Here is a 70370-nt window from a genome sequence, read left to right on the forward strand (position 1 = left end):
GATGACTGGAGGGTCTTTCATCGCCCCCTGGTGTCTCTGGCCAGAAAACCACAATTGCAACTTGACTGCCACCGGACCGGAGCCACCAATACACACTAATGGAATCACGAAGAAGAAGCTAACAGGCTAACGGGCAAAGCTAACTAGCGCCACTTTAAACAGTATTTACAGCCAAGTTTGAGTAATTGGATGGACAATATCCCTCTCTCCCTTTGTCTTTTCTGTCAGCGTAGTATTTACTCTCACGGACAATTAATGAGTAAAAAAACGTAACATGCTACGACACCTGCAGTTGCGCTTATGGCCTCTAGGGGCATGAGTTACTTAGTACTGCTTTAAAAGGTCTTTAAAAATACCGTTTATAACAATGACAAGAAACCGTTATCCTTTCACCACTGCACTGTTTTAGAGAAGCATCATTTACTCCATTTTGATAACTTCATTAATTTTTAAAAATGGTTGCCTTGTATACAAAGTACTGCATGGACTTGCCCCAACTCCTATTGCAGGATTTCATTAAAGTGATAGTCTGTAAGTCTGCAAAGTGAGGAGAGATAGAGTGGAATTTGAAAGTAAATTATCAAATTTCCTGACCTTTTTAACCAGAAAGCCCTATCTTACTTCACAAAATTAGGATCAAGCTCCTCCTTCTCCCTCCTGATTGGACCTGACAGGCTGGTTCACAGGAAAAGCTCATCTCATTGGTCGACGCGGGAGGATACTAGACTAGTTTGCTGAGATCTGTGAAGGAGGGACTTTACAAAAAATAATATATACATCATTACTTACATTACATCAAAATGCAAGACCAGGTGGTCGCTTTTGCACATTTTATAAAATTCATTTAGACTTCCAGACTATCACTTTAAACAAAAGTCTGTGAGTGGGATCATGGGCACCAGGGCATCAGCTCGAGGAGACACAGGCGAACCTCCTTTGGACAGAGTGTGCTCTCTGTCAAAGGCACCAAGTACTGGAATAGTCTCCCTTTATCAGTAAGAGAGACTCCAACTCTGGACACTTTTAAAGCACACTTTAAACAGTGGCTAAAGGAAAACCAGGTCTGTGAACACTTTTAGTCGCTATTATATTTGTAGTGATTTGTTGAAACTGTAAATTGTGTAGTTATTGGCATTTGTTTATACCATTATATAATATACAAGCTCTAAACATTTCCATCCCGGTACGTTTCTATCGTCATCCTCATTGTTTAAAGGACAATTCTACATTAAAACTCCAGTACCAAGGTGAAAAACCTTTTACATGGCTCTTCGGCGTCGCCTTCTTTTTGCTTATGGCGTCACTTCTCAGATTGTGCGCGGCGCGATGTTATCATTTAATTTCGTGTTAATTCATTTGAGGCGATTAGGGCCGGTGGAGATGACAGGGGAGCGGCGGGGGGTCCGGGGGTGTGAGGGGGCTCCTTATCTGCAGCGGGACAGTCCTGATCCAGATTTTCCACGCACCAAAAGAGGGACTTAAAAAGCGCCTATACCAAACACAACTTCGCTGCTCAGTTACACCCATATGTGACGATTTCTAAAGGCATCAAACACTACAAAACACATTAGTGGATATAAATGTATTTAGATTTAGATGCGTTACGGTCTTGGTGCTCACTTCACACGCTGGACAGTGATTTGGATCTATCATTTTCTCATTCCCAAAACACATCTCTAACTTTCCAATTCCACACAAATGTAGGTTAAGTTCACACAAATGTTTTTACAATCTACTGAAAGGAATAACGTTTTTCTCCACAACTTTAAGAGTCAGTTAAAAAGGTGAAAAATGGGAAAAAGATATAAAGAAAAGCGTAAAGTTTATTTAAAAGTGGTCATTGGCAAGTTCTTCTTTGACTTGAATATTCATTGCCTCATTATGCAAACTAAATTGTCGATGTGTGATGGCGACGACTATCCTTGACGAACATTCTTCCCTAAAACAGGAAGCGTTTGGTAATTAATTGAACCCTCTGACGAGCGGCCGGACTGCAGCGGCGTTTCCATGACGACTATCACAGCTCGGTCTCTGTTCGCCTCCAGATAAACTGACCACATGGACTTTTATTAAAGGCTCAAACCGAGGGAAAATAACACGTTACAGTCTTAATAACAGTTATGTGCTCGTGCGAATGAAAAATGACAATATTAGATGGATGATTAGCTCGTGGCTCAGGTAGTTTACTAAAATGTAGCCGATTAATGGGTCTCAAATATTGGAAAATTAGGATATTCAGCTGTTATAGTCCTCAAATTAGAACTTGGAAGGAGACTTTCATGTAGCCTACTACATACTTGTGTTATTATGAGGGTTAAAATTCATTATTAACAGCTATTGAAAGCATTTACTTTGAGTGGAAATAGGTTGTGCATCTGATCCAACAAATGATCAATTGATTAAGCATTTCGCTCAGAGGGCACTTTTATACGCCAAATCTGTAGCTGAAGTAAAATCTCAAATGTCTGTACATTCTTTAATGATTTCTAACTAGGCTTTGGCCTCACCTAAATGTGGTCGAAGGGTTGAGAACAGCTGAAAACATCTGGATCTTTCATAATTTGCGCTGATTGAAGGCTAATGCTAACGGCTATAGGAAAAATACATTGAACAGACTCTGAAAAGTTGCCTGGATAAGCCGACTAAACTCTCCGCTTCTTCTTTTTATTTCTATTTTCATTTTGTGCAGCATACCCCCTGTTATTGCAGTAATTCCCGTTGCCTCTCCTTTACCGTAAAATAAGTGAAAAAGACGGGATAGATGAGCCGTTTGTAGCGTTGTGATTTATATGCAGGCTCAGTTTGACATTGTTTTCATTCGCAACATGATCCAATATGGCGGCGGGTGTTGTGACTCGCAAAAGCCGACAGAGGGGAAGCTGCAAATGATATTAATGGAAGTTGGAGCTGATGCCGCGACATTACCCTCTGCTAGTGCTCTATAGCCTCTCTGATTAATAGCAAGAACACACATTAGATTCAACTAATAACATCACCCATGATTTTTGACATTCTGTTGAAATAGGAATCTAATTTTCCCTTTAAAAGCAGCTACGAACATATTAATATCCAACGTATGTGGCAGCCAGGGCTCTGTGCCATAAACCAGACTCTTTTAATATGTTGTACGTGCAGTTATTGTTGCCCAAAGGCTACACTCACTTCATTAAACCGGGGGAGCGCCGTGCTGTTTATTTGCGGCCGGAGCTCGTGGCAGCAGCGCCTGATGAGTTGCGGTAATGGCGGAGTGACCAGCTGACCCCAGGCCTCCCCGGGTCAGGGCAACGGGGTCGTGGGTCGAGGGGTCGAGGGGGTCGGCGGTGGTGTCGGTGGCGGTCGTCGTCGCCGCGGTGACAGACGGTCCTGGTGGAAAATTGATGGAAAAGGCAATAGCGTGCATCATAAAACCAAATAATCCTCTAATGGCCGCGCTGACAATAATGGCGTTGTATCGGGAATGGCTTTTAGTTTTATGGAGCGAGAACACACAGCAGAGCAGAGCGTCCCGCGTTGTTTAGTGGTTACGCAAGGTCAAGTTTAAATACGCAAATGCAGACGCCAGACAGCGATTGGCAGGGATTTGAATGACTAATAGAGCTGTGTACGTTTCAAGGAGAAAGGTTCTACTAATGAGCGTGGTTTACTTTAGCAATAAGGCTGCACAAGACACCACCAAATTATTGTTATCGCAAAATTAAGTGATAATATCTCCTTATCGAAAGAAGACGCAATGTATGGAATTCCATTTGACAGTAAAATGTAATAAAATATTGCATTTTTCCCCTCGCATTGAGCAGCTCTATTATGCAACATGTTTTAGAACTAAATACTGAGAGGAACAGAAGCTCAAATGCAAACTTAAAGGTAATTTAAATTGCATGTCTGAAGAAATGTCATTGCATCTGTTTCAAAATGGACTTTTACTGCACCAACATATAGAGTTCGGGATGGTGATGTCATATCGTAAAGCATTATGGGATTAGCAGCAATTGTAAACTAATGGAGATTTTAAAAGTTAAAATACAGGAGTTATTGTTCACATTAAAACACTTGGACACCACAGTGTGTTAGGTGGATTTACCAGCAGTAACTCAGCAGCTAACGGAGTTGTTCCACAGCTATTTTCCTCCACTTTTTGTACTGTTTTAAGCTAATGTTAGTCTATGGAAATGTATGCTAACAGCTGCAAAGATGGCGGATCTCCATGGTAACTGTGGAATTGTGAAAAGCTTTGACTGAGAAGTAACAGTGTTGTTTTGGTCATTTTACTCCAAAGTAGTGTTGCTATTGTGCTGAAAATACTCTATAACTCTTGCATGACAATTATTACGTTTTTAAATATAGTGCCTGAATTTTAGTGAGCCTTTTTAAAGCAACAGTTTACTAAAATGACAACAGCACCTGGTACGGTAAGCATGCTGCGTGATAAAATAAGTTATTTGTATTGAGGACTTAAATAATAATAAAAATGGACCATCCACTGTGCACAGATATTACACTTTCTAGGATTTATCACTTTAAAAATGTCTTTCATCACGACGTAATTGCTAATTCTTCCTCCTCCGTTTGCGAGCACGTGCACAGGCTCCGCTCGTCACACATTAGCGATAAAAACGTAGCTGACTATTTTCCATGACACACACTTTACCTTGTGTACAAAGGGCGGCGTAAAATGTATCGTCCAAGGCAGTAACGCGTATCCGCAGACGCCCCATTGTGTTTTTTATTATTTATCAATTCAAATGAAAGTCTGACTGTCGCGTTTTGGACAGAAAATCGATACGTGACAAATGTGCGCTTGTGGAGAGGCGTGGGTCACTTCTTCAGCTCCTGTTTCACTCCGGAGTCTTTTATTTTGGACACGACGCTCCAAATTGCACCGCGGCCTTATGGGGATTTTCTTTTCCTTTATTCAGCAGTAATGAAGAACACACTCTTTCTCTAAAGCTCTAACACACTTTGGAAACGATTAAAAATATGCAAAACAGTGATTTCGTTTGCATAAAATCACGTGACTTTCACCAATATTTTTTTAATCTGCTCTCGTGCGTTTTCAGGTTGAAATCCTCATTTTACGGCTTTATTCAAAAAAGGGGAGGCCATTTACATGCAATGCATAAATACAAATATGCTTTAAATCTGCAGAAATAAAAACAAAAATGGCAAATATCTGGCGTAATATTACAAAGCATGATTTATTGTTACAAAATATGCGAAAAATATAATTTTCAAATAATTTGCATATAGGCAAAATATTTAAATTTTACCCCAGGAAAGATCTCTACGCGCACAATTTGGTTTAGTCTCGTAAAAACAATCGTTACAATGTAAATATTAATATTTAGTGTGAAATACAATTACCTTAATTAATTCACCAAATATAAATAGAAAAACGATAAGTCGTACTTCAATCTAAGACAGTAAAATGCCGATTTATACATTTCTGGATAAATAATAAAATACCTTCAATGTAAACACATTATCAACAGACCTTTATGTCTTCATTCAATATTCAAGGAAGAAAATAGAGCCATAAATACCTGTTGCAGAGTCGTGCGTAACCGTGCGTAAAAGTCTGGCTGGACTTTAGACGGTGCGTCCTTGCGTTTTGAAAAGGTTACCATGAACGTGCCACACAAGGGATAAAATCACCCAAAATTATCATCATAATAGTTCACTGTATTTTCATTGTGTGCGTGTGTACTTGTGTGTGTTTGTGTGTGTTTTCTCAGGAACCAGAAAATAAAAAGTACAACTCATAATCTTACCAGCTTTATTTCATAATTCATTGTTATGTTGCAGGAACCATTTTAATAATATACAATTTCCATCTGCATTAAAATAGCTCAAAAACCTCCAGTTCAGTACATTTATTTCAAACCTGCTCACAGTAAAACACACAATGTAAATATTTGCAAAAATTACTGCACGGTTTGAAAAGGGAATGAAGCAAATGCTAACCTGCTTCTGAGTGAAGGTTTTTGCAATAATATACATTTTTTACAATATATACATTCTTTAAAATTGTATTAAATATGCAAAGTTCTCCGGAGGTTTCCCCTGAAGGGTTTTTGGAACAATCCTCACACTCTTTCACAGCAATATGCAAATACTATTAATAATGTTGTTTTGTGAGGACAGATTGACCTTTTCTGATGCCACAGTAACAATCTTCCTCTCTTTATTCAATTCTCTCTTTCATCAAACAAGGTTCTTTACGCGTCGACTACATCCAAGCCCTGATCTGTGTATCTGTGTGTGTGTTATTGATTTGAAGGATCCAGCTTTGATGCAATGACAAACAGGCACATTTTACTGTCTATCTTTTATGTTGGAGTGCCGGACACCACCAGGACACGTCTCCACCTCGTGCCCCGCTGTAAAAGAGCCCTCTCTTTGCTCTTTTCGCGGCCCGAGCGTCTCCCGAGGTCAAACCTGCAGCTTTTAATTGATTTCTCATAATTAACTCAGTGTTCATTGATTTCTGTGGGACAGTCCAGCGCCACGTCTCCATCGACAACCTCATTATTTCCCCGTTAACCCCAATAATCCCCAATAAATACTCGCCGCATTCAATAACAATTAGGGAGCGCTAAATATCCTGTTGCAGGGGCCATGGAAGTGACAAGTAAAACACAGATTACAATATTGAGCCTTTGTGATATCTTTACGGTAATTGTGTTACAGAAGACCGAATAGAATAAATACAATTCGCTTGAAATATTTAAAGGTTTCATCCTACATTTGTCGCAAAGAAAAAGATCAGCGCATAGCAACGAGGCTGAAGACAATGACATAATCTTTTGGAAATTTGGTGCAGGATTTTGGAACAATATGTCATTGCAGTTTTCATATGACATTCTGCAATTGTGAGGAGATTTGCAATTTATTCAGATCAGTGTGCACATTTTAAACACTCAAGAGAAGCATAGTAAGCATAGCTAAGTAAGTACCATGCTTTTCAGACGAGAAGTTGAGCTCCAAACTACAGCAGTGCATTAAAAAAAGACCCCATGGATACAAGATATGTCATTGTTTGCAGAGGTTATTGGCTGCCTTCTTGCTAACTGCTAATCTGAAATGCTAAAACCTCATTATGTCAAGGAGAAAGTGTATAGTCAAAAAGCTCTGCAGTAAAGAGTGTGATTTCCCTCACATTACAGGCAAAGCAGCCCCTCATCTACTTTCTATTTCTCCATTGATAGCTTTACTCTAATGTATCGTATGATTAGTCCTCAGATCTCGAGTGTGGATTATAAACTGTCCTGTGTCCAGTGTCCAGTCTCATTGGATCATTGGGGCTGTCTCTCGTGGTGGAGGAGGAGGAGACGGTCAAACTGCCCCCGAGGCTCCCCCACCACCACCTCCACCACCTCAACCTTTTATAGATCCCACGTACGGCCCCAATCACATTCAGCGCTGACGTCAGGAGCAGAGGAGCGAGCGGAAATCTGTCGGGAAAACAAAGACGGGCATGAACTCAGCGATAAGTGTATGCATCGTGTGAAATGGAGCAATGACGCTAATGAAACATGACAATTTTGCTAAATGCACACACAGGGAGGAAACTTAGAAAGACAAATCTATCATCTGATTAAATCCCCTGATTTTGTTTCTTCTTTGCAAATAATGAAAGATGGAACATAGGTTTTAAAATTGCTAGTTGTGGTTTAAACTCATTCCTGACTTTCCGAACACATTTAAAACATAACGATTCTTCAAAGATGTGAATTTTTAGGCAAGTTTCACAGCTTTTGAGCAAACAACAACTGGCTATTTCATGATTAACAACACAGCAAAAGGGGATTTAAATAATATTTTTTAAAATAAGTAAATTTGCCCCTTATTTGAGTAACTCTGAAATCTGTCATGGGGCAAGTCTTTTACCCTTTGCTTTTACCCCAAAATCAAGAAAAAATTTGAGCAAAAAACATGTTGCTCGTGTTTTTTCTCAATTTAAGTGTAAAAACTTGTCCCCACTGACAGATCTCTTGTAATTAGAGACTCAAATCAAGGAGAAATGTACTTATTTCAATCACTATTTCCATAGTGAAGAAGGTCTTTTTTTCAGAAATGCTGCTTTTACTGCATTTTATTCCAGTAATAGAAGAAGAAAAAAATCAGGTAACGGGACTCATACTTTCAATTTTCAGTGATTTATATTGCCTGTATCATTCGGGGGTTTCAATTTCAACAAAGGCAACAAAACAAAGGCAAAGTTAGTCTTTTTTTTTTTTTTTTAGATTTTTCAATTGCTATTCACTGAACGACAAATCGTGGTCAAGCAGCGCCTTCAAAACCCGTGACATTGAAATTCAATACTTTCCCCAACCCGCGGGACCAATGTGAAGAAAAGCAACATAAAAAGTGTCCTATAGCCTGATGATTCCGAGCTCAGACGGATACGAGAGGAATCGGTCAGAAATCACAAGCCACTGGGAGTGTGCCAAGCTCAAAGAAGAAGAAGAAGAAGACAGAGTGAAGGGGCAGATAATAGTCCGGGGGGCGAGAAACGGGGGTAAGTGCGAGGGAAGAACACGTCCGGGAGGGGCAAGGGAGGAGGAAGGAGGAGGAGGAGGCGTTTGTGAATAAAACACAGCGAGGCCCCTGTGTTCCGGGCACGTGCAGCGAGACAAGAGGGATAAAAGGAACAGCAGCCCTCCATCTGTCTTCTAAACAGAGGGGAGAGGGAAGGGGGGGGGGGGAACGCGCCGGGCCACGGGAGGCTCGGAGGCAGGTGAAGGGGGCCGCGGAGTGTTAACTTGGACAGCCCACTCAGAGCGCGCGGGTCCGGTCTGGGCTCTCAGGATGATCATGCGGAGGTTTGTCGACTAAAAGGGGAAACAAAAGCAAAAACAAAAGTAACGATGCAGGAGCGCCGTTTGTGATTACGCAATTTTGGAGCTTTTGTTTTTTTTTACACGCCCTGGGGCAAATAAGACCTGCCCAACGAATACATGAATCATATACATTTGGGAACAGGTCTGCAGAGGGTCAGTGCGCTCGGAACAAAACAAACCCCTTAACCGAGCACATATTCTCCAGATCGGCATTACCTAAATCTAAAAGCTTTGCGACTGGAGAGCTTACCGTCTATAGGCCAGGGTAACGCCTCATTTGAAAGCTAAGACCTACAAGACTGATGTCATCTTTTTGTCATGTTGTCGCCGTGTTATTGTCACGTTTTTGTTGCATTTTTGACACATTTTTGGTGTGGTTTTTGACGTGTTTTCGTAGCTTTTTTTCCACACTTTTTCATGTGTTTTTCTCATTTTTTCATCTTTTTCCGTTGCTTTTTGTCACGTTTCTGTTTACAGCCAGTGCAACGCCTCATTTGAAAGCTAAGGCCCTGCAGTTTTTGAAAACATGTGTAAGTTCTGTGTGGTGGATGGCAGGCGACTGGTAAAGCTGCATTTTGTAATAAAACCGCATTTTGTAATCAACTTTCTCTCAACTCATTTTGTAATAAACGTGTCACTACACACTATCAAGCGGTTCGTAATGCATTGTTAAATACTTAAAGGAACAGGTCACAGTTTTTAAATACTGAGATATGTTCTTACCTGAGCTTAGACGAGTTGATGTGTACCTGTCTGGTCTTTGTGTGAGCCCTCAGTCACACAAAAAGACCAAAGATGTTGTTAGCATTTGGGGGTGAAGTTGGAAGCTACCACACTCTTCCACGGGCACAAAGACTAGACAGGTACACATCAACTTGTCTAAGCTCAGGTAAGAACATATCTCAGTATGGAAAAACGGTGGCCTGTTCCTTTAATTCATCACATTTACTAACTGTTGTTAACATGTATAATGTCTCACAAATGATGCACATTGTCTCTATACTCTACACTCCTGGACCGTGAGTCTGGTTAAGGTTTGGGACAAGTCAGAAAAAGTTAAGTTTAGCAAAACAGTTAGTTGTATCAAGGAGTCTCAACTTATTCATTAACCTCTTGACCCCCACCTGAACTGAGCACATTTTCTCCAGTTTGGCTCCAGATCCAAAAGCTTCTTGAAAGAAAGTGTCAAAAACACAACAAAAACACGACTAAAGAGCGACCAAAAAGACACATAAGAGCGCCACACGTGACAAAAATGCGATGAAAAAGTGACGTAGCCGTGATAAAAAAAACCTACAAAAACACTGGCCTACAGGCTGTAAGCTCCAGTCAACTCTTTAGCTGCTTATTAATGAGTGATCAATGATGGAATCACTTTCATAGTGCGCAGTCATAGTGTTACCGCGCATTTTATCACATTATATAATTGGTTACTACAAAATGTAGTGTATTACATTTTGAACTGTTTTTACAAAATGCGGCTCTACACCCCCACAGAGACTGAATCATTACTTGCAAACATTACTACTACATAAATACCTGCCTTCTTTGCCACCAAACAATTTGCCATTTGTCGGTTCAGCCCCTGTAAAAAGTGCAAGAAAAGCAATAGTTTTACTGGCAAATACATTGTCTGTGTTTTAATGTAAAACCAAAATCCAAGCAAAGAAAACACTTTGATTGAAATGAGTATCGTTTTAAAGCTTCGACAAAAGGAAACTAAAAAGCAAAAAGAATTAGCGGTATCACTTTATTTTACACTCTCTTGATACATTGTACATAACAAAATTTAGTACAATGTAATGTGCTCTATAACAATGTGTAATAACTTGTACCTATGTAGTACGTACACAATGGAATAACTCGTATTAGTACTTTGTAAGCACATAATGTAATAGGACACAAGGGCTTAAGGTTAGAGTTATGTCTTATTACATTATGTACCTACACACTACAAATACACATTATTCCATTGTGTATCTAACCCATACGTACAAGTTATTACACATTGTTACAGAGCCCATTACATTGTACTAAATTTAGTTAGGTACAATGTATATGTTACCGAATTAGCTCATTTGATGCCTGAAATTAATATTTTATATTTATTAATATATACAAAAAGGCAGGACAGAGCAGTGAAATATATAATCAAAAATATCGTCATCAGTATTAAGTCACTAAGGTCTTGCATCTGACTGAGATTTACACATTTTTAGCTGAAACATCCTCTAATAAAATGGCGCCGCGACTTAAAAATGTGCAATAGTTCAGATTAAGTTCCATGTTTTTTTTGCATTGATGGTCAATGAGACAAAAGAAAAAGACTCTAAAGTTATGATGTTGTAACTTCATCATTACTGCGATATCCACTCACGCTTTGAAGCATTTCTAACATTATGTCGCTTTGTTTCTCCCCAAAATATCGCCGCGACAAAAGCACTCACCTTTACCTTTTAATTTACAGCCTACTTGTCCTCCCGCGGATCCATATATCCTCCGTTACACGCCTTTTTTTTCCCCCCTCCCTGCGTCCTCTCCGCATCTTAGCTGTTTCCATGACGACCTCCATCCAGTCCGGGGGAGAAAGGAAGAAAAAAAAAAAAAAAAGAGGCGTCCGGGGGGCTGCGTTTTTTTGAGGGAGGTGGGGGTTTTGCGGCAGGAGCAGGTGATGACACTCCAGCCGTGCTTTTGTGGCTTCTCTCTGGCCAAATAAAAGTTATATTAAGGTCATCGAGACAAAAACACACCGTCGTTAAACAGAAGGAAACAAGAGGAAACGCGGGGAAAGGTAAAATAAATAAAAAAAGCATAGGCTGCGAGTCCTTTAAGACTAATATGGCACGTCGGAGCCTGGCGTTTACTTGCTGTTCATTAACCGCGGGCTCTTTCAATACGTCGCACTCTCAACTTTTTACGTCAAGGCCAAATTGTTCTTTCCGATTCACAGGGGAAAAAGTCTAAAGATGACCGTTTGATGGTACAGAAGTCTCCCCCAAGGACAAAAGCGCTCCGTTCTATAAGGTCTATTTATTAAATCGTGGAGGCGAAATATGTGGCGCTTAATGACAAAAAAGCCCTGAGCCTTTCAGACACGTGCACTAAGGCTCTTACAATGAAGCACAATCTCAATGGTCACAATTTGCAAATACCATAGTGATTTTAGGTGTTAAAAAGCTTAAGAGGTTCAATAATCCATGTCGTCTCTCATATTGAGTAGTGCTTGTTGTTCAAAATGTGCATGTGAACTTTTATGGTGCATGATTATTAAATAACATGCAAAGTTTGTTCCAAGAGGTAAAGTTTTTCTTTCTTTTCGGCCAATGTTTTAATAATTCATGACACCGTAGAGAAGCACAACTCAAACTTTTCACACCCAGCACCACCTCGTAAAATATCTGACCTTCCAAGTGCCACCAGATTGAGATTAAGACCAAATGAGGCCTTAAAAGGAACAGCCCACCGTTTTTACATATTGAGACATTATGCTCTTACCTGAGCTTAGACGAGTTGATGCGTAACTGTCTGGTCTTTGTGTGTGAGCTCAGTCACGCAAAGGTACAGCTCCTAACTGGGGTGAGAAAGAGGCTACCAAGCTGTTCCACGTTTTCCCTATTTAACCCTAGAACACAATCGCTCAAATTCAGAAAACCATCACTAACGCCGGGTGATTTTTACCCGAGATAATACACCCGATAAAAAGTACTTGTCATCAAAATCAAAACATGACAATACATGTTCTTTTATATTAAACTGTGTCATGTCTAATAAAATGAAAGAAAAGCATCATGAGAGGACCAGATAAAAATGCTCCAAAAATTACTGGAAAATTTGGAATTTGGGAATAAAAAACTTATATATGTGAGACTTCTCTGGTTCAGGCTCAGTGTCCTCGGCACAAACAGCCGCAGGAGAGAGAAAAATATGTCATATTCTGAATGGGTATAAATGACCAGCTGACTAAAATAACTATGTGTTACTCACTTGTTGGGAGAAAAGAGACACCGAACTCTGTAGCTGTCAAAGCTGTATTTGAAGTCGCAAATTAAATGTGGCAGCCCTGAATGTCAACCTTGAAAGGGGAAAATATTGCTTGATTAAATACACAAACCCTACCCTACCTTCTATCCTTAAAATAAACCTAAATTTGACACAATTATGCCTAAATTCGACGTAAAACATGTCCAAACCAGAAAGAAACCTCAAACGTCCATGTAAAAGGTTCATTGAAATGATCCTTACTTAAAATGAATCATCCAAAAAGTGTGACACGTCCTGACATGAAAGTGAAACTAACTTTACATGAAGATCGGCATTGAAGCATTTCCTTTGCTAATTTGGCCCAAAGTGACACATACTACCTATCCGTAAACGGGTCACAACATATTCTAATTCAGAAAGAAAAGAAAAGAAAAGAAAAGAAAAGAAAAGAAAAGAAAAGAAAAGAAAAGAAAAGAAAAGAAAAGAAAAGAAAAGAAAAGAAAAGAAAAGAAAAGAAAAGAAAAGAAAAGAAAAGAAAAGAAAAGAAAAGAAAAGAAAAGATAAGATAAGATTTTAGAAGAGCCTCTATTGATTTCACAATGGGGAAATTCACTTGTTACATCAGCTCTTAAGAAACACTCAGGGAGTCCAGGATAGACAGGAAATGTGCAAAGAGTTAGAAAGCAAATAGGGGGCAAAAAGTATAAAAAGTGTACAGTAAAATAAATAAAATAACCTAAACAGACTATAGTAAGGGGGGCAAAAAGTATATTAAAAAGACTATACAGAGTTTAAAAATGTTAAAATTACGAGTTTTCCTCCCCCTACATGTTACAGCCATGTCCTAATGCGTAGAATAAGCTCAGACCTGTTCACCACAGCTGCCGCTAAAGTCCTGCACTGTCACTCAAAAAGTTGTTACTTCGGGTCCACGAGCTTAATATAGAGACTGCAGTTACGCGTAAGACCTGAGGTGGCAGTAGTGAGTATACAATGACCAACTTGCATCTAGTCTCTTTAACAAAAAAAGCATATATACAAGAAAAATAAAATAAAGTAAACATACTATAGTAAAAAAAAAAATAGTATTAGCTCTGCAGGTTAGCGCTCCTTCTTGCACTGAAGGGACATATAGTTCGTACGCAAAATTAAGGTTTTTCGATTGAACTTTCATTTCATCAAAACGTGCAGTTAAATACCATACTTTGAAGATCAAGAAATTCAAGTAGATACATGCCCGCTCTAAACAACCGTTTTTCAGGTCCTAATTTTGGCACAATTTCTTGGATGACTCACAAAACTGGAAAAAAAAGTGGGACATTATCTCCATAGGTGGGACGGGGGACAAAGGTCTAAATGGCTGTGCAGTGCAACCAAATGAGGGACAGGTGGTCCATACTCTGAGTACCCAAATACCACATGTACCACAGTTTGAGAAGCACAGGCCAAACTAACAACAATGTTATGTCCATCTCTCCTTCCTCATTTCATCATAATACAGGGGAAGCATGAACGGTTGACTCTTCCTCACTGACGCAGTTAGTCAAAATACAAGAGAATTTCATGCCATGCAAGTGCCAGTAAACCTCCTCCCACCACAAACCCGGAAACTCTTGAGTCTGCTGCTGGGGAACCTTCGACTCCCCACTAAAGAACCTAAAGCGATAAGTAGAAGAAACATAAGAGCTTTAATCACTTTTTTTTTCTTTTACGCTGTAACATGGAAGTGCACGAGCCAGACAAGGTGGTGGTCGAGGTCTCCGTGGTTCAGGAGGAAAAAGCCCCTGCCCCAAAGGAGAGCGACATATCCGGGTATGTAAAAGTGAACTAAACGGTACATGCTCACGGTTTCCCAGCAGTTTATGTTGGGTTTTTGTCGCAGGATTTGGCTACAATTAAAGTTGCATACGCTTTGGGGAACCTTTGACAAAATATCTTTTTTTTTTTTTTTTTTTTTTCATTTTCTGAAAATGTTTGGGTGCCAGTTATCAGGCGCACCAGCCCTTTAATTTAATTATTTTTTATTTTTTATAACCGACTCTTAAAATAATGTAAAAACGAGTGAAAAGCTGTCACATGTATGGTTTTACCACTACGGACTGAATGCGTCATGTGCAGGTCTGAGGAGGGAGAGGGGCGCCATCGTGTGGCCACACTCTGGACCCGCATACTCCAAATGGACGACAAAAAGTTCAACTTCGCGCTCAAAGTCATTTTCGTCGCCTTTCCTTTATGCCATGGACTAGTAACGTAAATATATTTAATAATTACATGTTCTGGGATAAACTATATAATTTTTGCCATTTAAAAATTAACTCTGTGTTGCAAAAAAAAAAAGAGAGAACATTTTCCGAGTGCATTTTCTCCAGTTCAGTTTTACCCAAATCTAGAAGGTTACAGCCTACATGCCAGAGTACCGCCTCATTTGAAAGCTAAGACCCACAAAACTGATCTAGAAGGGCCTTTTTGTTTAACATTTTTTCATTGTTTTTTGTTGCTTGTTTTGTCTATTTTTTGGCGCATTTTTGTCACTTTACGGTTGCTCTATTGTGACTTTCAACAATGTTTTTATAACTTTTTCATCCTCATTTTCATCTAATTGTTGTTGTTGTTTTGACCCTTTTTATCAAGAAACTTTTAGATTTGGGTAAAGCCAAGCTAGCCAAATTTGCTTGGTTCAGGTGGAGATGTAAAGTGTGTAAACAAGTTCTTCTTATTTCTTCCCAGTTTGATCTTCATGAATTTTATCGTCAATAGTACATCCCTGTATGATAGTGAGTATTCTGAAACATGCAAATATTCTGTACATGCAGTACAAAGATCTTAGCAAATGGATCTAACTCGCATATTGTGCTTTATTTGTCATTGTTCAACCGTACAGCAAAATGTCCAGTTGTTACTCTTGACCGGCCGAGACTCCCTTACAGTTTGGAGCAACCTGACCAGGATGTTTATGAAGGTAAGGGGGAACCTGGCTGCCTTCAGTCACCTCTGATCCTCTCAAACGGTGCAGCGCCTCCTGAGTTTGTCCCTCTTTCAGAGCGTGGTGTCCTGCACTGGTCAGCACCTCCTCCTTCCTTTTCCTCCTGCGCAGCTCCCTCCGCTCCCCAACAGTCTCTCACCATCCTCTGGAAAGAGCTTAGCAGTTAATCTGTTTTTTCCTCTTACTTCTCGCCTTAACCAAGTACATTGTCTACAACAGTACAGTAAAAACTTCTTGACTGGAGAGCAACAGTGTAACGCCTCATTTGAAAGAAACAGATTTTTTTGTTGCATTGTTGCAGCAGTTTTGTAACTTTTTTCCCACTTTTTTGTCAATTTATTGCCACTTTCTTTCTCACATTTTTGCCACGTTTTTTTGCTACATTTTTGCCATTTTTCAGGCACTTTCTGTGGCTTTTTTGTTGTCGCATTTTCAATGCGTTCAATGCTGTTTTTATAACTGTTTCCTCATTTTCATCTAACTTTTGTCACTATTTTTGTCCAGGTGTTGAGCCAACGCCATGGAGCAGCGCTGACATTGGGGGCCAACCTGACCAGGATGTTTATGAAGGTAAAAGGAAACCTGGCTGCCTTCAGTCTCCTCTGAGCCTCTGAAACGGTGCAGCGTCTCCTGAGTTTGTCCCTCTATCAGAGCGTGGTGTCCTGCACTGGTCAGCACCTCCTCCTTCCTCTTGCTCCTGCGCAGCTCCCTCCGCTCTGAGAATCTGTTTTATCCTCTTACCCCTTGACTTAACCAAGTGAATTGAATTCCAGTTCGGCTTTACCTTAATCTACAGTAAAAGCTTCTTGACTGGAGAGCATCAGTGTAACGCCTCATTTCTTTCTTCTTCTTCCTTTTTCACATTTATGTCAATTTTTTGCCACTTTCTTTCTCCCACTTTTGCCACTTTTTTTTGCTACATTTATGCCACTTTTCATGCCACTTTTTGTGTCACTTTTCAGATGCTCTTTTGTGGCTTCTTTGTTGTTGCATTTTCAACATGTTCAACGCTGTTTTTATAACTGTTTTCTAATTTTTGTCTAACTTTTGTGTCCAGGTGTTGAGCCAACGCCATGGAGCAGCGCTGACATTGGGGGCCAACCTGACCAAGATGTTTATGAAGGTAAGAGGAAACCTGGCTGCCTTCAGTCTCCTCTAATACTCTGAAACGTTTCAGCGTCTCCTGAGTTTGTCCCTCTATCAGAGCGTGGTGTCCTGCACTGGTCAGCACCTCCTCCTTCCTCTTGCTCCTGCGCAGCTCCCTCCGCTCTGAGAATCTGTTTTATCCTCTTACCCCTTGACTTAACCAAGTGCATTGAATTCCAGTTCGGCTTTACCTTAATCTACAGTAAAAGCTTCTTGACTGGAGAGCATCAGTGTAACGCCTCATTTGTTTCTTCTTCTTCTTTTTTCACATTTATGTCAATTTTTTGCCACTTTCTTTCTCCCACTTTTGCCACTTTTTTTACTACATTTATGCCACTTTTCATGCCACTTTTTGTGTCACTTTTCAGATGCTCTTTTGTGGCTTCTTTGTTGTTGCATTTTCAACATGTTCAACGCTGTTTTTATAACTGTTTTCTAATTTTTGTCTAACTTTTGTGTCCAGGTGTTGAGCCAACGCCATGGAGCAGCGCTGACATTGGGGGCCAACCTGACCAAGATGTTTATGAAGGTAAGAGGAAACCTGGCTGCCTTCAGTCTCCTCTAATACTCTGAAACGTTTCAGCGTCTCCTGAGTTTGTCCCTCTATCAGAGCGTGGTGTCCTGCACTGGTCAGCACCTCCTCCTTCCTCTTGCTCCTGCGCAGCTCCCTCCGCTCTGAGAATCTGTTTTATCCTCTTACCCCTTGACTTAACCAAGTGCATTGAATTCCAGTTCGGCTTTACCTTAATCTACAGTAAAAGCTTCTTGACTGGAGAGCATCAGTGTAACGCCTCATTTGTTTCTTCTTCTTCTTTTTTCACATTTATGTCAATTTTTTGCCACTTTCTTTCTCCCACTTTTGCCACTTTTTTTACTACATTTACGCCACTTTTTATGCCACTTTTTGTGTCACTTTCAGATGCTCTTTTGTGGCTTTTTTATTGTTGCATTTTCAACACGTTCAACGCTGTTTTTATAACTGTTTCCTAATTTTTCTCTAACTTTTGTGTCCAGGTGTTGAGCCGCCGCCATGGAGCAGAGCTGACATTGGGGGCCAACCTGACCAGGATGTTTATGAAGGTAAGGGGAAACCTGGCTGCCTTCAGTCTCCTCTGATCCTCTGAAACGGTGCAGCGTCTCCTGAGTTTGTCCCTCTATCAGAGCGTGGTGTCCTGCACTGGTCAGCACCTCCTCCTTCCTCTTGCTCCTGCGCAGCTCCCTCCGCTCTGAGAATCTGTTTTATCCTCTTACCCCTTGCCTTAAGCAAGTGCATTGAATTCTAGTTTGGCTTTACCTTAATCTACAGTAAAAGCTTCTTGACTGGAGAGCATCAGTGTAACGCCTCATTTCTTTCTTCTTCTTTTTTCACATTTATGTCAATTTTTTGCCGCTTTCTTTCTCCCACTTTTTTTGCTACATTTACGCCACTTTTTATGCCACTTTTTGTGTCACTTTCAGATGCTCTTTTGTGGCTTTTTTGTTGTTGCATTTTCAACACGTTCAACACTGATTTTATACAGTGCCTCTTGAAAGTATTCATACACCTTGAACTTTTGCACATTTTGTCATGTTTACAACCCTAAACATAAAGATTTTATTTTGATTTTTTTACTGAACGTTCACACACAAGAAACCGACAACTGTGAAGTGAAAGCGAAATGATACATGATTCTGTTATTTTTCAAAAAATAGAAAACCGAAAAGTGGGGCGTGCATAAGTATTCATATAGCATAGATGAATACTTTGTGAAACCCCCTTTTGCTGCAATAACAGCAGAAAGTCTTTTGGGGTTTGACTCTACAAGATTTACACATGTAGAGACTGACATTTTAGCCCATTCCTCTTTACAAAACAGTCAGATTAGAAGGAGAGCATTTGTGAATAGCAGTTTTCACATTATTCCACATATTTTCAATAGGATTTAGGTCAGGACTTTAACTGGGCCATTCTAACACATTAATATGTTTTTATTGAACCATTCCATTGTAGATTTATCTTTGTGTTTAGGGTCATTTTCCTGCTGGAAGGTGAATCTCCGCCCCAGCCTCAGTTCTCTTGCTGACTCCAGCAGGTTTTCCTCCAAAATGTCTCTGTATTTGGCTCCATCCGACTTCACAACTATTCTAACGATCTCCCCAGTCCCCACTAAGTAGAAGCAGCCCCACAGCATGATGCTCCCCCCCGTATATTTGACACTGGGGATGGTGCACTCAGGACGATGAGCAGTGTTAGGTTTGCTCCATACATAACGTTTTGCATCTGGGCCAAAAAGTTACATTTTTCTCTCATCTGACCAAAGCTCCTTCTTCCACATGGAGCTGTGTCCTCCATATGACTTCTAGCAAACTTAAAACGGGATTTCTTATGGCCTCCTTTCAATAATGTCTTTCTTCTTCCACTCGTCCATGAAGGCCAGATTTGTGTAGATACGACTTATAGTTGTCCCATGTACAGATTCCCCCAGCTCAGCGGCAGGACTTCACAGCTCCTCCAGAGTTATCTTGGGGCACTTGGTTGTATTTCTTACCAGTGTTTTCGTTGTTTGATCTAATTTTTTAGATGGGCGACCGTGTCTTGGTAAGGTGGCAGTGGTGCTTTACTCTTTCCATTTCTGAATGATGGATTGAACAGTGCCCCGGGAGATGTTTAAATCTTGGGAAATCTTTGTTTAACTTAACGCTGCTTTACACTTCTACAGAACTTCATCCCTGACCTCTCTGGTGCTCCTTGACCTTCATGATGTTGTTTAGTGACCAATACACTCCGACCATAGCTCTGAGGGCCTAAAAGAACAGCTGAAATTACACTGAGAGTAGATTACACACAGGTGGCCTCTATTTAACCGTTCTGGAGAACATTCTGGAGTCATTAGGAATGTTATAAAGGCAATTTAATGCACTCAGAAAATGCTGTATGAATACTTATGCATGCCCCACTTTTCACTTTTCTATTTTTTGAAAAATAGCAGAATCATGTATCATTTTGCTTTCACTTCACAGTTGTCGGTTACTTGTGTGTGAACATTCAGTAAAAAAAATCAAAATAAAATCTTTATGTTTAGGGTTGTAAACATGACAAAATGTGCAAATGTTCAAGGTGTATGTTTCCTAATTTTTGTCTAACTTTTGTGTCCAGGTGTTGAGCCGCCGCCATGGAGCAGAGCTGACACTGGGGGCCAACCTGACCTGGATGTTTATGAAGGTAGGGGGAAACCTGGCTGCCTTCAGTCTCCTCTGATCGTCTGAAACGGTGCAGCGTCTCCTGAGTTTGTCCCTCTTTCAGAGCGTGGTGTCCTGCACTGGTCAGCACCTCCTCCTTCCTCTTGCTCCTGCGCAGCTCCCTCCGCTCTGAGAATCTGTTTTATCCTCTTACCCCTTGCCTTAAGCAAGTGCATTGAATTCCAGTTCGGCTTTACCTTAATCTACAGTAAAAGCTTCTTGACTGGAGAGCATCAGTGTAACGCCTCATTTCTTTCTTTCTTCTTCTTTTTTCACATTTATGTCAATTTTTTGGCCACTTTCTTTCTCCCACTTTTGCCACTTTTTTTTTGCTACATTTATGCCACCTTTTGTGTCACTTTTTTGCCACTTTTCAGGTGCTCTTTTGTGGCTTTTTTGTTGTTGCATTTTCAACGCATTCAGCACTGTTTTTGTAACTGTTTCCTCATTTTCGTTTAACTTTTGTCACTATTTGTGTCCAGACTTTGAGCCGCCGCCACTGGGCTGCATTGACCTTAGGGACCTACCTGACCAGGATGTTCATGAAGGTAAGGGGAAACCTGGCTGCCTTCAGTCTCCTCTGATCCTCTGAAACAGTGCAGCGCCTCCTGAGTTTGTCCCTGTTTCAGAGCGTGGTGTCCTGCACTGGTCAGCACCTCCTCCTTCCTTTTCCCCCTGCACAGCTCCCTCCGCTCCTCAACAGTCTCTCACCATCCTCTGGAAAGAGCTTAGCAGAAAATCTGTTTAATCCTCTTACCCCTCGCCTTAACCAAGCACATTGTCTCCAGTTCGCCTTTACATTTTTGTCATATTTTTGTTACTTTTTCATCCTCGTTTTCGTCGCTATTTTGACGCTTGTTCCTCTCCAGAGAAATTGTTCCATTAGCTGGAACAAGGCATGTGTGGCTTAGCTTTGTGTCTTGCCCGGATACCTCCTTGTTTGTCCCTTCCTTGTTTCCTGTAGCGCCTCTTGTAATGCCTCCACTGTGCTGCAGGTGCTCTTACTGCCTCTTCATATTACACTCCCTGTCCTGCTTTTTTCAAATCTTGTTTCCTAATAAGATCAATCAACATGAAGCGCCAAATCCTGAAACTATAACCGATACAGAAACACATCCCGCAATTGTAACTGTCTTGTGTCCGGGTTTAATCATTAACATGTGTGTGTTTGTTTGGCCCCTGGCAGATATTCCAATGGAGAAACTAGACCTCATAAGTTGGCTTTTTGTCGCCATGGCCCTGAGTGGTGAGTGATGTTTTTTTTAATCTCTTCCCCACCCATACTTTAAGCAAGCACATTTTCTCCAGTTCAGTTTTACCCAAATCTAAAAGCTTCTCGACTGGAGAGTTTGGCCCAGTGTAGCAAGTTTTTTGAAAGCTAAGACCTACAAAACTGATCGTAGCTTTTTTTGTCTCTGTTTTGCCGTTTATTATCGCTTGTTTGTCTTGTTTTCATAGTTTTCTTGTCGTGTTTTCGTGTTTTTGTTGCTTTTTCATCGCTTTTAACGTTGTGTTTTTGTCACTTTTTCCATCTCATTTTTGCCATGTGTTTTTTGTCACTTTTTAATCGTGTTATTGTAGCTTTTCTGGCACGTTTCTCTCTCTCTCTTATGCCACTATTCTGCTTTAAGATTTGGGTAAAACCAAACTGAAGAAAACGCGGTCGTTTCACGTGGGGATTAAGAGGTTAAATCATTTTATCCAATCACAGTGCACTGTCACATGCCTATTTATTAGCGTACAGTTTATTTCCCTAAAATCACAGTGTTTTGATGAGAATAAACAGCGCTGAAGCCGGTCACGCGGATGTGGAGAGCGGAGTGATAACCCGCACCACTCAACAGAAGACGGGGGGGCTGTGTGGGCTGCAGCATTTTGAGATTGGCTTTGCACGGACGCCTTGTGACTTTAAGATCCTATTTGGTCCACTGGCTTAAAATCCAGGAAAAAATAAAAAAAAATAAAAAAGTGGCTGAATTGGTGGGACTAAGGTGCTTTGGACCTGATAAGTCGAGCTGGATGTGAAATTTGGATTCTGGATCACGGACCGTTGCAAAAAACCTCAAACACATGATTCAATCCAGTTGAACTATCGGCTGTGGGGAATCTGCTGTTATGTCCATGAGCAAGACACTTCACACACTAGATTAGGGCTGCACAATCCAATTGAAATCGCTTTTTGAATGGTTAACGGTATCCTTAGCAAACAAAAATACTTCGACTCTATGGTGTCCTGTTGTGTATAAAACAGGCTAACCCTGTAGTTTAGAGCTCTGCAGGTATTTTTGTGATTCTTCTTAACCCCCACATGAACCGAGCACATTTTCTCCAGTTTGGCGTTACCCAAATCTAGAAGCAAAAAGTGGCAAAAGAGCATTAAACACATACCAGAGAAGCAACAATAACACGACTAAAGAATGATGAAAAAGCAACAAAAAAGTGATAAGAAAAGTCAGGCGAAAATGAGATGAAAAAGCGACAAAAACACTTCCAAAATATGACAAAAAGACGGAAAATGAGAAACAAAAACATGCTGGAAAAGAAACGATAATAAAAATAAAAAAAAGCTACAAAAACACGACTAAAGAGTGATGAAAAAGCAACAAAAAATCAACAAGAAAGCCACAAAAGTGATAAATGTGACAAAAGACAAAAACGCTTCAGAAACAGTCTTAGCTTTCAAATGAGGCCTGACACTGGCCTATAGTCTGTAAGCTCCAGGTAAAGCCAAACTTGAGAAAATGTGCTGGGTTAAGGTGAGGGTTAAGAGGTTAACAATTCAGATTTCAGATTTCTCTCGAATGCGTCTTAACTTCTTAAACATGTACCCAGTAAACTGAGTCTTGATTTGAAAACATAAATGCTACAAACAATCAATATATCACAAAATCACTGAGGTCTTCCACCTGACAGAGAAAACACAGCCTAAAAAAAACTAAAAGCAACATGGTTTTGTTTCCTCCCCCTACATGTTCCAGCCATGTCCTAAGGTGTAGAATGAGCTCAGACCTGTTCACCACCACTAAAATCCGGCACTGTCACTCAAAAAGTTGTTACTTCGGGTCTGAAGTGCCGTCATGCACAAGCTTAATATAGAAGGTGCAGTTACACGTATGACCTGAGGTGGCAGTAGTGAGTATAAAATGGCCAACTTGCTTTTAGTCCCTTTAAGCTCCATTTTAGTCTAGATTTTAGTTTGCTTGGGGAAAAATGGCATTGAAATTGTGTAGTAAAATATGGCAATAATACAGTACAGTGTAACTCTTGACATGTTGGAGCCAAATAAACGGTGAGGCTGGGTTTCAGTTGTGTAGCAAAAATCTGGATTATTTTAATGTAATTTTGAAGCACTTTGAATTGCGTTGTGCACAAATTGGGTCAAATAAACCTGCCTTATCAAACATCGCACATTTCCCCCTCATATTGTGCAGCCCTAACATTTTGGATGTCACTAACACTAACATAACATTGTGACTCGATATCATTTGAAAAGAACTAACAGGACAAAAATGCTGAATAGCCTCTCTCTTCTCTCGCTGACTGTGTCGTAGCTGCGCTCTTGGCCCTCGTTGTGGATGTGGAGAGACCGATCATCCAATGCAGACCTGTCCCGAAGTGGATGGTCCGACTGGCCGAGGGGACGTGTTCCAAACTGAAGGAGTGCTACCACGGGACGACTACAGAACTACTGCCTCACCACAGAGCAGCGCATGAGGAGGCATCTCAGGAACACAGTGAACTGGCTTAGGAAGAGAACGGCAATGACAATGATGGCAGCACTTTTTGACCCATATACTGTTTTGCACAGGACGACTCAGGGTGAAACGCGGCATGGAGGAAGGAGTGACAGTTGGCAAATTTATTGGAGCTGGGATTGGCTGGATTGATGGAACTAAGTGAACACAGTAAAAAAAAAGAAGTGGACTCAAAACAGTAAAGCAACTGGCCTGCAAAGCATTTTTGAGTTGGTTCAACTTTTTAAGATGTTTGTTGAGCTTTGACGTTACCTCGAGGTTATTGAGGTTCCCTTCGCTTTGAAGGAGAGTCTAAGGCAATGGGCGCTGGCTGCTCTGCTTTATGACCACGACACTGGTGGCCGCCATTGCTGTAGTACCTCCATATCGCCACTAGGCCCCCATTGAAAAGCATTCGACTGTTAGCATTGGAGAAGCGCGAGCTACACGTCACGCAAGGTTCGAGTCTACAGTGAAAATCCCGCCCGTATGTCCTTTTTAGGAACATGCTTCGTCAGAGCTGGGGAGGGGGAGTCTGTAAATCCTCCATGAATTCCCACACGACCGTGGTCATTATGGTAAACGGGGAGGAGTGAGCAGAAGACGTCCATTATTTTTCACAGTCTATGGTCTAAGGACGGGGGGTAGTCAGGGCACTGTAGCCATCTCAACTATATACATACTATTTTGTTTTTAAAGTCTTCTTCTTCTTCTTCTCCTTCTTCTCCACCTTCTCTTCCTCCTTCTTCTTCTCCTTCTCCACCTTCTCTTCCTCCTTCCTCTTCTCCTTCTTCTCCACCTTCTCTTCCTCCATCTTCTCCTTCTTCTCCACCTTCTCTTCCTCCTTCTTCTCCAGGTGCAGGGTTCGACTCCCACCTGGACGGGCCTTTCTGTGTGGAGTTTGCATGTTCTCTCCATGTCTGCGTAGGTTTCCTCTGGGTACTCCGGTTTCCCCTACCACTAAAAACATGTACAATAGGCCAGGATGAATGATGTGTGTGATTGAATGTATGATGGAGGAACCATTGGCGCAGATGTGTGCAGTTGCAACAGCGTTTCTAGCTACAAACGTAGCTAACCATCACCGAGTATGGAGTGAATGTAAAGTTGTCTCAGGTAAAGCGCTTTGTGACTATGTCCGTGAAAGGTGCTAGATAAATAATGATCTTCTTCCTCTCCTCCATCTCCTCGTTCTTCATTGAAAAAGTTATTTGAACCTGCACTAATCCCCCAGGCCGAGTGAGGTAGACCAGACTAAAACCTAGAGATCAAAGATCTGGAGTTTTATGGACACCTGGGCAATAACATGGACTCCACCTTTTCTTACCAAAAACACCTCTGCCCCTCCCTGACCACTTGTAAAGCCTTCTCTACAAACTTCCCACCACTCGTCTCCCATCACCCCCACAAAACAAAAAAGAAGATAATCTTCCCCGGTCACATCTTTTGGACGAACAAAGTGGAACATAAAATTGACCGTTGTGTATATAGCGGGTATTGGTGAGTAACATTGCATTGTTTCTGGAAGGTCATTGAGTCTGAGCAGGTGAATCCTTCTACAGCCGCTACAGGAAAAATAAATCCTATTGAAGCTTTAAGTCCAATCAGGTGGACACGGAGGAGCCTGACAAGCATAAAGGACACCGCATGTTTTGTATGTTTTTGTAAATAAATACAATTTTGAAGTCTTGGTAGTTTTTGGTCCCACTATCCACTTGTGTGCCCTGACCCACCAGTTCAGAACCCCTGTTTAATAAGGAAAGGTTAAATAAAGCATAAGCTGCGTCGCGTAGAGCTCCTTCTCTATCTTCATTTGGTGCTACGATCCTTATAAAAACATCGCAGAGAGCCACAGATGGAGAGAGGGGACCAGGGCGCCTCTGCAATAGCCACCGGCATTTATTATTAACACCCCCCCCCCCAATCCAAACCCCACCACGATATATTATAGCAATCCCACCACCGGACACCCCTCTACCCCACACCCTCTCCTCCTCTCTCATTGTAGGACCTCCATTTGGTTTCAAAGAGCTAATACTTAATTTTTTTCAAGAAGCTTTAAGATTTAGGTAATGCTGGAGAAAAGTGGGGGTAAATTGTAATTCTATTCAATTTTCTGGGCTGCAGGGAGGGTCTTAAAAGGTTGACCAGCACACATCATTGACGTAAACATAAGCTTAAGTACATACACACAAACTCACACATCCTATACAAACACACATTCATGCAATATTGGAAAAAAACAAAACAATGGCAAAATTATATATCAGTGTTTATATATCAATAACATATCACAGCAACATTACTAAAAGCTTTAAAAAACCGAAATGTGATTAAATGTTTTTTTGTTCAATAACATAATCCATATGGGGGATGGGGGCACATTCAAAGTTGTTTTAGTCTATATTTTTAGTGGATAAAAAAAATAAAATGTATAATATATTCAACTTTACATTTACTATAGGTATTTACATACTTCAAGTGCATATGACACATTGACTACATTTTTTGCTAAAACATAGTTAACACAGGTATATAAAAGATTTTGCTAAAGATTGTGCCCAGATTTCTTCAGTTTGGTTATTTTTGTCATGTTTATAGATTCACTTCCTTATTGGACACTGACAGGAAGTGACAGATGAAGGCGAACAGTTTTAAACTGTTGACGCGCCAACCATGTTAAGTCCATAGATATAGACGGCATCGGGTCATAGAAGGGGGCGTGGCCTCGCTGAGGGGGAAACAGAATTTTTCACTCTTTTTAGCCTTTTTCTGGAACTTATTTATCACATACAAATAAAGTCAAGTCTAAACTGGGTTCATATTGATATTTATTCACAGCAGATTGTCCAGTAGAAGCGGGAAAAAAAAGGGCAGTCGTAGCTTATGTTAGTTAGCGCTAGCATTAGCACGGTGCATTCTCCGTTATTTATGTATTTATGGTCTGTTAGTAGAAAACAATATTCATAATTCAGCATTTGTTAAAGCATTATTTGTTTTCCCCTTTAACTGTTTTTAAACATGACCATATATGGGCGATTCCAGAGATGCGTCTGTATCTATGGGAAAAGAGTCAGCAACTGCTTTGGAACTTCACCTTTATCTATGTCACTTCCTGTGAGCAACTTAAACATCCAAATAAAAATAACTTTTCTGCCCAACATTTCTTCAATGAAATGGCTGCTTCACTGAAATAAAATTGATATTGATATGAGGCTCTTTCAAACTGTGTCACTGGAAGTTCAGATGATTTAGTCCCTTCTTTTCTCATATTTTTAGTCTCATTAACTACTTTTAATGTAGTTTTAATGTCATTTCAATCGGCAAAAGCACTCCTCCTCCCAACACCAGGCCCAGTCCAGGACATCCTCCCTCTCCATCCTCCATCCTCCTCTCTCCTCATTCCCAAAACCCCTCGTGACCTTTTTCACCCTTGGCGTCATTGCAACCCCATGAACCCCCCCCCCCCCACACACTCCCCACCACCAGTTTCCTTGGTAACGACCTTGGAGCACGTCTGACCACCGCCATCACACCGACGCGCCGCAACCCCTCCCCTGCGCCACGCCGACTCCAGGCAAACCGATCGATATCCTATCACACAGAACAGTGGAGCGGAGGAGAGGGGCAGCGGGCCGGCCAGATTACTGAGGGGAAGGGGTGTGTGTGTGATGGGGGGGGAGGGTGAGGGGTGTCCGGGAAAAAAAAAAAAAAAAAAGGCCCTATATATTAGTTGTGTGTATGTGTGTGTGTGCGTAAAATACGTGCGAGGAAAGAAAGGTTTTAAAGGAGAAAGATGGAGAGAGGAGTTGTGTGGGCGCGTTTTGGGGCTGTGCGGTGCGAAATGAGGCTTTAGCGCGTGGAGGTAATCAGGAGGAGAGGGTAGAGAGGGGGGGTGGAGGAGGAGGGGACAGGGGGGAGTTGTGTGAGAGGAAGGGTGTATTAGCGCTGGATGTGGTGTTGGTAATGAGTAGAGCGCTTTCATTCTGTGCTCTCGGCCTTTTGGATTTATTTGGTGGCCGACTGTTGTTCTGTGGTTTTAAAAAAGAAAAGGGAAAATATTTTCTCCTTATTAGTCGGCCTAACATTTTGGGCTGGCTGCACCTGCACCCAGGATCGTTCAAACCAGGACAAAAATGTAGTTTAGAAATGCCCCAAAACACTTAAAGGATGCATTCACCATCTGCCGTTTGCTGTATCATTCCTGTATCATCCTAATAAGCATAATTCAACAATACAATTTAAGCTATTACTCTCTCATATTTATAATTGATAACTACCCTAAATACCCCCAAAAAAGTTGAATTATCAGGGAGTTGAAATAAAGGTCTCTTTCATAAAAAAAGAGAAATAACTGTTTCGTTTTTTCTTCACAAAAGCCTTTATTCTCGGCGGCTCATTTTACAAACCTGATTGTGTCACTTGGGTTTTCCCCGTCTCTGTGCCCTGCTTCCTTTGTCCTTGTGTCTCTCCCTCTTGGTCTGAACTTTCACTCCGGATACTCCTGTTCATCTGTCAATGGGATGCTTCAAACGTATTAAATGCACAATAGACCCTCTCTATGTCTAGAATCTCAAACTTTGTATAACAAATCCATTTATTTTATGGTAAATATAGCAAACAGTGTAAAGACTGTCAAATAGCATAATGGTTAATGTTCTTGGTTATTATATTATATGAGGCTGCACACAATGTAGTTGCCACACTATTACCACTATGAGTACAGTGCAACTGAAGGGCAAAGAGTTTTTGATGATTGTATAATGAAAAACTGGCCTTCATGAAGTGCAGTGTTGTGCTGTTCTTTTTTGTTCTTTCAATATTTGAATAGCCTGTATATGTCTCACTCTGAGATAATAATCTCATCCTGCCTCCACCAACAGTTCCTATCCCCACACTCTCAAAAATAGTCAGGAATGCGTCAAAATACAGCCAGCTCCTAATTGTTAGTCTAAAATATAGATGTGCACAAATTGCATCAAGCAGAAGTTTTAAGGGAACAGGCCATCGTTTTTACTGAGATATGTTCTTACCTGAGCTTAGAGTTTATGTACCTGTCTGGTCTTTGTGTGTGTTTCTAACTTCACCCCCGTTTGGAGCTGTAGGAATACATTGGAAGAGGCCAATTGCTAACAACATCTTTGGTCGTTTTGCGTGACTGAGCACGCGCACAAAGAGCAGACAGGTACGTATCAACTCATCTAAGCTCAGGTGAGAACATATCTCACTATGGAAAAATGGTTGCCTGCTCCTTTAAGGAAGTCAAAAAACATTTTTATTTCTGTCTTTTGCATAACTGCACTCTGGTCCTTTCTGACCAGTTTTAAAGTAGAACCGAGGGAAGATTCATGAAATATAATGTTTTAAATTAAGACAAGGTTATTGGATTGAGTGCTATCCGGAAAATGACTAAGTTGGAAATTAAAAGCGTAATACTGAGGAAGCTATTGAAAGCTTAAAGGGATATTTCAGGATGATTGACATAGGGCCTCATTTCCTAGTTATCGACAGACATTTATATGGTTAGTCTGGCGTTATAAGTGATTTGCCTCAGGTGCACTGGGGAGTGCGTAAGACTGTTTTTAATGCAGGCTAGCTGATACCATAGAAATGCACTAGCCTTGCATTAGCCTAGCGCCACGAAACTCTTCAAATATAAGAACTGCATGAATTACAAAAAAAATATCTCCAGGTACAATACTGGATAACTAGGAAATGAGGCCTTATGTCAAAAATCCTGAAATATCCCTTTAATGCCAAATTTTTAATCTGATCTGAATCTAGGATATGCCGTGGTTTTGGATCAGATTATTATCTCGCATCTCCTTCCTGTTGAATGCATTTTTGACTAAAACGTGTGTGCAACTTTCAGATGCTCAAACAGATGACTGGACACTACTGGCGTCATGAAGAGTTGGTCACAGCATTTATTTCCATTTTCTGACAAAACTCACACAAAACAAACTGGAGACCAAGCTGAAAAAAGAGAGATCCTTCTAGTTTATTTCATTTTCAGCGATATTATAATTGTATTTTTTTCTTCCTTGACTTTGTTTCAAAAGTTGTAACCATACAGTGCCTTTTTGGTTTTTTTTAGCATTTGTTTTCACACATCCACTGCTTTTAAATAATGAAATCGGAGGGAAATCTCTTTTTACCAGGACACAGAAGATTGTATTTTTTTTTCCAACGGGGGTAGAGGGTAAGGGGAGGGTTGCGGCGGGTTTAAGGGTAGATGGAGGGGGGGTGGGATGGTCGTGAGGGAACTGGCGGAGGGAAACTAACAAGGACGGGGTTCGCACTTTGTTTACATTTAGACAGACGAGTAAGGGCAGACCAACAGGCAGGGCGGGGCCGGGCGGGGGGGGGGGGGGGGGGGGGGGGGGGGGGATAGGGGCTGAGGGTTATAGGGATGGAAAAAACGACTCGGTGTGTGCTTTGTCGTGTCCGAATGAAAACAAGCCGCTCCAAGACTCAAACTCCAACTCAAAAATCATCAAAAGAATGAAGAGTGAGACTCAAACCGAGGAAGGTGTAGTCAGGAGAATGTGACCTTTTTTTTTTGGACAGCCCTTTAGGGGGGGCTATTGAGCTGGCAGTGCAAGATTGGCAGTGAGCAATAGCGATAATAGAAAGGGGCGTTATAGTAAATGGCAGTGATTGACAATTTCTTTTATTCGATCGACATCAAGCGGTTGTTCGGTTTAGCGTTAAGAAAAACTCAAGATGAACCTTTTTATTTTTATTCCACATGAAAGTGTCACTTTTCACACACAACTAACAGTGTTGAACATAGTAATCGTAGTAGTAGAAGAAGTAACTGTCAGCACGTGTAGTGGTACTGGCAGACGAGTGCTGTTCAAACTTTCAGATAGAAAACCAAAAAAAAAAAAGATGGAGAGAGGTGGTCGAAGGGGTTAAAGGGGGGTAAAGATTCACGAAAACACCGGATGCCCTCCCCCTTGTCCTCCTCCCGCCCGCTCTCGCTGAAGTCTTGGCGTTTTTGATTTTTGAAGTTTCGAGACGAGGGCGAGGAGAGAAGAGGGCAGGACGGATGCGGGCGGGTGATGGAGGAGTAAACATCTTGTACATTTGAAAGTGGAAGCGGGCGACTGGATCGGAGGGAGGGGGAGGGAGGGAGGGAGGGAGGGAGGGAGAGGGGAAGTTTGGAGGGAAGAGGGGACTGGGTGAGAAGTAAATGATGCGCTGATAATTTAATAGTATGTTTCTTTTTCCACCCAGCCTGCAAGAGAGAGGCAGAAAGAGAGAGAAATGTAAAGGTTGTGAAGTAGAAAAGGAGCAGAAAATTGACATTACGTTCATTTCCTAAATCGTGCAGCCCTGTATCAAGTAGCAAGTGAAGTCTTACCTCCAGGGTTTCGGCGAAGGATGAGTTTTCGGATCTCATCGTAAACAAAGATGAGGAAACTGTACGGGAACGCACAGAACCACCAGCTCGGCCTGAACGCAGAGAGACGGCGAGGGTAAGTGTTATTAGTCACGGGGGAAACTTCTCAAAGATCACATTGAAATACACGTTTTTTTTTTAGACGCTTGAACGTACTTGAGTGGGTACATCCGTAGTGCCACGTCCATACCCGGGCAGTAGGACAGGAACGCAGCCAGAGCTGTCTCCTCGAACAGCCCAAAGATCAATATCTTATTCCTGCGGGAGGAAAGGACACGCCAGTCAATTTGCTCAACAACTAAACAATTTCACAAACATGGAAGGAATGTCTGGTTTTCTCTCTTCACTGTAACTCAACCTATTATTATTCAGAAGCAAAGAAAACCTTCATTTATCACTATCCCAAGTTTAAACTGCAAAGGCAAGTGCCAACTCATAAAATATTTGACCATTCAAGCACCACCAGATGTAGATAAAGAAAAATCAGGACTAAACATGGTCTAAAAACATTCTGGAATAGGTCTAAATAATTTCACAATTATTATTTGGTCCAAACTAGGTGTGAGCCATGTTAAAACTTGGATACAACCTGAAGATAAAAGGGTATTTGGTTCCATCTAGTGGCAGAAAAAGTAAAGCATGTGATTCTAGGCTTTACGGCTGTAGTCTAGTCATGAGCTGATAAAATTTCATAGTCTCTTGTATGCAAAAAGCATAAGAAAAAAAAAAAAAATAGCAGGAAAGTCCGAATGAAGTGCAAGAGCATGGCATTTATTGCACATTCTCACCTCATGCCCTGCTGGAACACAGAGTTGCGTCTGGTCTTACAGATGATGACATCCGCCCACTGCACCACCACGATACTGACGAAGAAGGCTGTGTGGCAAGTGAACTCCACGATCTTTCTCTGCTCGTACGTCTGTCGCACAGAGGGAGGCGCATCAACATCACGCAAAAGTCGGCAGGTTTGAGCGTAGAACACAAAAATGACGTCTCCACTTACCCACTGCTGGCCGTAGCTGTCTTCCAGGTCGTTGGTGGAGCGGTCGTCCCAGTTGAGCCGGATGCCGACGAGATGTGAGGGCAGGAAGCCGTTCTCAGCCATGATCACGAAGTACGCGAAGAATCCTCCCAGAGCCTGGATCATACCTGCAGAGACACACATGAATACAAGTTACTTTTACACATACTTATTTTGTATAGGAATAACTGTATATTATAATTCCTTTATACAAGGAGGCTCCAGATATATATACACGTACCGATCTGTCCGTAGGCGATGCTGATGAGCCTCTCGTTCACCAGTTTGTCCCGGAGGGGGTTCCTGGGCTGGCGCTTCATGATGTCGCTCTCTGGTGCTTCGTAGGCCAGAGAGATGGCAGGGACCTGGAAACAACCAAACTCTCTCAACCAGACTGATACTACAAATTTTCTATGGGTACAACACTGCCATCTGTTGACCATATTGAGCACAGCAGACTGAAACTAAGGCTTTTACTTGTCTATGTGAAGGCCATATCTACTTGCTTTTAACATGAAGTAAATAAAGTCAATATATGAGGATGGAGATTTTGCTATAGGTCGTTCTTCCCTACTTTATAACTTTATGACCTTTAAATGAGGCTGATTCAGTTCAAAGACAGCACTATGTGTAACCTCTTCATCCTCATATGTGGGTGGCATACATGAATACCACAGTAGAGAGGGCTCACCATGTCAGTGCCCAGGTCGATGCAGAGGATGGTGATGGTGCCCAGAGGCAGAGGGATGTTGACCAGGATGAAGAACAGGAAGGGCGTGATCTCCGGGATGTTACTGGTCAAAGTGTAAGCAATGGACTTCTTCAGGTTATCAAAGATCAACCGACCTGTAAAGATCAGACACTATATGTGAATAAATCTACATATAACAGAAAATAATAAGTCTTATTTACATTTCAAACATTGACTATAAACTTAATTATTGTCTCTGACCTTCCTCAACTCCAGTGACGATGGAGGCGAAGTTGTCGTCGAGCAGGATCATGTCCGCCGCCTGTTTGGACACATCTGAACCAGAAATCCCCATGGCAACGCCGATGTCCGCCTTCTTCAGAGCAGGTGAGTCGTTCACACCATCACCTGTCACGGCCACAATGGCTCCCTGAACAAAACCCATACACGTAAAAAAGAGTTCATGAATGGTTGGAAAACATTTACAAAGGAAATTCCTAAAATTGGGCTACTGAACATATTTTGGTATTGTAGGGTCATTTTCTATTTGAGAATATTGTAAAGACAGGAAATTTGGTGGTCGATTTATCATAGCTGTCATCTACTGTAAATATATATTATAGAAATACATGCGAGTAAGAGATTGAGGAGCTGAGGGCTGCGACTAATAGTTAAGACTCACTGCCTCCACCTGTCACAGTTTGAATAAAAGGGAAGGATGAGGACAGCCTTAATGTCATGAAAATTTTTTTGAGTCACAAGGATCAAAATACTTTTTTTTTATATGTATAGATAATGCAATGAAAACAGAATTCCTGCTTGTGTTTCCTGACCTGTCTCTGGCAGCCCTCCACAATGATGAGCTTCTGTTGGGGGGAGGTTCTGGCGAAGACGATCTCTGTGTGGTTCTTCAGGATGTCGTCCATCTGGTCCTGTGACAAGTCTTTCAGGTCTGTGCCGTGGATCACACATGCCTTCGCATCTCTGCACCAGGAAACAAATATGCTCAGAAATGCAGAATCTTTCTTAACCTGTTTTTTTGTAAATTACAACACAAACACAGAAAATAAATCTGTTGAATTGTCTAGTTCCTGAAGCTGGGGTTACCTGGGGTTGACCTGATTGACTGGGATGTTGAGACGAGCTGCGATGTCCTCCACTGTCTCATTGCCTTCAGAGATGATGCCCACACCTTTAGCAATGGCTTTAGCTGTGATCGGGTGGTCGCCTGTGACCATGATAACCTACGTAGAAAAGTACAAATGTAGCACAAATGAAGTTGAGTAACAGTATCGAGTTACTGAGGTAGTAACTTCATATGGCTGAGTGTAGGAGTTGTTGCGTAGTTAAGGCAGAGAAACCCACCTTGATGCCAGCTGAGCGACACTTGCCCACGGCGTCGGGCACCGCGGCTCTGGGAGGGTCGATCATGGACATGAGCCCCACGAAGCACATGTTGTCTGTCTGGAAGTTCACATCGTCTGTGTCAAATGCAAAGCCTTTGGGATACTTGTCCTCAGCCATGAACAGGTGGCAGAAGCCTGGATAAGAATGAAAGAAGAGGAAAGTCAATAAATGCCAGCTGCATTTAGTAGCATTCGTTGAGCTATCGAGCTAACGCTTATACAGTCGATTTCAAGACTAAAAAGTTGTAAACACTATCAAGAAATTATATAGGCAAAACTTCTATAGTTTAATGCAGGATCAAATATGGCAAAAACATTAAACAAAAGCCAATACTTCATTATAATCAGCTGTAAGATGAATTTGATTTTTTTATAAGTAATACTTCTTGCATTTGCTGTACACTGACTTTTTAAAATGAACAATCCTTTATCCACATTAAAACTTTTTTTTCTTCCTTTTCATGAGACGCAGTACCCTGTGCATTACACTAGACATTAGACTACTCTACTGGCAAAAACATTGCATTTGAAAATTCAATAGACTTTATTGGACTAAATGAGAAGTAAACAATGGTCATAGCAAACATTTGTTAAATCATAAATATGTTTGCTCACCCAGCACCCTCTCTCCCAGCCCGCCCAGCTCCATGTATGCGTTCTGGAAAGCCTCCTTCAACTCGTCGTCCATGGGCTGCTCTTTGCCCTGAACCATGATGGTAGAGCAGCGGTCCAGGATCCTCTCTGGCGCCCCCTTCATGACCAGCAGGTAACGGTTATCGTTCTCTTCCTCCGTCTCATGGATGGACAGCTGCAGAGAGATACATTCAACAAAGTTGTTGACATTGTGCATGTGCACGGAGAGGTTTAGAGAGTTTATGTTCATAAGCCACTGACCTGATACTTGTTGGTGGAGTTGAAGGGGATCTCGGCCACCTTCTTGTTCTTGTCCCTCATGACTTTGACGGATCCGCAGGACAGTTCGATGCATTTGAGCAGAGCTGACTCCGAGGCGTCGCCTGCCACCTCACGCTTGAGGATGGGCAGAGAATCCTGTCCCGCCTTGAACACGGCGCGGTTACACAGAGTGGCGATGCGGGCCAGAGACACCCAGGTGGTGGAGCTCTTGTCGAAGGAGGAGCCTGTGAGATAAGAACACACGTCTGAGTGGAGAAGGATTTGGACAAAAACCTATTCATCGCCACATTTAATGCATAAGAAGACTGCTCTGTCACTTGATCCACTGTCACCTAATATGCCTAATAGAGTTCCACAGGGGAACTCAAGGACACATTCCTGCCTGTACAACTCCCTTACAAGCCCCAGCCTCCTCTGCCTCCCCCCTTCCTCCCCTCATACGCACCGCTCTGGTCCTCGGTGGTGTCGGCCTCGTGGATCTGGTTGTCGAACCACATGTGGGCGACGGTCATGCGGTTCTGGGTCAGGGTGCCCGTCTTGTCGGAGCAGATGGTGGAGGTGGAGCCCAGAGTCTCCACAGCTTCCAGGTTCTTCACTAGGCAGTTCTTACGTGCCATACGCTTCGCCGTCAGCGTCAGACACACCTGCGGGACAAACCGGGGAGAAAGACCGATAAACAAAGGGCTTTGACGCTTGGAAATGAGTTTTGACTCATCTTGGAAGAGACATGAGCACCTCCAGGCTGCTTTTGTTATTTACTCAAGTACTTTTTGTTGTAGTTGTATACTTTACTTACTGTACTAGAGGGATAAATTGAGGATTATTTTGAACATTTAGCTTCTCTTACTGCTGCGAGAAAATCTCAAAAGTGTAATGAAAAATATTTCTTGTAAAATACAAAATAGAAGTCAGATCCTTTTCTATGCTCACTTAAATGATTACTTTATTTCCTACCTTTTATGTCTACTTGAGTATGGTATTATGCTTTTTCTTGGTATTTGGTAATAGTCTCGAACGCATCTTTATCTCTATCTTACACTTTATTGGTAAGAAAATGCAACAATGATTGAAAACAGCCGAAACAAAAACATGCAGCAGTTTCACTTCCTGATCCTCCACATGAGCAACCATCAGCTTCTCCCACCCCATGCTCTCGCTCCCCATCGCTGCACCGTTTGTTTCAGTAAAGAATAAAAGAAAGAAAGTCTGTGCAGCTTGTGTGGCTGTGGTGAAGCGAAGGGGAGTGTGTTGTACTTTGCGATGAAAGGCTTAAGCTTAGCAAAAGATCAAGAGGTGAGAAAAGCGTTTCCTGGATAGCTAGGACCTCTGGAGGAGCTTTTTGGGAACTGCTACTGCGATGCAAAGAACAGCCACAGAAGAAGTTCCAAAGATGGCTAAAAGATGCACTAGCTCAGGTATATTTATGATGAGAGAACAACATTGTAACTCGTCTTACTTGAGTACATAATTTGGCTGCTCAACCGACCCCAATGCTAGTTATGCAATTGTTGAAGAGAAATAGTCACTTTTATCTGGAGGTGCTCATGTTGCTCGGGCCAAAATTCACTGTCCATTTCAGCACAGTCCGAAGAGCAAGCGCGGAAATGAGCAATGAAGCAGTGATGCAGGGTGCATTATGGTTCATGCTGAAGTTACGGCAAGAGCCAAGGGCTAAAAAACCCCAAAACAAGCAAGTTGTTATCAAGCAAAGAGGGTCCAATTCAGGTTAGATACTTAAAGAGTCTTATGCTTATATCCTACAGTTATTACTTTTAGCCAGTCGTGGCGAAGGCAGAGAGCACGGTACATTGACTGGCCTGGAAGACAGAGACATAGATGGAGAGAGAGAGAGAGAGAGACACACTTATGGGACGTCCTGAGGAGAGAGAGGGGCGGGGGGTCACAGGGTCAACAGAAACACCACAGTCACAGCACAAATGTAAGAGGCTCACAAAGTTCACAAAGCCACAGGAAACACCGGTCCAGAGAAGACAGAAGCCAAGGTCAGCCACAATACTGTACGTCACGACAAACACACACATGTCACACGTTAGCACAGAGCGGGTACTGTTATTGAGGGATTACACAGACAATACTCGAGTAAAGGCGTGATCTAAGCTAATTTACTTAAACACCGTCTATCATGAAAAAGCCCTTTCCTATATGAGTAAGTAAGTCACATTCCTCCATTATACGTGACTCTACTTATTTTAAACATACATGTTCTCACATCATATTTCACTATGTGCTATTTTGAATTTGCTTCAGGGCTCTTCTCATATTAATTATTTGCAGCCAATTAATTCTCACCTGCCGCCAGACATTTCTCTTCCTATCATACTGACATTAGTGTGCAGCGCTGCTTCAGGCTGACATTATGGAAGCCTTATCTGTGAAACCATGTTGTACCTTTGACAGGTTTTGCCTTTTTTCTTATTATTTATGCTAACTGGTAACATTAGTGATGACCGCCTCTAAGTCATCACTAAACTGGGTGACATGACATCCGTGTGATCTGAAACACAGCTACATACCTTCACAGAAAACACGTATACTACACAAACGTAAGGTGAACACTTCGATCTGAGGCAGCTGCAGCGTCCTGTCCGTCTTGTACTCACAGTGACGGTGGCCAGCAGACCCTCCGGCACATTGGCCACGATGATGCCGATGAGGAAGATGACGGCCTCTAACCAGCTGTAGCCCAGGATAATAGACAGCACGAAGAAGCTCACGCCCAGGAACACCGCCACTCCGGTGATGATGTGGATGAAGTGCTCGATCTCCTTCGCAATGGGCGTCTGCAGAGGACAAAAGAATCCGCACAGGGATGGCAGTCGGTCATTTTCACTTTGATTTCTCATTAGTCAGACGTTTGTTTTGAACACACAGGTGAGAACTTACAGTAAAAAGTTTTGTGATTCAAATTTACCGGAGACCGACAAAATATTTCATTCCACTCCAAGGAAAAATATCAGGTACTAGCTCTTTATTTTTGAAAACATACATTGCATATCTAAAAACAATACTTGCAATTAGATATGTTTACAAATGAACCCCAGACCATCAGTTCACAAGTCAGAGTTTGTCTAATCCAATTGCCATTTTAGTGTCTAACAAAGTAAAATAAAAATGATAGATGAATAAACTTGTTGTACCTTGCCAGTCTCCAGTCCGGAGGTGAGGGTGGCGATGCGTCCCATCACCGTGCGGTCACCGGTGCAGACCACAATACCACGGGCTGTTCCTGAGCACAAGGAAGACGAGGCGATAAAGCAAGAAATCAGACGAAGTTGATCAACCACAAGACCACACTCTCCCATCATCAATAATCTTGGTGAAAAGTGAACGCAACACTGGATCTTTTGACATCCCAGAAGCTTATTCAGTTCAACTTTATTACGGACTCGAGGTCGAGGTTTTGAAACAATGCCACAGTGATTGTGTTGCAAACAAAGCTAGAGGCGGTTTAACCAAATATTACAGCGTGGAACCTTTGTTCCGTGGCAACAGTTTTTTTCTTTTTGTGGTCATGCAGTGTATCTTGTATCATGGACTACCACATGGGGGCGCCCTTTCTCTAAGTCTCAGTAACAGCTTGCTGACATGTGGCGACTGTGACCTGCAGTAAAAGGTGATCAGTCTGTGAACTGGAGTGGAACAATACAAACATACTATAGAAACCATGAGAGCCAATGAGCAAAGTCAACTCACGGACACAGACGTCACTAGTCGTCAAACACTCAAATGGGTTTCATTTTAAAGAGTTGCAAATTTATCATAGTTTTTTATAAAATTCAATTGGCACAGTCAGGCTTTGGAAAGTACTAAGATTAATATAGCCTTTACAGTTATGTACATAGTGGGATCGCTCGCTGAATGAATGATGATGATGATGATGGCCAAACCTTCGACGCAGTTGGTGGAGAAGAAGGCGATGTTGCGGGTCTCCAGGGGGTTGTCATGGGTACAGTCAGGTGACCTGGTCTGAGGCTCTGATTCTCCGGTTAGGGAGGAGTTGTCCACCTGCATTCAGCAAGAAAAACAAGACCAAGAAAAGGAATAAGACAGATAATAGCAACAAAACATTACGTTTGGTTCATAAACTGAAACCGGAATGTTTTTTCAGTCTAGATTTAAAAGCCCGAACAAAGACAACAGACAGGCTTCACAGTAAAATATCTCAGGCACACAGATTTAGCCATAAACTGCTTAAAACACAATAAAAAGGCATATTGGGAAATGTTATTTAAAAAAAAAAAGGTTGAAGATTTGTTTTGTGCTAAGAAGTCACGATTTATCAAGATAGATAAAAGAGTATTAGGCAAAGCTGGATTATCTCTCACCAAGTAAACACTAAACGTACTTTATGGAGAGATCGACATGGCGTTTGTTGATCCCGTACCTTGCAGCCGTGTGAGGAGATGATGCGCAGGTCGGCGGGGATCCTGTCTCCTCCCTTCACCTCCACCAGGTCTCCGGCCACCACCTGCTCCGCGTTGATCTGCATCTTCTCCCCCTCGCGGATCACCAGGGCTTGCTGGAACACGAAACAATGTGGTCAGTGTAGATAAGCCAGCACATGATCAGCCAACACATTAAGAAAGCTTAAGAATCCTTTTTTCATGACAGGAAGGAAATGATCATCATGAAGCAACCGGATATTTGCCCATTATCATTAAGTTCATTTGAATAATCGCATTTCCCACAGACGCCTGATGAGACTATTCAGTTTCTACAGTTTCTGGATTAAAAATGTCACTTAATCCCTCTATTTGAATCTTAGCTGTAATGAAACTTTGTTATGTTTAAATACATTACAAGCATAATTGAATTCACCAGCTCACTATACAGCTTATATTTTAGATTGGGCAAGAAAATGGGAAAGATGTGTGCCAAAGGGCTAGTGTGAACTGTATGTAAAGGCTATGGGCCTGTGTTACCTGTGGGACCATGTTCTTGAAGGACTCCATGATCTTGGAGCTCTTTGCCTCCTGAAAATATGAGAAGCATCCGGTGATGATGACGACGGCGGACAGCACGATTCCCAGATACAACTGCAGAGAGAGAGAGAGAGAGAGGCAGAGATGGGCAAATTAATTCAAGGCTCAGTACATGGATTTATTATGGGTTTATCTTTGATCTAAATGTGTATTATGAAAAAGCTATTCGATGAGACAAACATTTTGACATGAAACTCTTGACTCTGACAAGACACACAGCTATTCCTGGACTCTGAGCCCAAAATAGAGTCTTTATCATTTCAATTTCCCTGTGGCGTTTGTGACAGTGTTTTGGACGTGGACTCTTCGCCCTGAAAAGCTCTCCATCTGTTTCTGTCTGCTCCACCACTGTTTTATAGGGACTTAGAGTTTAGTAATCCTCCATTTACAGATGCCCTTCTCACACGGACATGAGCGTAGTGTGATGGGTGCGCGCCGCAGTCGACTCTTCACAGCAGCAGTTTGACCCCCTGACCGGCCTTATGCTCCGCAGCCGGCCGTCTGTGAAAACGATGCGTCATTATGTCACATCAGATTGTGATGGTAGAAAAGAAACACGTTTATCGGACACACAAGCATCGCTGGGTTTGGAATCGAGGCAGATAAAAATGACTTAGATATCCACAAATCTTCAGAACCCTAATTAAGAAGACTGAAAATAAATGAATAAATAAATGAGGTTAAGAGCTAATTTAATGTTGTCCCAAAAATGTCACCTAAAAAAGCAATTTGAAAAAAAGGCTCAGACTCGGGCTGGGACGATCCACTTTTGTCACAATCCGATACATATCACGATACTCAGGAGCCGATCCGATCCATATTACGATACGGTAAGTAATTATAAGTGATATGTTAAACCAAATGATATTTGACATTTACTGAAGTCTTTAGATTGATGTAACAATGTACCTGTTACTGGAAAAAAAAGGAATGTATGATAAAAAATGCCTCCAAACACAAGTTTTGAAAGTATTGCAATACGTGATAAAGTATCGATACTTGCTATTGCAGCATAAACTATTGCGATCCAAGTCCGATCGGATATTTTGTCCCAGCCCTAGAAGTTACAAGACTGTACTTGGAAAATATAAAAATTGACATGTGAAAGTACATTAAGGAAGGTATTGTAAGGTAAGGTTTGAGATCAGGTGATTTGATTCTAAATTTCTTTTGCCACCAGATCTCCACTGTCAAGTCAAATCTAAATGACTGTAAACAATGGGGATGTGCAGGACGGTCTGCGTGAGCTAGGAAGGTGCTTGGGGAGCAAGAATAAAGATTTGAATATATATGGGATGATTCAGGTAATGCAGCTTTAAAATTTGGATTTTGTTGTATTCATTTGTGAATTTTACATCTTGATATCTAACTAATATCACTGTCAGAAAACCTGATCCTCAACTTAATATGAGTGTGACATATGAGCATTCTACAATATGAAAACAGCTCATAGCCTTGCATTCCTGTAGGTCGCACTGGGACACAGGAGAAAGTGATAAGCTAACATTGTGATTGCATTATTTATATCTGACTTATCTGACCAGGCAAGAAACCCTTTGGACCCTTGAATGATATGGCTCTGACTCCTCCTGTGTCCGACTGGTGGGTGTCATGATGATGACCTCCCACAGTCATCATCACTGTAGGAAATATGTGACTCATCCACTCACTTACAGGACAAACAGCGCACACTTGGTTGAAGGTCAGTCTTCCACTACACTGAGCGATAATAAGTGAGTCAAATGGTATGAGATAAGTATGGCATTATTAGAAATACAAATGCTATGGTTTAGCAGTTTGTGTTTCAGTCTTTTCTCAGATGTTTATGTTTTTTTTAAACAAATTTCACCGGCCTAAATGAGTGAATCACACAATGAGCAGGCATCTTTTAGCTACAATTAGACAACGCCTCTTCACTGAGGCTCCATCCGCGGGAAGCGACCCAAAAATAAAACGTGACTGTCAACAACATGACTAAAAGCTATTTTAACGCTGTCCAACATTCACTAAATGTTATAATTAGACCAGGCTCTCTTTGAGCTACATTCAAAAACTTGCAAATGCTGTGTCTTTACTAAAGATCCACTTTTGATACAATTTGACTGTATTCTATGAAAACTTTAAAATGGTATTATCATGATTCATTAAGGTAAACAAGACAGACCTTTTAACAAAGCCCCATGACGATTATTGACATTGACCTAAGTTGAGATTAAATTTTGATTTATCGCGGTGTTGGGAGGAAGAATGCCAGTATTTGACATAGTTTCACATATAAAGTGAGTTCAGGAAGTTTTCACACCTCTCTATAACATCAGTGTTACTGTGAGGTTTGATACAGAAACGTTCAAATATTTGTTCTGAGACTAAAACATTTACACTGAGATTTACAGAGTGGCTGATCCTGTTTGTCTCATGGGCAATGATTTACTTTATCAATGTTCAAAACCCACAGGCAGCTATGACTGAGAGACTGAGAGTGATGGAATGGGTCTGCAGTGTTTCTACAGAGTTTTTTTTTCTTGTTTAATCTCTTTTCAAAAGTATTTAAATTTCTAGTTTCCGTGTATTATTGTGGGTTACTCGCTGTAGACATTTTATAGATAGAAGTTGAATGAATCTGACTTAAGGATCAGATTGTGACATAGTAAAAATGTAAATGTCTATGGGTGTGTCCACTCACGTTGTCACCCGCGGGCTCGTCCTCCGTGGCCGCCTGGATGGCGTAGGCCAAGAAGCAGAGGATGGCGCCGATCCACAGCAGGATGGAGAAGCCGCCGAACAGCTGACGGCAGAACTTGACCCACTCCGGGGTAGTGGGGGGCGGGGTCAGAGCGTTGGGGCCGTCGCGAGCCAGGTACTCTGCTGCCCTGGCATTGGTCAAACCCTGGACAATCAAAGACATTGTTAGGACAGTTACTCACGGAAATACACGGAAAAGTACTTTGAGTACTTTACCTGGACGATATCAGAGTTGTACTTCCGGCAGATCTCCTCCACGGACATTTTGTGTTCCGTCTGTGAAAAAATTGGACAACTTTAGTGAGTGCTACCCAGCTCTACCAACAATCCCTTTTACGGAAGTAGCTTCTTTTACGCTTAGTGCTTCTCAACATCGATCCAGTTAGAACATCGAGAGTATGCACATCCTGTACGTGGTAAATGCTCTATAGCGCTTTTCCACCCACAGTTCGCTCTCAAACGCTTTTCCGTCATTTTTCATTTTCAACAGAAACCTCAAAGTTCCGGATCCAATTCCAATTACCAATCCAATTATCAAAGCACACTTAGCACTGTTTGGGCTTTTGTTGCCATGCTGTGACATCGCTTCCATCCACTTTACATCAGTGCTTCTGGCCGGTTCTTTACAAGCTGAATTGTTTGTAGTATATTCTCATCAAAAACAGACTTTGAGTGGTGTTTCATTTAATTCATGCAAGTTTCATACAAATCTTAATCTGACTCTTCCTTGGAGTTTGCACTCACTTGGAAACAGACGTAATCCCCTTCTGTAGCAGGATTACAAGTCTCCGTCATTTGAACTGAACAGCTGCTTTGAACATCTGAGTTATTTCTGTTCAAACTGCCCGGTTCAATTACACTGGGACGTCCAGCTCTGAGAACTCTATGTTCGTCATCATTTTTATCAGCAGAATATTTGAGCTGAAATAAAATAATGAAGGCTAAAGCTATGACTACATCGTCAGTCAGTTATAAAAACCTGAACCAAGCTGAACCGAAAAAAAGAAAAGTTGTGATTCCATTTCTTCCCCAAATCACACAAACAGCAGTCCCTGAATAAGGATTCTTCACTGAAAAACAATGTTCTTTTTGTCAAATGATTCAAAAAATCCTGCAGTGAGGCCTGGTGAACTTTGAGAGACCTCTTCTCCAGGGACACCAGTTTATGCATTCGTAAATAAATGATAGAGAGGCATTTTACGGAAAGACTATTTTTGCAAGCACTAAGCAACAAAAAACAATAAGTCGGGGGCTCTATCTGTCCAGTGTTGTTCAGTTATTTCTTCTTCTCACACAATGAGGATTTCCATAATGTGATGGAGAGAAGGTGAATTAACCAGGACACAAAGCCCAGTGGCCAATCTGGACATTGTTATTTGCATACATGTTTGACCGTTTATCTAAACACATAATAACTGAGTACATTATGAATAATGGCTTTTGTGAATACGTACAATGGGCACTTCCTTCTTGAGGTCGTCCAGGTCTTTGCCTCCTTTCTTCTTGGGCGACTCCTTCTCATCTTTGTCCTGCGTGGTGGCCACGCGGTAACTGTCCGACCGTCCATACTGCAACACAACCACACAGGCCTCAGGTTAGTTCACTACGTTAAGTAACTTTAACTGATGAGTACTTACATTTCCAGAATATTTAAGCACATCAAGAACTTATCAAGACAGAGCTCAAGCACTTTTCAAACCTCATTTCGAGCATAGTTTCAAGCTTTTACTCGTGTGTTAACGTGACATTTCACACTGAATGCTGAAGCTGAGTGTGAGCCACTTCATAGTCATCACTAAAGATACCAATTCAATAAATGCATGACTTTGGACATTCGGAGGAGTGTGGGGTGATTACACCATTAAAGGTAATGATAAAAATGAGTCCTGGGTCAATGACTGCTCCTAAATCCCCTGTTGGGACTAAAATAGGTCGCCATGAGAGTCTCGGTTGGATCCATGACGGGGGCTGTGTCTCGAGAGCTTCACTTCACATCACTTCAACAGTCTGAGGCGGCAGCGCTTTTTAGGCCACTGTCATTCAGCAGCAACACGAGCGTTCAGAGACAAGAGAGAGAGGGCGACCCGAGCAGTGGAAACCGGGAGCCAGAGCGAGATTATTAACTGCACAAACATTTCCAGTCGTCTTCCCTGTAAGCTACTAGTGCTACTTGGACGGTGGGATAGCTGCATCAATATTGGACATAGAGGTGTACACATTAACTGTACACCCTGCACAGTTAATACAGTTAATACTCACAAAGATACAGTATTACAACACATTCTATATTTACCAAACAGATTGTGTCCAGCTCACTTGGTTCAGAGAGATTAAACGTACTTGATGACTTGATGCATCAAAATTATTTTGCCAAGAGTCAAATTAAAGTTTGCATAGGAAAGCAGAAAGAACTGTGAAAGAGGTGGAGATCTGCAGGCTGGTTTGGCCAAGTCTATCCAACAATGAGGAGGTTCATACGCCTGATGCCAAGAGAAGATCATTAGTGTCGCTGACTAGTGACTAAGCTTCTTGGATGAGAGGTGAAACGTTCAACGCTTAAGCTACAGAAAACAAATGCACTACTCCGGCTGAACCGAGCACAGGATCTGTAGAGTCCAACTTCAATTTGAAAAAGAATGTAAAAAGGCTAACTTTGATCAATTTATATATTTTCTCTATTTCCATCTGTGTAATGAGGCCGGTGGTGAAGAGCTTATTCAAACCAAAGCTGTACTCAATCAAAATATTTTCCTCTAGGTGTAAAAGACGAGTACTCTGGTGTTGAAGGTGACAAAGCTTTAATACAGAGGAGAGGAGGAGAGTCAGTGTGTGATAATTAGAAAGGAGCAGTCTGCATACAGTGTCCCTGAGCTGAAGGGCACTGGGACATGTCCGAGCAGCAATAACCGAGACAGACTTCTCTTCAGCAGCAGCAGCGCAATATGAGCCAAACTGGTCTGAGGAGGAGGGAACCGTGGACTAAAAGGCAGAGAAATGAGCCGCTTAAGGTAGAACAGACTCCATTACAGGCAGATGACAAGTGGAATTTTTCAAAAACAGTGATGTATTGGGGCAGTTATGTAAGTGCTTTGACGGTTGTAAGTATAGGTACTAGATCGAGCTATTATGAATGGTTTTGATGGCAGCCTGGTGTGGGTCAAATATTGTAAACATTACTCTTCTGCCAGAAAACAATGAAACGTGCTCATAAATTCCCCCACAAAGAACTTTTCGATTAGGAGTATGTCTGAAATACAGCTAACAGTTTAAATATCAAGCTCATTTCCTTTTTCAGTTCGAACACACAGGAAATGTTTGATTCAGAACCTTTAAACCATGCCTTCAATGGAGGGTAGGACAGCATGAACAATTGGGGTTACACTAAATCCACACTAGCCACAAACGAGGCAAGTCAAGTCAATAGTGCAATTTCAGTGATTACAGTTAGCAAAACACATAGACTGTAATTATTATCAGCTAATCAAGACTGGGACAGAAACTAGGACTAAAATAATACAATCATAATATTGGCAACTGATAAAGGTCTCCATGTTTGTAATTTAGTTTATGAAATGCTGTCAACTGATAGATACAGACGGCCCATGTATGGTCATGTTTGAAACAGTTGAGGAGGAAAACAAAGAAGAGAAAAAATGTAAACGTTCTATATTTACTCCAAAACTACTTTAACAAATGCTGAATTAGGAATATAGTTTTCTACTCAATAAAGATACAAAGACATGGAGGGGAGCGAAGTGGCTCAACAGCCCATAAATCCATAAATAAGGAAGAGAGAATGCTAACATGATGCCTGATGCCTAGAGAAGATCATTAGTGTCACAGACTAGTGACAAAGCTTCTTGGATGAGAGGTGAAACGATGAACACTTACACTACAGAGAACAAATGCACCTCCTTCTGCATGATGCTAACATGAATGCTAACATGGCGCTTCATGTCCTCATCATGCTACATGCTAACGCTAGCTATGACTGCCGTTTTTTGCGCTTCTACTGAACAATCTGCTGTGAAAAAAACACCCATATGGACCCGATTCAGGCTTGACTTTATTTGTGTGGGATAAATAAGATTATATTCCACCAGAAAATGGCTAATATGACGCCTTGCCGATCCCTTTGAGTTGTCTATAGGACGTATATTACCACAGCTTAATAGCCTGTCATGTAGCCGAGAATACAGAAAAGTCATGTCATCCTTGCTTAATGTAACAGTTATCTTACAGTTTATAAACAGATGATATGTAATTGGACCAGGCACTTTTTCACTCAGCCACTTTTAAGAATCTCTCATGGTATCGGTTGGCATAGGATAACGGTAAATAATCAAACCCCAAGTATCGGTATCGGAAGTAAATAAGCTGGATCTCTAGTTTCTATATTTGCTTAAAATGTCAAACATAATCCCAATACTCTTCCGAAAATATCGCGCATAGATTTATGACTACATTTGTGCAGCACTAACTAGCACTAACATTCTGTCCAAGCCAAAACTACAACAGCTGACAGGAGTTTCCCTCCCGCTCCGAGTGACAAATCACTGTAGTACGTTGTGTGCCATTAGCAGTGGATGAAGCATGTTGCTATTAACACCGGCGTAATAGGAACCTGCAGCTATAGGTCAGGTGTGACGGAGGAGAAGATTAATGACTTTCACTGCATTTCACATCAGCAAACAGGGACTCATCGGGCAGGGAGTATACACTCGAACGCAAAGACAGCCAAAACAAAAGCTTAAAAATACTCAGAAATTCAGTTTTGAGTTTTTTTTAAATTATGTTTTGATGCAACTTTGAAATGGTTTTGTAGAAACACCGAAATATTGGACGCTATCAGACGCTATGTTTTGTTGATTACAGAGAACAAAGTCTGTAAATTATTGCGGCCTGGAGTTTAACCTTGCTTCATGACGGAACACTTATTTTGGGAAAGCTCTTACATGGATTAGTCGGGGCCACAGGGATTCGCTCTGATTTGATGGAGGTTTTATTCAGGACTAAAAAAAACTCAGGTTGGTAAACAGCAATCACAGCGGGACAGAATAATGTAGGTGTCGCTTTGAAAGTAGCAGGGACGTAGCGTTTTGTTAAGGGATTAATGTTCCTAAACTAGGCTTGTTATAAGAGAGGTTTACTGTAATTCCTGTGTTCTTGTCACTGGGCTCCTATTCACACTCACAAAATGGATCATCCTGCATTTGTAGCACCAGACAATTCATCCACATTATGTTCAGTAGTGAGTCATAAAAGCTATTTTAGAATGAAGGAGCTAATTCAGAAACAATACATGAGCGACTATTGCCAACATCTTTACCATTGCTCAAAGCCACGACCAAAATCTGCAGTATTTCTGACAGATACATATGGCATTTAAACTGCAGTGAAAAGTCATACCTCGATTTAAATGACACTTTTGTAACTATTCCTGCCCGTGTGCTCTCACATCTGTCCCTCGAGTTGGACTCAGTCTCAGTCTTTTGTGTCACAACTAACACGGTGCTCGTCTCTGTGACTGTGTGTATTTGTCAGTACTCGTGTGTACTTGTGTGTATTGTGTGTGAGTCCATCTGTCGGGGTGCAGCTCTGGCGCTCCCCAGCTCCTCGTCACTAAATCTCAGATTACGGCTGTTTACTACACGCCCAGATTAACCCACTGAACAGTAATAATCCTCTGCATCACTCTCTCTGCATCATTCAATCTACACTCATTCAGCCTCATACCGCTAACGCTAACGCTAACGCTAACGCTCCCACGACACGTGAAGGATATTTCACCAACACCGAGCACTAAGAGAACGGACCACTCACTGCACTGCTCCAGGCATCAAAACACAGTGTCCGACCTACAAACTCTCACAGAGTCACACAGAGGAGGCGGCCATCTTGGACCCCTGGCCTGTCTCTCGGTGTTTACATGAGGTCTCTGCAGGTGGTCCATCTGCTGCGGCGCCACCTGCCTCCTTTCATCTGTACGTCCAACTGCAACACTGAGTGCATTTATAAGAATCTGACAATAAAAAAATATTTACAGCGCTCATAATGGGTTACAACATAGAGTATCATGGCTTAAAATAATAATATTTACAGGAAGTTTTCCATTATTTACACATTTACAGGTATTTGATGCTGGACGTATTCAAATCTTAAACCACAATAATACAACCTAGTCCAGATTTGCCTACAGTGGAAATAAACTGTCCAACTTAGAGCTAAAACAAATTACAAAAAAGACTCAGAAAGAATAACAATTTACAATCAGTCACATTTGTTTTCATAATTTGAAAAGTGTGAGTTTATTAATCTTATAAATCCACAATAAAACGTGTGTGATCCTTTTTGACCCTCAATTAATTAGAAGTCTTCTACAGGGAAATTCGATACCATATAAAACCAAAATTTGCCTCTAACAAGTAAAAAAAAAGCGCCCATACATGTGTATAAAGTATTAATGTCATGCTATTTCAGTTCAATGATAATTTCCAACAGTGTCTGACATGTCCTGACGATAATGTGGCTCCAGTGCGTGGGCCATGTGAAATCAGATTGACAGCCTCTCATTGCACTGGTACATGGAGGTTAGTGGTGTCTTGGCAACAGCCAATCACTGGAGCTCATTTAAATGATTAAACCCAGTGTGACAAGCCACTTTAATTTTTAATGTTGGTCGTGTAACGCTCATAGTATTTTACACATTCAAACAGTTTTAATGGAACCACACTGCAGTCTTTCAATGGCAGGTAAAATGACTTCCATTCTGTGTCATAGAGACAAACTGTAACTAAAATATTTGATCATATTAAATATTTGAGGAATACAAAATGGAAAGAATACTGTCTACTATGTCTAATCAAGGTTTGATAAATGTCTTGCTTTGAGGCAATAAAAGGGTAGACGTTACCGACTTTGAGAAGTATTATTATAGTGCCCAATATTGCTAAGATAATATTTTGGTGATACATTTTGACCTAAACCTTAGTGTTTTTCTGCCTTATCTGAATGTGATGTCAATAAAACTCCCGTATTTGTTACAGGAAGTGATGTCTGTTTGACCTATTAACGGGTCAGTAACACTACTATTACTGTTGAATGGGGAAAGATGGAAAAGCATAGGGTGCTGGGGGAGGGGTTACCACTCAATAGTAAAACACTGAAGGACATATTGACAGACCAGAGCCAAATTATGCAACACATTCAACAGGAGAAATGTTTAGTCTGTCTGTAACATCGTACATCACTCAACATGTTTTAACTCCAGGGAAATGAAGAGAGAGGGAGGCCATCTGTGACCAAAGCAATCACAACCCTGTCCACTAGATCAATTGATGCAAATCATTTGCTGGGGAGCATACTGATGTTTCCAACACCTAGAGGGGAAGAGAGAGGTACCAGGGAACAGCCTTTTCAAATACGTGGTACTGAGGCTCCCTCCTTCCAGGCTTTGGGGGAACAGTGATACTTCCAGGCAGTTTCCTGCATACTCACTAATGGCTCTGATGCCACAGCTGGCTGGGGAACTGGTACCTCCTGGGTCTGAAGGTTCCCCAATGCTTGCAGGGGAAGATCGGTACCAGGAAACACCGGCTGACCGGCGCATGCTGGAATAAAACTAAACTAAAGTCCCAGTGCTTCCATTAGCCGTGGATCATGTACAGCGTGGCCACATTCACTTTTTGACTCCAACAAACATCAACTAAATGTATGAGACTAACAGCAGCAACAACAATGTGGAAGTGAAAGTCGTCGCAGAGTAAATGAGACAACAGGGGTCACATCGAGCCTAAAATAAACAATTGATGAAGGTCATAAGCCACAATGAAGAGGATGCCCAGGAGCAGGAGGGCAGTAATATATCCAAGAATAAAAGTGTCACAAAACATCAGTTATATTTTCTAACAGAAGCAGGGAAAAAAACAGACTACCACTACAATTATCATCATTATATTCATTATTATGGTGATTATTGTTGAAGGTAGAGAGCTCTGAATCATCGAACTCTTCACGACCAAAGTGTAGCCTCCTACAGCTCTGCGCTCTGATTGGCCGCTCCCCTGATGCTTTCACGCCCAGTGCATTATGGGTAAGACCTGATGCATTTACTCTTCTGCATCAGTTTTCTCCATATCTGTGTTTTCCAACACACAACTCTACAGTTTTTCCCTTCGCACTCGCCCTTCTCAAGGTGACTCACCACAGACTCCTCCTTCAGCCGCACTTTCATTCAGGACCAGAAAATCCTGTTACATAGAACCCAGCTCAGTGTTCTCCACACGCCTCACGTCTGGGTCAGCCACGAACACAGACCTGCATGACTTTCTTCAATTAACTTCCTAGAATTCAATATTGTTCTTCCATAGAGTAACATTGGAAGTCTCTTTGAGAACAATGGTACACCTTTTTATTTTTCTAGTAGTGAAATACAGTTTCTTCAACTGACGGAAAGATCTCAGCAGCGTTGCACTCATGTTCAGTGTTGTGTCCCTGTCTTTTTTGTGCACAGTTCAGTGTCTGTAAATGTCATTGTCTTCCCCTTTTAACATGCTTTGTACCTTTTTACTGTGTTTGTAAATCCATCTAGGGACAAGTGCTGCAAATTTGCTTCTGCTATAAGCACTAGTACGATACAGTACATACATCAGACTTATGTTACAATTTATCTATGTTTTTGTATCTGTCCATATCAAATGAAACAAATGAATACAAAAATCTCAGAATGTACTTACTGGCTAATGTTTACATCCTGGTTTGAATGAGGCACTGTTTGCAAATTTCATTTTTGCACCTTTGTTCATTGTTTTGTGCTAGAAGGATAAGACTTAAGGCTCATTCATACTTCCTAATATAAAGGCTGACCTTCATAAGACACAAGAACTTTGTTCTTTTACTGAGAGCTACTGAGATCAGTTCTGTTTGTGACCATGGGAATGTCTTGAAACTGAAGACATTTCCGTGGCAAAAATGACTTCATTTGCTCTCAATGCAAGAACAAAGTTCTTGTGTCTTATATTATATGAATGAGCCTTTAGATCAGTCTGACACAACTCTCAGAGTATTTCCTCACAGTCTCGTATTAAACTACCCATTTATGGCATTTAGCTTGTTGTTGTATGATATATTCTTGCCTTACTTTAATCGTAATTGCCATACGAAAAAATCTCAAAATAGTGAACTATTTGTTTGCAGCTAGTAGCTAGTTGTTTTTATGTTATTGTGAAACTAGTGTTACCTGAAAGTTGTCAAAAAAAAGATTTGGAATGTTAAAAATGCATTAGGAAAGTTAGGGAGTTAATGAGTTTGGATCACAATTAACATTTTAAAATGTACACACACACACACACACACACACACACACACACACACACACACACACACACACACACACACACACTGGTTCTGTGACCCACTAGAGAACCACAGTACAAAGTACTTTTCTTCAGGTTGTGCAGCCCTAACAACATTTGTAAAGCATGAAGTAGTTTCAGTGTACCGCTTTGTTTTTGAACAGGGCCTTTCCATGTGACAACACTGTCTCTCATGTAATACCATCCCATTGATCGGTCGATCAATTCTATCCCAGCGTCTCGTCCCTGTCCCCCCCCCTCCGCTCTCCTCTGTCCCCCTCGCTCACCCACACACTCTTTCCTCCAGGCTGGACACGGGATTTCCACTCTCCCCTCTCTGCCTCCCTGTCCCTGCAGAGCTGAGAGCGGTTTCCCCTGTGGCGTTTTAGTGGACGGCATCACACAACATGCCCCCCCTCCTCCCATCCCGCCCTCTTGCCCCCCTTTCTTCCCTCTCCAAACCAGGACACACAGCAGCCGCCCAGGAGGCTCCCCCATCATAATCCCGGTCAATGGCATCAGAAATAGAGCGCTTTTTGTTAGCATGTTCACCGCAGCAGCACGAGTTTACACCAGGAACCAACGGTGCATGCAATATTTACACCACCCTACACGAACAGACCCTGCGTGTGCCGAGGCTCCTACGCTACTTTTGGGCGGGAATGACATCACAGGAGCTAAATTTAGAGTCCAGAACAGGATGTCCTTTATGACCTGGTGCATGGGTGAAGGAAACGTGACGAGTTAGGGGTGCAGAGAAGATGCCATTCAGGACAATCTTTTTACCATTGCACCACTGACTAATCATGAGATAGAACATGTTGCTTTAAATTGTTAATTGCTGCAGCAGTCCAACTCTTTCCCCTGTGATGCATCACATCAGACGCATGGATGAGGTGGGGTTGCCTGTTCTTTAAATTGACTAACAGGGGAGACAATCGACTTTGTGTGACCCTACTTTTTCTGGATCAGTGCTTCTCAAACCTTCCCCACCTCGGTCCCACCTCATGAAATATTTGGCTTGGACCAGAACCACGACCAAATCCGGACTGAAGCACGTCTACAAACGGGCGAAAATAGACCCGGGCGAGACCGAGAAAAGACCAAACTGTAAAGCGTTACTTGCTTAACCAAAATGAAACTACCACCACCACCTTTCCTCATAGCAGTGCAGCATCTTGAGAAACGTCCACCACGTATTCATTTACAACAAGTGTCAGGGAGGCTGCAGCCAGCAGTGGAGAGAGTGATTAGGAGTTGCTGCAGTCAGAATCAGACTACTATAGAACATGTTGCTCTGCCGCAGAATAGTCAAGGCTGTGGCTTTCACGCCAGAGAGCTCTTACATCCATCCATCCATCCATCCATCCATCCATGCGCACCTGCCAATGCCAGCAGCGACCCACAGGCATGGCATGGGCTTTAGACTCTCCTCCTTGGACCTGTTACCATCAAACTAATGAGCTCTCCGTCCTCTGCAAAACGCAACAAACAGATGCTTTCCCCCCCTGGCATTTATGAAATCATTTACAGTAAAGCCAACTGTTTGTTCACCGGGGCAACACCATGCGTCAAAGCTACTCTTTACGCAGATAAAGCCCTGTTTTTGGTGGGGGTTTTTTTTTTGCAGGTTTGCAGGTTTACTTGTCGTTACAGGGTCAAAATGGGAACAAACAACACATTAATCGGTGCCTCGAGTGATTGACAGCCGATCTACGTGCCTCCACAACCACATCAAAGCTTATTTCTGGGCTCGTCGTGGTCTTTGCCTTCTCACAAAATCATTATCTGTCCAATTCGCCACAATTTCGGGGGGGAAGAATGACACGAAACAGCCCTCTTTGGTGCAGACGTCTGGGGCTAAGACGGGGATCGCATTTTGGTATATTTTGGGGGCCAAATCGAAAAAGGGTCGTCCCAGTCCCGCTTTTTTTTTTTTTTTTGCATGCGGCGGAGACTGACTCACATATCTGGCGCACGTCCTCTGCAAAAATGACAGCATCCAGCAGAGACCAGCCCGTTCACTCCACCAGGGTGTGCACCGAGCCGGCTGCACACGTTTAGGCGTTGTTGTTTTTTTTTACGGGGTGATCTCTGCGTTGTTTTAAAGATGACTGTGCGCGCGTGGCGTGGAAATGATCATTAGGGGAGTGTTAGCTTAGCGTAACCGGGGGTGCTAGCTCAGATAAGTGCTGCATTTTGCGCTCAATGTCATCCTAACATCCGAGCGCATTTACCCTGTCGTAAAAGCTTTTTTTGTTTGTGGGCACATGCCTAACCGAAAGGCACGTGTAAGATGAAATATTTTGCACGGGTTTATTAAAAAAAAAAAAAAAAAAATACAATGCAATACAATGCAGTCTTACCCCCATTTCGGCGCTGTCAGTCGGATCTCCTCAGAAGATGAACCGGGGTTTACGGGGGATGTTTCGCACCAGATGTGGCTTTAAGGCTGGCGGATGACACAGAAAAATGAGGGTGAGAAGAAAAAAAAAGCCTCCCTTCCAGCCGTTGATGACTGTTGCTCTGATGAAGGAAGAACCGAATCTGTTTAACGGTTCGCTAACGGAAATCACGCAGCCTAAATCGTCATATTTTGAGAGCGTAACAACAGGGACCTACGATGACGGTGGGGAAGCAAAGTATCGCTGAACGCCTCGGGTAAAGCGGTAGTAGTTGTAGTTTTGAACAGAAAAAGGGCCCGTGCGTGTGCGGTGATGGAGGAGCGCAGAGGCTGAGTGTGAGGAGGAGGCGGACACGGGAGAGAGGGAGAGAAAAGAGAGGGAGGGAGGAGGTGATGCCGGCCAGGTAGTTCCGGCACAGCGGCGCTCAGGATGCTGTCTCCCTCCGCGCACGCGCCAGCCAGCCAGCCAGCCAGCGCTTAGGGTTCCCTCGTTGTTGCCTTCCGCGCAATAAAGTAGAACCGTCAGCGTCAAGCTCTCAGTCGACTCGTTTTCGCTGAGTTTGATGACCATTCGTAATGTGATGTTTATTGCGTAAGACAGATAAGATCAAGGAACAATCTTGCAATCATTAAAACGACAGATGTATTTTGGTTTGAAAAGAATGAAATAGTAATAATCAAAAGTAATGGTGAAAACGTACGGATTTTTAACCGATTAACCGCCGCTTCAACCAAGTGCGTTTTCTCCAGTTGAGCTTTATGCAAATCTAAAAGGTTAAAGGAACAGGCCACCGTTTTTCCATACTGAGATATGTTCTTACCTGAGCTTGGACGAGTTGACGTCCCTGTCTGGTCTTTGTGCCCATGGAAGAGCGTGGTCGCTTCCAACTTCACCCCCGTTTGGAGCCATAGGAATATATTGGGAGAGGCCAATTGCTAACAACATCTTTAGTCGTTTTGCGTGACTGAAGGCACACAGTTCTTCCATACCATGATAAGTTCTTACCTGAGCTTAGACGAGTTGATACGTACCTGTCTGGTCTTTGTGCTGGCTCGTGGAAGAGCGTGGTCGCTTCCAACTGTTTATAGGAATATGCTGGGAGAGGCCAAATGCCAACAACATCTTTGGTCTTTGTGCGTGACTTAGTGCACACACAAAGACCAGACAGGTACGTATCAACTCATCTAAGCTCAGGTAAGAACATATCTCAGTATGGAAAAACGGTGGCCTGTTCCTTCAAAGCCGTTTTTGCTCTTTTGTTGCTAGGGGTGTAACGGTTCACGGGGATGTATTGAACCGTTTCGGTTCAGCCTGTTCGGTCCACTTATTATTTTCATTAAATAATGTAAATTTATTATTAGCGTCATATTAAGTGCCGCGGAACAAAGTTCCTACGCGAGTCTCCTGTTTGGGAACACTTTGGCTTTCTGGTTAAAATTCATGACGGGGACAGACGTGTGGATAAATCCAAAGTTGTAAGCCGACGTTGTTCCACGGAGATCGGGTATGCAGCAGGTAACACATCAAACATGTTAACGCATTTAAAATGGCATCATTCGAATGTGAATACCACGTCTACTGAAGAAAAGCAGCCTTGTCCAACACCGCTAACGTCGGCATTCAAACAACCCCTGTCAAGTAGTTCGGATCAGGCAAAAGCAATCACGCATGGTATAGGTGTATTCATCGCTACGGATTTGCGCCCATATTCAGTTGTTGAAGGCGCTGGCTTTATAGCCTGGCTAACACCACCAATTCATTTTCTCGTAGGAGAGGTGTGGTTTATGGTCGTCCATAGTCGTTTATTGGGCAATACAACAACAACAAAAAGTCTATCATGGGTCTACACGTAGCCATAGCTAATCGTATCATCGTATGAGATGACGTATGACGTACCCGCTGTAAACTTTTGAGCTAAATTATTTAGAACAAGGTCTAAAGCTTGATCGAAAAATACCATCGTGTCTGCTGCTGTCACGTTGGATCCGTAAATAAACTTTTTTTTTTTTTATCTGTAAATAAACTACAAGCTTCCGTATATTGAATAGCGTGTCATCGTCTTGCCATCCCTCCTCGCTCTGTGATTGGTTCCCAAATCCATGCGAAAATTTTGGCCATGGTCCCCAGGCTGTTGTGCAGTTCGAAATAATTCGAGCGCACACAGCAGCATGGCGTTAGCCAGGTTACTGGCTTGAAGTATTTGATTAAAAGTCTTGAGCCTCGCTACAATATCCCATCACGTCCGCGCTTCAGCCAAAAAGTTATACCAGCACTTCATGAAAAAGCTCAAACTGATGTGGTCAACAAGCTGCGCTTGAGTGCGCTTACTGTATCACTTACTTACAGTATTTAATTTTTTATTTTAAATGTTACAAAATGTGTATTTCATTATAAGAGTGCAATTTATTTAAAATATCACCAAAATGGGTCGCTTTTATTTATTTTCTGCAAGAATTCTATTGTGTATTGGCAGCTTTTCAAAAGAAATTTTTTGTTAGTTGTTATTTATTTGTACCGAAAATTAACCAAACCGAGCCCTCCAAAACTGTGAACCGAACCGAATACAATTTTAGCGTACCGTTACACCCCTATTTGTTGCATATTCGTCGCTTTTTTTGTCACTTTCTCATTGCTCATTTGTCACTTCTCTGTTGCTCTTTTTTAGCATTTTTGTTGCTTTTACATCACTTTTAGATTTGGGTAAAGGCAAACTGGAGAAAACATGCTCGGCTCAGGCGGGGGTTAAGAGGTTAATCTAGTTTTGTAGTTGATTTGTCTGTGTTGTATCCAGCAGCTTAGACAGTATGTGAAATGAGTGTATGGAAAAACATTTTTGCTGCTTACATTGATAAACTTTACCTAATGAATCTGAAATTTGATGAGAGATTATATTATTTTTGTACCTTCTGTTACAGTGACTGGTACTAACGCATGCTTTGTTGTGATTATGGCCTGGGAGATGTTACTTTGCAGTCGAGAGGCTGAGCAATGGTAGCGACCGAGTCTACAAAGCAGATTATTCAGATTATTTGCCACATCAGATTAAAAGTCACACCATTAATTTTGAACTCGACCGGATTATGAATATTGCTTTGTTGCCAGGTTGGTTCCTTGATCTGATTCCAGTTTGAACCAGTTACCACTGAAACATTGTCATCCCATTCTTAAAATACAAATAATTCTCACAAACAGCTGCAAAGCCTGTAGCCCATAACAATAAATTATTAATTCTATGATTTTCAGCAAAACATGCAGCAGAACAGCTCACTCGTACTGGTCGAATAGAAATGAGCCAAAGGTGAGTCAAAGAGAAACACGGTGCCGAGAGTCAAGATGGTGCTGTTCTATTTGAAACAAAGTCTGACATGAATAAAACAAGATTGTAATCTGCACATGAGGTAAAAATATCTGCATCTAGTTTTACGTAGTCACAAAAATAGATGTATTGAAACAACATCAATATGTTTTTGCCCTTACACTCTGTAGTATTAGGCTATATTTTTCATAATTTCGAACATAATAATAAATGAAAACAATGGAATAAACATGAGATTAATTATATGACAGAAACAAAGCAGCATTAGAGACGTTTTATTGGGCATGAAGCGCGCTCAGATCCCAGTGGAGAGACAAACAATAAACACATATGACACGTATGACACACATGAGCAAGATGAACGAATGAAGAGAATTGTTCTCCCTGGTGTCCGGACACTGGTGGCGGAAGAGGACGAGATCCCAATCCAAGGCGGCCAGTGGATGATGAGCAAGGTAGAGGAGAGTCCAGGAAGAAGGGGGTGGAGGAGGGCAGAGGCAGTGAACAGGGGGCTGAAGAGGGGAATCCTGGGCGGTGATTGGCTGACGCTGAAACGTGCTTTAGGTTGACACGGAGGAGCAGCTGGAGATGAGGCTGCAGGAAGGTTTTCAGGTTGAATTTACCCTTAAGCTTCATTAACATCCTTGTGCTCTCATTTCTGAAACAATGATATAAAATGTAAGTTTCTCTTGTATATATATAAAGAAATAATACTAAAACTTACTTTTTTCTTTTAATCACACATGGGGAATTGCACCAGCAGTTCCAAGAGCAACCAAAATACAAGCGATAGATATTCCGGCAATAGTCCCGTCTGAGAGAGGCTCTTCAAAACATGTTAAAAAGTAAATAATATTAAAATTAACTTTACATATAAATAAGTAAACATCCTTTACATCTGTTTAACTAAAAACAAAATTATTCGTTGCTGCTATGGAGGTTTTATCAGTATTGCAAATGTTCTGCTCAGACAACTAGAAAGTAAATACATCATTTGCCATCACTTGATGTTAGTCTAAGAAGCAACAAGTTGACACAAAATATAAAAATGTTTTGGGCCGAAAGAACGTTGTTATTATGACATCATGTAAGTAACCTCTTACCACTTACGTTTTATGGCCAGAGGTTGAGAAGATTTACGGATCATGGTTTTGCTGTTGAAGGCCTCACAGTGGTAGAGCCCTCCGTGCTCTGTTGTAAGGGGATCCAGAACTAGCTCTGCTCCAGTAACTGGGAGTGGGTCCGAATTGAAAGACCAGGTAATGGCGGCCTCAGGTACAGAGTCGACTACGCACGACAGAGTGAGTTTTGATCCCTCGTAGTAGATGTCCTTTGAAGGGTCAGCTTTGACATATTTCACATCTGGACCATCTGGAAATATCAGATCATATTTTTGGAGCGAAATACACAACATTTCCCATGGGGCCAAGAAAACTTAGTTTGGCAAGTTTTTGCCCAAACCTGGGAGGAAAAATCCTCTGATCAGAGGAGGTTAAGGGCCTTTAATGCCGTGAGCAAAGAGTACATATTCAGAAAATGCTCTAAGTTGGTCAATCAGACTTAAAATGGACAGACTTACAGCTGACATTGAGGCTGACATCTTTACTGAGGGAGCTACTCAGCCCATTAGAGGCCCTACAGCTGAACGGCCCATCGTAGCGGCTCACGTTGGTCAGAATGAGCACTGGTGAACTGGTGACGGAGCTGGAAGTTGTGCGGTTGAACCAGTAGTACCACAGACTGGTTCCTGTTGCCAAGCAAGTGAGTTTCACAGAGCTCTGGTTCACTGAAAGAAATGGGAAAGGCCGTCTGTTAAATTGACCAAATTTTATTTTGCTACTTCTACTCTATTGTAACGTGTTCTGTGTTTCAGCACGTTAGTTTTGTGTTGAACTGACACAAAGGGCGATAAAATGCGCTTACACCTTAGATACGTGTCAGCTCAACATGAACAGTCCATGTTACAGTAACGCAATTCATTTTCCCGCCGAAGACTACAGAGGCGGGCTTTTGCAATGCATCATGGGAAGAAGACAGCCGGAGACTGCGGTCTTGACAATCAGCAGCAGCAAAAAATACGAATAATAACCATCAAAAGTTGGTAAGTACACATTTATGAGAGCTACATACTTTTGTTTTTAGTAGATAAAGGAATGTTGTATTTTTTGTATTATTATTATTAATGTCAAAGAAGCGTTCGGCCGGAAAAAGTGGCTTCTGCCAATGAATCTCATCATACGCCATTACTAAAAAATTTGAAATGAAAATTTCATATTTAACATTTTCTTCGTTTGTGGTCATTACCCTTTTTTAAAAAGTTACTCCTTACAGATAAACTGACCTCTGAGTGTACATGTATTTAAAGTATATCCATAATTGTGGAAATGGCCTGTTACATTCGTGTCTCTGTGACCAACGTTTTTTTTTTGGGGGGGGGGGGGACAACGTCTTTTTCTGCCGCTGTTTCAGCAGTGCTAATGTTAGCTAGACAGAGCGCTGGCTTTGCCTCTGTGGAGTTTACACGCGTTTACAAGAACGTATTGTCACTGTTTTTAAAAAGCGTTTCCCCTCTCCTGCTGGCTCTCGCTTTCCCTGCCCGCTCCGCGCTCGCCCCTAGCCGCCCCATACTGCAGCCCCGCGGGGTCGCATCCCCAGCTGGAGCGAGGCTCTGCCCGTTGCCTCCACGCTCCGGGCGGAGCCCCGTGCTGCGGAGCCCCGGGTTGCGTCCACGCTCCGGGCGGAGCCCCGTGCTGCATCCCCGCTCCGGGCGGAGCCCCGTGCTGCGAAGCCCCGCGTTGCCTCCCCGCTCCGGGTGGAGCCCCGTGCTGCATCCCCGCTCCGGGTGGAGCCCCGTGCTGCATCCCCGCTCCGGGTGGAGCCCCGTGCTGCATCCCCGCTCCGGGTGGAGGCTCGCGCCGCGGTCTCGCTCCAGCCACGCAAAGACATGCATCAGGACGAAGAGGATTTGAAGCGCTTTTTTGTCAAGTTCTTTACTCCTGGTGTCCTTTGCTATGTGAACTTGTTCGCTTTCCTACATATCGAACTGAGTTTGGGAAAGAATGGAAGTCTGTGATGTGTCTGGTGCAAAGCAGTCCTGTCCATAGGCAACACAAGTTAAAAACAATATCTAAAGTTTGATGAGGGCCACTTGCTATGTGAACGATGACAGTTTTGTTGTTGTTGCAGATTGTGACAACGCGGCTCAACTCAAGTTGACTCGACATGGCTCTCCCTCACGTCTGTGGTAAGAAATATTTGTTGTTTTACCATTAATTCTCTTGAGCTTTATCTTGGGTTGATTTTTGGAGGCGGCTGTCTGAACCTGACGATCCAAGCAGCTTCCTCCAGCTTTTACTTCATTATTTTCACTTCTCATGTTTATAAAATGTGGTATAGGAGTATAGTTGGAATAAGCAATAACCTCTACATTTGTCATGTTTGGTCCTCAAGTTTGTTTTTATTTTATTGTAGTTTGATACAACATGTGATGACTGGGGATGGAGTCAGGCCAGGCCCTCATTTATGTAAGTATCAATAACAATATTTTAATATTTAGTCCATTGTATGCTATAATTTACATTTTGATTTATTGTGCTGTAGTTTGTAGAGTCAGCCCATGGTGCTGGAACAATATAGTTATGCAATATTGTGTAATAGTTTCCACAATTCTAAGCTTTACATTTTAGAAAATATTTATTTATTGATTCATTTGGAGTTGATTACTGCTACATGTCCTTTGAGAATTTTAACATCAGCCAGTCAATGAAAACCCCTTTTGAAATAGTTCTGTGTTCTGTGTCCCCTTCATGGCTGTGAAATATCTTCATTATAGAGAACGAGGAAGGGCTGCAGCCTCTTCTCACCTGCTCTCTGTGAAGCAGCTCGGCCACTGAGGCGCTCAGCGATGGGATACATTTGCAGTGCATTTCAGGTAAATGTTTGGAGGCTTTTTTATTCTTCTTATTGTAATTTCAGCTGTTGAAATGTGTGATATTGTATATTTGCAGATAAATGCAGAGTTCAAGTGTACAACAAGAGGCCTGTCACAACAGGACTATTGGATTCCAAATCTTCTGAACGTGTCCAGGAAGCTCTCCAGCCTGCATGGAATAAAGCTCGAAGTCCAAGCTGCTAAAATGCCTGTAAGTACTTAGTGGAGTCAGTGGATTTCTGTTGTGCTGTTTTATTGCGTAGTTATAAGGCTACCTCAAAACCCGCTCGTGTTCTTTTGTTCTGTCGACATTTTAGCAGAAAATGATTTTATGTCACAAACTTAGAGCAGCACTGCTCTAAAGCTACATCACTGTGGAGCAGCACGCAGTTTCACTTTGCATTTCATATGTAAACTAAACCGCCTTTTATGGTTGATGGTTCCAACATGATGCACGCTCACATCAACGAGAGATTAATTAATGACCGATTAAAATGGACCAAGACGGATTATTGTCCAATATTTATGCAAGATATATTATGAATTTGTAACATTGTAAATTAACATATTTTATTTTTATTATTATTATTTTTATTCCCACTAGAACATGGACATGAAGCTCAGAAAAGGCCACCACTGTGAGGATCCACCAGGCAAGATCCAAAGTTGGAGTATTCTGATGTGTTGAGGTGAGGTCGTCCTCCATGACCCGGACAACGAGGCCCTTGAAGTGAGAATAAACTCGTCATGGAGTTGGAGCCAACTCTGCTGTCCAGAAAAACTTGCACCCTGAAAATGAACAATTTGTCTTTTTGGGCTCCTGGAGGGATATTAGTTGTGGTTCAGTATTGTGTTGTTGTCAACATTGTATAGCATTTAAACTTTGCCCCATGCTTCAGTGTTCTTGCTGACTAAAATAAGACCAAAAATGACTCAAAAACTAAAAAGCAAAAGGGACTAAAATTATGTGGACTTCATATGATTTAAATTCACTCAAAGAAACCGGTCTGAGCTTTGTCCATGTGGGACTAATTGTGCATTGAAATATTGTTTACTGAAAACAATCATTTGACGAAGTCTTGACTTGCTTATTTCTGACAGTGAGGAGATGAGGGAGAAATCTATGGTACATCTATTCAAAAAAAAATGTTTGAATCTAAATTCCTAAAGCACTCATGGATATGGTCAGAATGGGTTAAAGGTTATACATTGTTTTATATATTAGCAATTATTTGTATCTTTTGATGCATTTGTGGGAGTTGTGTTTTATGGACTGAGGGGGTGGGGCTTAGCTTCAGCCTGACTCCAAACATAGACTGTATTATAGCAATGAACTAAGTCTGTGTGGCTTCCCCCATAGTGTTCAGCAGGGCTCACTGAACCTGGTTTATGCAGTCTGGCTGGACTTTTGCTGTTGGCTCCTATTTTTTGAAAAGAGAAGTAAAAATAGCAAAAGGGGGAATAATGGGACAATATAGCATATGGTAAGACAAACGCGTTTTCAATCTAACTTCAACCGAGGGATGGAAATGTCACTACAGCAAGGAACTTTCAGAGCTTCCTGTTCAACTTCCCACAGCAAACATGTTTTTGTGTGTTCACTGACACTGATTTTACAGTGTACATAAGTGTAGTTTTATGCTCAATTGTTGGCACTATGTTTCTTTCACATTTATATCAAATAAAGGTGAAAAAAGTATTGAAATTGTTTCTCATTTTGTATGCATTTCATTTGCATTGTCATCCTTCATTTATTGTAAATTGTATTTTACTTCAGTTAAGGTTAATGAGAATAGATTTGAGGTATCTTGTTAAAGTCACATGATTAGAATCATGTAAAAGTCACATGATTAATATCAAGTAAGAACAACATGATTAATATCAAGTAAGAACAACATGATTAGAATTATGTAAGGGTAACACGATTTAACCATCTGAAATTGAGTAGTTTCAACACATTTTAGTTCTGCATACTGAACATAAATCTATTGTGTCAATTCTTCAGAATTACTTCATGTTGATGCAACACAATTTGCATCATGTAGCATCTACACAAACTACATGTGTGGAACCAATGTCCACAATTAAATTGTGTTAAATCAACATGGTACTTTTTTCAGTGTTCTCAATCAGGTCTGTAGCACTGGCAGACACTCTCACATCCGAGACCGGCACTGGGGAGGAACATTACACACTTTGTAGCACCATTGAAGTTAGAAAATGTATATAAATTCCTTCAGGTGTAGACGTTTTACCCAGATTATACTATGCTTGGTGCTGCTTCTACCACCACAGCTACCACAAGACAGCACCTGACTGCAAGACTTACCAAGCACTTCCAGGCTATATAATACGGCATGCCCTGTAACTGGTGTGAGGGTGAAGTGGACTACGTAGGTGCCAGAATCATCCAAAGTGAGTTTTCTGAGCTCCAGGGATCCATTGGAGAACAAAGTGACCCTCTCTGCATACTCGGGGTTTGGAAATTTACCAGAGCCGTTTATAGAAAAAATTTCTGTATCTTTATCTGCGAACCTCCAGGTAAATGATATATATGGTTCTAGGGCACGACTTGTGTTGAACAGTACAATTTCCCCGGGAGCTTTTTTCAGAAAGTTCGATTCAGCCAAACCTGACAGAGAAAAGAAAATGTTACAATCGATTTTTGCTCATTTTCAACACATCAAAAACCATACTGTTAATCTTATACAGACTTAAGAAAGTCCCTCACAACAAACATCACTTTCTTTGGTTGATACAATAGCATATGGAAATCTTGTTAAAATATTGCTCATTTGTAGAATGTATTGATTTTTTCATCATAGATGAGGAGAAATAAGATCCCCCCACCCATTTTGAAATAAAGCTGTGACATGACACAATGTGGGAAAAAGTGAAGGAGTTTGGATATTTTCTGGATGCACTTTAGATTTAACACCTACAAAGTAATCAGTGTCATTCTGTACCAGTTTAGGGAAGGGAACACAGACACCTGCTTTTCACACACTAAATATTTAGCTCGAAAAGTGGCATTTTAGTGTAGAACAACAACTGCATGTGTAGAAAGACAATTATACACCATTTTCAGCTGCTTGAAGAAGATTTGGTGAGTGTAATTTAGACATAAGAACATCCAAAGCACATTTTAAATGACTGGATTTTGTGCAGTGTAACATGTTGCCCATTTAACAGTTGTGAAGAAGCGTTTTTTCTGTGGTGCGTTTGTTTGTTAATATCATTGGCTTCAAGAAAGTCACATGAAGTATTCATACTATTTTGCTCACTCACAATGACTGTGTATAAAGTTGTATCATGGATAAAGCAGATAATGAAGTTAGAGGTTTATTCTTCCTAAACCTGGCCAAAGCCACTGTGACCTTCTTGTCATAGATTTCCAAAGAGCACAGACCCAAAGATAAAGAAAAGATACAACACAATACAATTATAAAATTGATAATATCTCACCTAAAACGGCACATACGATGACTGCTCGCACCAAACCCATAGCGCCGAGTGATGTTTCACCAGGACAAAGTGGCAGCACTTATGGGGAAGCAATTACATCTCCCTTCATATATTATGATACTTGATTAATCATTAACTTTGATGAATCAGCATCTTTGTGACCTGCAATAACCTTTATTGTTTTAACATTTACAACTTAAGTTTGGTCAGTTTTAGAAGAAACAGTTGATATTGGTAGAAAGATTTTTAATATTAGGGACAAATTTGCCTCTTTGTTTGTTTGCTTCCTGTTATACAGTTATTTATAAACAAGACAATCATAAAAAAAAGCCTCATACTCTTGTCGGCCCTTCCCTGTATAAACAAAGACAGTGCATGTTAATGAACACACATGGGTCTCATGCATGTAAACACGCCGGATTGTGGCCATGGGATCATTTGCATCCGTCGTCCCCCAGTCGCACACTCAAACACACTCTCATTCATCCTGGACTATTGTACATGTTTTTAGCGGTGGGGAAACCAGACTACCCGAACTGCGGTTTCAAAGACTTTCTGAGGTTTTTCCATCATAGTTTGGACCTTCAAACTTTCTCTGTCTGCCTATTTACATTTCTAATTAAGACAAATTTTTGTTGTTTCTATCCCTGCGCGCTCGTCGACTTCACATATTCCACAAGGTTCCCTGTAGTGCATGATTAAAGTGTTATCGGTACCAACAGGTACAGAATGAATCATGTTATGTCATATTTGTACTTCAGACTTTATAGTCCTCGTAGTTGCCATAGTACTTATGCTGAGAATATATTGTACAGTCTACTCAGTCCCGTCGCCAGACATCAGTCTTAAGGGGGGCATATGAAATCCATGGGGGGGCACATTTACTATTAAATACATATTTTTCATATGGTATTCACGTAGCCCTGGCGCACACTGATCATTACATTAAACATAATCAACAGCAAATATGACCAGATCAACTACAGCCTGCAAACGTCAGTATGTTGCAGGTGGCGTTTCTCCGAGTTGAACCTCCTCATCCACACATCCTTCTACTCAAACTTGAATTTATGAGAGTGAGGTCCTTTTCAAAAGCAGCTGAATGAGCTGGGCCTTGCGTTTGTGCAGAATATTGCGCGGATGCAACGAAAACACGTTTCTGAGCGTGGAAAACGACCGGACTCTGGGTCTGTAGAACGAGCGCCTGTACCCCCACACTCCCCCCACACTCGCGCCACCGTTGTTGGACCATGAATATGGCTCGGTCAGTGCTGTGGCCGCGTCCACTTTTCAGTCTCTCTCAGCCTTCACTAAAGCTAAAGAGTGTAAAACGCACACTTCGAACGCGGGGTCTTTTCGGCGGACGTCAGCGCTTTGTTGTAAAATACACACGAGCACCTGTCACTGCCTTTGCCTCTCACGAGCCGGGACGGGAAATGAGCGGAAGGAGGCTGACATCGTGGACTCTCAGAGCGGAGGATGATCGTTAATACTCCTCTATCATATCAGCTATATTTTATTTTGTGCCCAGACAATGCTGGGCCAGCTTAGAGGGAACCGTGCCTGAGAAAGAGAGAGAGGGATGAAATGCCGCCGGTCCCCTCTCTCGGTGTCAGGGGAGGAAATAGTTACTTGTTGTGGAGTTTGGGCTGGTCTCTAATCGGGCAGAAAGCGCAAAAGTAACACTGCGCAAATGAGTGATGTAGCCTATCTTTGCCCAATTTGTAGTGGCTTCTCGTGGTTACACGGCATATACCTGCGTATCACGTAGACGACACCACATCTGTGTCTTGGGGGGCACAAGCATCTTGGGGGACGGGCACGGCCCCCTATGGCCCGCCCATAGCGACGGGTATGAGTCTACTGTCAATTAATTCTCAGTTACAATTAAACACCCAACACAAGAAACAAACTCTCCCATGAGTTAATGAAGAAATGAAAAAACTGATAAAGGATCGTGATCAAGTCCTTAAATTAGCCATAAAATAAAAAAGCAAAAAAGCAAAAGCTAATTTCTTTATTTCAGTCATGGAAAACTCAAATTACAATTCAAAGACCATCTGGAATCAGATTAAGAAACTAACCTGCCAACAAAGCAACATTCATGAGCCCATTGAGTTAAAAATTAATGCTTTTTAATAATCTGATGTGGCAGATCTGAATCAGTTGTTACCGTTGCTCAGAGCTTCTCGACTGAACAAAGTAAATCTCCCCGCCCATTAACACAACAGAGCATCCATGAGTCATACTAAGTCACTGTAACAGAAGTAAGAGTGTTGTTCTATTGGAATCGAAGTCTGACATGAATAAAAATAGATAATATTCTGTACACGAGGTTAAAATATCTGCATCTAGATTTACGTAGTCACAAAAACAGATGTATTGAAATAAACATGTTTTCGCCCTTACACTCTGTAGTAGTTGGCGAAACTGTTTTTAATGTAGTATATTTGTCATAATTTTGAACATAATAAGAAATGAAAAAAAAAAAAGGAATATACAAGAGATTAATTATCTGACAGAAACAAAGCAGCATTAGAGAGGTTTTATTGGGCATGAATCGCGCTCAGATCCCGGTGGAAGACAAACAATAAACGCTATGACACACATGAGCAAGATTAACAAATGAAAGAGAATTGTTCTCCCTGGAGTCCGGACACTGGTGGTGGAAGAGGACGAGATCCCAATCCAAGGCGGCCAGTGGATGATGAGCTAGGTAGAGGAGAGTCCAGGAAGAAGAGGGGTGGAGGAGAGGCGCAGCACAGATGGGAAACAGCAGAGGCAGTGAACGGGGCTGAAGAGGAGAATCCTGGGCGGTGATTGGCTGACGCTGAAACGTGCTTCTGCAGTGATAGGTTGACACGGAGGAGCAGCTGGAGATGAGGCTGCAGGAAGGTTTTCAGGTTGAATTTACCCTTAAGCTTCATTAACATCCTTGTGCTCTCATTTCTGAAACAATGATATAAAGCAGGGGTCCTCAAACTTTTTTCTCTGGGGGCCAAATTATCGTTCCTGACAGTGATGGGGGGCCGGGCCGGGTCGACTATAACATAGAATTGTGTGACCCAAACCAAAAGGCCTCACTGTGAAGTAGAGATTACTCGCCTGGCACAATCATCACTACTACTATATCCACAAGATCAACACTTGATTCCAGGCACATATTTGTTTAGCTGTAGTGCTTTGCAAAAATAGTAATCAAGTCTTCACACTTTGTTTTAAGTTGAAATACCACAGGTATTCCATTTATTTTTATTTTTAAATAAAACATCATTGCATAATGTGACCAGAGTTCCCTTTGGTGCACCCCCTAGCCTGGCCCGTTTCTGTTGGCAGCTACAATACCTCACTATCATGTCACAAAAACTACAATCAAACATATCCTGAAGTAGGCTAACTCTTTTGAATCAATGTTGTGTGTTCGTGGATGATCTGTAGTGTCCCGAATTGCAACAAAAATGGAACAACAGTATTATTTCTTTCTTTCATCTTTACTAATAAAGCGCTTTTCATACAAAGTGCAGCTATGTGCGTTGGATCAGGACCGAGAAGGCAGAGCGGAAGAGCGGTGGGAATCAACGCGCGTCAGCTGTTCAGAGCGGCGTGATCGCGGTGTGCGGAGGGAAAACGCACATTCACGAAAAATGTATTGATCATCTGAATTTGGACCAACATAACAACCCCTAGGCTAGTACATCAACGAGAGACAAGTGAAACGGAAAAGATGAAATCTTTATGTCAAGCAGCCTATGGTTTGAAATGCCTTCCCCGAGCCCAGGCATTCGGATCAGAGGAATTATTATGCTTCAATAAACTTATGAAAACATGGTGCGGGCAAAATAAAGGACCCACTGGAAAACAAATATGTTTTAATGACATGATCGCTGGACAGTCAGGTACTACACTCAAACCCACACGTAGGCTATTGAAATAAAATCCGGGAGAGAGGAAAGAGGTGAGACTTGCCTCAAGTTTCAGAGAAATGTAGGCAAACTATTCCACTGTCAAGCACAAACAGAATCAGGAAACTATTTTCATTCATATCTTAATGCTTAGCAGCAACAGTGCAGAGGTTTTTATTTCCCGACAGAATCGCGCAGCAGTGGCTCCGCCTGAAGTGAACACATGCGCGCGTCTGATTACAAGCCCAGCAACAGCGCAGTCCGTGCGGTTAGGTGTGTAGTTGGAGGCTCGCCTTTTGTTAGTTTTTTCGTTCATACGCTTGTTCTGGTGTATTATTAGTTCATTTTCCGGTTAAATTTCGTTCACTTAGCGTCTCTAGTTTGTGTTGTGTTTAGTTGGAGTTAGTTGTTCTGCGTTTCTTTCTGGTTAATATTCGTTTCTTCATTTGGGCTGACTTTGCGCCACAGAATAAACATAAAAACACTACACTCACTGTGCACTCGATCTTCTGAGGATCAGTCGTAGAACTCGCTGCTCTTAAACCTCTTTATCCATGATTCTCACTCGTCTGGTCTGTCCTCAGCTCCAGTTGGAAAAACTTTATAATCCACAAACACAGGCCTGTCTCCACCTGCCCCGCGCCCATCACCGCTTATTTTACATGTTTAAGGTTGTAAATAAGCCTTAACTTATCCATGGTGTAGCTGCTGGAACCACGCGCTGTTGTTTTGGTCAGTGGAGGCAGCGTGCGAGATGCATTCAGGGACCGCGGGAAAGGCGCACTTCTTACTGTCCCTTTTTCCCCACAAACGCGGGGAAAATCGTGACAAATATATAACAGTGGGGTTCTCCAGCGGGGGGGCAAAGGGGGTGGCAGGGACTGGCTCCCAAACATCAGAAGGAACGAC

At 41.8% G+C, this 70370-nt stretch overlaps 2 protein-coding genes across 2 annotated transcripts; one reads left to right on the plus strand and one right to left on the minus strand.

The window, feature by feature from the left end:
• Nucleotides 1-15757: 15757 nt before the first annotated feature.
• LOC306973498 (uncharacterized protein) lies at nucleotides 15758-23917 on the plus strand (the record flags this gene model as incomplete). The annotated part of the gene is made up of 9 exons (XM_079570422.1): nucleotides 15758-15780; nucleotides 16309-16374; nucleotides 16862-16927; nucleotides 17414-17479; nucleotides 17965-18030; nucleotides 20087-20152; nucleotides 20652-20742; nucleotides 21356-21415; nucleotides 23721-23917. The coding sequence occupies exons 1-9, from the start codon at nucleotides 15769-15771 to the stop codon at nucleotides 23915-23917; spliced, it is 690 nt and encodes a 229-aa protein (XP_079426548.1). The 5' UTR covers nucleotides 15758-15768.
• A 7118-nt stretch (nucleotides 23918-31035) lies between these two features.
• atp1a3a (ATPase Na+/K+ transporting subunit alpha 3a) lies at nucleotides 31036-54976 on the minus strand. The gene is made up of 23 exons (XM_079570884.1): nucleotides 54809-54976; nucleotides 44544-44657; nucleotides 43306-43365; nucleotides 43031-43234; nucleotides 40288-40401; nucleotides 39750-39884; nucleotides 39253-39370; nucleotides 38503-38591; nucleotides 37966-38145; nucleotides 35790-35988; nucleotides 35324-35568; nucleotides 35045-35237; nucleotides 34389-34564; nucleotides 34131-34267; nucleotides 33857-34007; nucleotides 33285-33453; nucleotides 33024-33178; nucleotides 32574-32697; nucleotides 32315-32460; nucleotides 32100-32230; nucleotides 31468-31569; nucleotides 31273-31364; nucleotides 31036-31146 (listed from the first exon to the last, which is right to left on the minus strand). Exons 1-23 carry the CDS (start codon nucleotides 54812-54814, stop codon nucleotides 31118-31120), a joined length of 3069 nt encoding a protein of 1022 aa, XP_079427010.1. The 5' UTR covers nucleotides 54815-54976; the 3' UTR covers nucleotides 31036-31117.
• Nucleotides 54977-70370: the final 15394 nt, after the last annotated feature.

Source organism: Gobius niger, assembly GCF_951799975.1.
Source record: "Gobius niger genome assembly, chromosome: 14".
NCBI classification, from domain to species: Eukaryota; Metazoa; Chordata; class Actinopteri; order Gobiiformes; family Gobiidae; genus Gobius; species Gobius niger.

What these genes read in the sequence shown, in the direction of transcription:
- atp1a3a (XM_079570884.1), bottom strand. An exon ending in TCAAGAAGGAAGTGCCCATT is followed by an intron (nt 43,366 to 44,543) that starts GTACGTATTCAC and finishes ATTTTTTCACAG; the next exon opens with ACGGAACACAAAATGTCCGT. An exon ending in GTCTGCTGGCCACCGTCACT is followed by an intron (nt 35,989 to 37,965) that starts GTGAGTACAAGA and finishes TTTGTCCCGCAG; the next exon opens with GTGTGTCTGACGCTGACGGC.